At 37.4% G+C, this 72,089-nt stretch overlaps 2 protein-coding genes, 2 long non-coding RNA genes and 1 other non-coding gene across 5 annotated transcripts; 4 read left to right on the top strand and 1 right to left on the bottom strand.

Moving 5' to 3' along the window:
• The first annotated feature begins 23,959 nt into the window (after window positions 1-23,959).
• On the top strand, window positions 23,960-27,188 carry LOC141612131 (uncharacterized). Its single transcript, XM_074430847.1, has 4 exons — window positions 23,960-24,205; window positions 24,525-24,632; window positions 26,144-26,353; window positions 26,792-27,188. The coding sequence occupies exons 1-4, from the start codon at window positions 24,104-24,106 to the stop codon at window positions 26,951-26,953; spliced, it is 582 nt and encodes a 193-aa protein (XP_074286948.1). The 5' UTR covers window positions 23,960-24,103; the 3' UTR covers window positions 26,954-27,188.
• A 2,678-nt stretch (window positions 27,189-29,866) lies between these two features.
• On the top strand, window positions 29,867-31,222 carry LOC141615219 (uncharacterized). The gene is made up of 2 exons (XR_012529723.1): window positions 29,867-30,139; window positions 30,816-31,222. It is a non-coding gene; the product is annotated as an uncharacterized LOC141615219 (long non-coding RNA).
• A 6,783-nt stretch (window positions 31,223-38,005) lies between these two features.
• Window positions 38,006-39,016, bottom strand: LOC141615218 (uncharacterized). The gene is made up of 2 exons (XR_012529722.1): window positions 38,709-39,016; window positions 38,006-38,202 (listed from the first exon to the last, which is right to left on the bottom strand). It is a non-coding gene; the product is annotated as an uncharacterized LOC141615218 (long non-coding RNA).
• Window positions 39,017-47,216: 8,200 nt separating this feature from the next.
• Window positions 47,217-51,898, top strand: LOC141612130 (glycosyltransferase BC10-like). Its single transcript, XM_074430846.1, has 2 exons — window positions 47,217-48,049; window positions 50,873-51,898. Exons 1-2 carry the CDS (start codon window positions 47,537-47,539, stop codon window positions 51,509-51,511), a joined length of 1,152 nt encoding a protein of 383 aa, XP_074286947.1. The 5' UTR covers window positions 47,217-47,536; the 3' UTR covers window positions 51,512-51,898.
• Window positions 51,899-52,402: 504 nt separating this feature from the next.
• On the top strand, window positions 52,403-52,474 carry TRNAH-GUG (transfer RNA histidin (anticodon GUG)). The gene has a single exon. It is a non-coding gene; the product is annotated as a tRNA-His (tRNA).
• The last annotated feature ends 19,615 nt before the right edge of the window (window positions 52,475-72,089 follow it).

Genomic DNA, 72,089 nt, shown 5'->3' with positions numbered 1-72,089 from the left:
CCCTCCTTTTGAAGCTCCCCCTTAGTTCATATTTGTCAAACCTCGCAGTAAGAGCCTCAAGCGCAGCAACAGAGGAAGATTCAGCAGCTCTCCTCTGGTTCCCTCTGGAATTTCCATACTCAGTCTTGTGGGTAGCTAGATCGTCAATGATCTTCCACCCCTTGGTTGCCCCCAAGTTCTCAGCAAATCGCCCATTGGCTGCAGCATCCAAAATAGCCCTCTGATCGTCGTACAGCCCATTGTAGAAGTGATTGCACAAGCTCCATTTTTCGAACCCATGGTGCGGTATGGTTCGCACCAGCTTCTTAAATCGGACCCATGCCTCGTGGAAGTTCTCATCCGGCCCTTGTTTAAAGCCCGTGATTTGAGCTCTAATAGCAATCGTCCTTGAAGCAGAAAAGTACTTCTTGTAGAATGCCAATGCCAAGGAATTCCAGTCGGTGATCCCATGAACAGCTCGGTCCATATCTCTATACCATTCCCTTGCAGCATCACGAAGGGAGAAGATGAACATGGTCTCCTTGATCTGGTCTTGGGTCACGCCAGCTGGTGGGGGTATGGAACAGCAGTAGTCAATAAAGGTCTCCATATGCTTAGTTGTATCTTCATTTGCAGCTCCCCCGAACTGATTTTTCTCAACCATGCTAATGTATGAAGGCTTTGGATCGAACTTCCTGACATCTCCTGGTAATTCGAACCCCTTATATAAGTTTTCAGCTGTCGGCTCAGAATGACTAGCTATACTTGCTTCCTCGGCCTTGTCTGGAATTTCTGGAGAAGTAACTGTCTCGGCTGAAGAAGTGGAAACGGGAGAAGACGGTGGATTTTCCTCGAACAGCTCGTTCTCGTAAAAGCTAGAACGAGAACTAGGCTCTTCCTCTAACTGTTGGTCTTGAAATAATCTCCTCTTTACGTGCAAGGATCTTTCAATCTCAGGATCGAATGGTAGTAGTGGACCACCCTGCGACCTGCGCATAAGAAGAAACTACAAACAGAATATAAGAAAAGTTTAAGGAACGGATGTTCCTTAAACTAAGAAAGACTAAATTAAAACAACTAAAAATTAGAACTATTGCCTCCCCCGCAACGGCGCCAAAATTTGATACCCGTCGTGAGGTGTCAAAAATAAGATTTATAATTTCCAACTACAACTATAGCTAGTGGCAGTCGGGTCGAACCACAGAGACGCGGATGTAAATTCTAGTTGTCTAAATTCAGTCTAAGGTAACAAGCATGGGGGTTGAGTTGATTTGGTCTAAAGCTAAGAGTAAAAACAGTAAACTAAAAAGACGGATTAAACAGATAAAGAAGGGGTACTAGGATGATTGGTTCATTAAAGCTTCGGCGGCAGCATACTAAACAGGTCTAAATCGAACACAAGTGAGGCGGGAAACAAGAGGTCCTCTCGGTCCTCTCAGTCCACTCTTAATAGATAGCATCTTTCGATCTCGCTATAGGTCCCTAATATCACTAATACTGACTCTCGTCCTGAAAAGTGACTAACGGTCTAAACTATACCTATCTTTCGATCTCAGCACAGTTTAGTCAATTTAATTGACGGTCTAACAACTTCCCCTATCTTTCAATCTAATGGGTCAGTCACAAATTAGGTATCTAACTGGTCGCATGCATTCGATTCGTTAAATACAACATTAAAATCAATTAAAACGAAGGGTAACCTCACGAGGTCAGTCGATCGACCGGGTATGTCAGTCGATCGACTGACACGCGAATCAGGCCGTGTTCAATACTTTGCCGCCTACGCGAAAATTCGCCTACATCCTAGCACAAACTATTTAGCTACTCATGCTAGAAATGATAACAACAATAATACTAGGGCATAAAAGCGTTGAATTCATAATTAAAGCGGTAGAATAAACAATTAACATGCAACAATAAAGATGGTTTCGGGAATCTATCTAGCAATACTAATCTAATAACGAAATAAGATGAACTGAAAATAAACAGGAGGAATACCGAAAAATCGCAGGAGAACAGTAACGGAATGATTAGAAGTATGAATAAAATCTGATGCAAACGATATCCCAAACCCTAACTATTAAAGCTAATGTAAAACTGATGAATTTCTGAATAAAATTAGATGCCTAACTCAATGTTTCTAGGTTACGTTATATAGCAATTAACGTAACTTCTTATTTCCTAAACCTAGCATTATGGGCTTGCGCTTCCTCAGTCTTTTAATTCTCGTCTGGAATAGCAGTTGGGTCGATCGACTGATAGGACTGGTCGATCGACTGGTCTTCAAACAAAAGTAGCCACGGAACCCGATGGTTGGTCGATCGACTGATGGAGGTGGTCGATCGACTGATTAAGCTGCTACTAGACTTCTATAAACTCGTGGACTTGTCTTTTGGGCCTTGAATTGCGCACCAAGCTCATTCCTCGGGTGAATACTTCACGTCATATGCAATGCAGGATACTCGGGGATGGATTTAGCTCGATTTCCGTTGGATTCTTCACATTTCTGCAATAATGTACAAAAATACGGAAGTAGACGGAAATAGGGAGAAATGTAGCATAAACTACATGAATGAGCTCTGAAATGCGTGTAAAATGGGATGTAAAACATCATATAAAAGACACGCATCAATGTCACCTCATATAAGTAACTAAGGGCGAATACTATGTCAATCCAGTTCACTTTAATGGAGTTCAATTTGTCTCTACAACCCATTTGGAGTTAACAAAGTAATGGGTGAGTTTAATAAAACTCAAACGATAAATGTGATTATCATATATGAATAGTCAATACACTATTACTACTTCATATCTTATAATCTTTAGTGTACGACTAAAAAAAAAAAAAACTCTTACACTTAGTTGAAATGCAATAAGAGCTTGGCAAGTGGATATACCATATATCCATATATTCCAACTTTATCAATTGCTATTTCCTTCTATTCAATGTTATTTCTAATAACATGAATTTATCTAAGTATATGTCTAGTCTTCTTACCAGACTTTGGCTCTTTAACTTGAAAGATGCTCCCACTGTTATCACATAACTTGTGATAAAGTCTTTGGTATAGGAATCTACTCTCATTCCCTACGTTGACCATTTTATCACAATTTACTTAGATTCCTTTTGTAGAATTTGCAATGTACGAAACTAGAACTCTTTTCTAGTCTCTTACTCTCAAGTCAATAAAATCAGCCTAGGATTTCAAAAAATCCTTTTCGGTTTGGAAACTAAAGTTTGTGCAACCCTTCAACACATAACTTTGTATATCATCCAAACATATGAACAAATCCTTAATTCTTCTCAAGAATTTCACGGATGTTCTTTAAGGCTTTCACAAGCCATCATTCGAATTAACTTGTTATTGACTTATATATCATGCTCTAAGCATATGTTACATCATGGCATGTGCGTCTGTTGGCATACATGATCGTTCTAATGGCGGAATCATTAGCAAATGATTTCATGTAATCGACAAATTAATAGGTTCAGTGAACGACTATGACTCCATCATAGCAATTTCAGTTTCATCAACATGAATAACCTACTTCACTTTGTTGATATTAAACAGATATGAAATATCTTATCATCATAAGACTCTCAATTCTATGCCAATATTCTCTCACATAGATATGAAATACCTTTTCCTAGTCTCCCAATCACTCTTGACAGAAGAGAGCATTGGTACATTATTCTCAATAAGTAATATGTCTTCAACATATAAGACATGGGAAAAATAATTCTAGCTCCCACTTAACTTCATGTATAATCATGATTCTTCAATCATGTGAATGGAACCATTCTCAATTATCACATGAACGAAAAATATAATCCTTTGATGTTTGATTAAGACCATTCTAGGATCACTTAAGAAAGCTACGCATAATATGTTAGGATTCTTAGATCTTCATCTAAGGTTTTGTGTTCCAAACACATCCTTCTCTAAATTCCCATTTTAAAAAAGCGAATTTTAATTATCATTTGCCATTCTTCATTAAAATGAAATGCGGCAATTCCTAACATTATTTATCTTGATCAACATCTTCATGTCAATCTATGTATTTAAGTACTCTAAAGATTTATTTACTTTAAAGAGACCCTCACCTTAAAGTAAATCTACTCTTGAGTAACAATCTTTGTATTGTAATGCTATGGCTCATATGCAACAAGGTCGATTTGGGACAAGGTCATAATATCATTACTTTCGAAAAGCAATATTTTAACAATAAGACATGTGTGCTATACTCCCACTCTATCTTTATAGATTATAGTTCCATTACTTTCACAAAGTAACACATTAACTATAAGACATGTTTGTGATTATAGTTCCATTACTTTCACAAAGTAACATATTAACTATAAGACATGTTTGTGACGATCCAATCTACTCCCACTCTATCTCTTAGAAATACATCTATCTTCTTAAGAGATAGCTTTGTGAGTTACAAACAAACATATGGTGGAGTATTAGAAGTTTCTCTAAACTGACGCATTAGCTCATAAAAGATCAGCCCTATCATGGCAGTTTGATTCATGTAATATACGAGTCTGATCCATGTCATTTGTTAAATAGACTCTCTATTTTAGGTATTTCCAGGTTGACCATCCATTTAGAATTACGTGTCTGTTTTGGATTACAAATTTCCAAAATTGAGTTCAATAACTCAAACCGACTCATATTAGTTTGATTTTATGGGTAATGACACTAGGTCATAATCCATATTCAATAAATCAAATTAATTACTTAGATCTTTGCTACTACGATCGGATCGTAATGCTTTAGTACTTTGTTCAATTGGTTCTCTACGTCATTTAGAAATTCCTTAAATTTCTCAAATGCTTCACTTTATATTTGATTAAGTAAATATACCCATATCTACTTAAATCATTGGTAAAAGTGATGAAGTAGTTATAAATTCCCCTTGCGGTGATGCTCATAGGAACACATACATCGGCATATATTAGTCCCAACAAATCACTTGCTCGTGTCCCTTTACCACTAAAAGGAGTACGAATCATATTGCAAAGGAGACAAAATTCGCATATTCCATATGATTGAAAATCAAATGGTTCATTAAATCTAGTCAACACTAGCTTTTAATGCGTTTCTCATTTATGAGACCTAATCGACAAAGCCAAATGTAAAAATCATTTGGATCACTAGTTATGAGTCTTTTGGTTTGTATGTTATAGATATCTATAGTTGAGTTGGAAGTGTCTAAAACATGAATACCATTAATAGAAGTGGCTTGGCTCACAGGCAAGTCATATTCAACAAAATACAACAATTGTTTTTGATGGCGAAAGAAAGGAAAAATCCTTCTATGTCTAACATAGAAATGGTAATAATGTTTTTGGACAAAGTGGGTACATAATAACAACTATGTAGATTACAACTCAAAACTATTAGCTAAAACAAGTACATAAGTCCCTTTCGAAGTGGCGGCTACCCTAGCTCCATTTCCTTGTTAGAGATTTATATGACTCTTGTTTAACTTTTCCACATTTTCAAGCCCCTGTATACGACTACAAAGGTGAAAACCACAACCGGTATCCAATACCCACGTTGAGGTGGATGTATAATTTATATCGATAACAATGATTTTAAAAGAAATAGTACCAAGTGGAGTGACAAGTCCAGCTTTGATATCTCCCAAATACTTTGGGCAATTTCGTTTCCAATGGCCCATGACATTACAATAATGACATTCTTCGTAAGATTGGGCACCCTTCTTGGTTTTGGTTGTGGTAGTCTCACTATCCATTTCCAATTCATTATCAGGTTCGGGTTTCTCACCCATCTTTGCCTTCCCTTTAATTATACCATTACTCCTTTCAGTTGCAAGAACATTCTTGCTAGAACTCCCACTGAAATTAATATTTCTCCTTGTTTCTACAAACAAGGATGACTTGGGATTAGTGAGAATTTCTTCACAAGATTTTCTTATCAATGTGGTGGGCATTAATATGGGAGTGGGAGGTATGGAAGTGGTAAAATAGCAAAGATTTCCATCCTGACCAATGCCAATGCGTAATTCTCTAATCGTATCATTGTCATACTCGGAGCAATTTTTATCGAATGATTGGAGCCATGAATTAATGGTGATTGGTGTAAGAGTATTAGATGAATCCATTGCGAATAAATAACTACAGAAACGGAAATGAAGGAAATAATTAACATCTATCGTTTTAATAATACTTGTAAATATTTTAAACAAGTTTTAAGCATTTATATAGTGACCTCTACCCAACTATTATAAATGATCCCGAGATCCAAATTCATATTAACTCGGGCACGGTGAGCCGATTCATCCCTTATTAATATAACTCGGTGGATTAACTCTTTAATCGATTATACTTCTAGAACTCTCGGTCGATAAAAATTACTTTAATATTTATCTTTAGCCCGGAACACATGCGACTACGATCACGAATACTTCCGTTGAGCTCAATCCAAATTTCGATGTAATAACATTTTATTACCCACATACCCAACGTAGCAAGTTTAGCACCCCAGTGAGCCGAGCCTACTTCCTTTTGAAATTGAGACTCATGGTTTCTACTATTTGGTAAGGCTAATTCTCAATTATTATTTAGTGAGAGGTCTTGTCAATTTATTATCTATCACGTTTTAAGTGAACTAAAGCGGTAAACTACGATAATTATAATTGACACGGTCGATGACTCGATATGATATGCATGTGTTGTTATGGCGATTTGGCAATGCATGCAACATATTAAAATAAATGCAAAGCAATAATAATAAATTCCTAGTATGGCCTTCCTAAGAATAGAATATCAAATAATCTATTATATATTCGGAAACCAACTCCTTTGGTCCCTTGAATCTTCAAGTGGCACGCCTTCCAAGAACACCGTCTTTGTCGGAACACCTTTCTGAATGGCACCGTCTTGAAGAAACTCCATGATTATAAATAATAATAAAAATACAAAGTTATTCCTATTATACATTTGTAATATGAAAAACTAGTAAAAATAAAAGTGATACGAGATCACATTAAATTATAACCGAATCAATATTCCCTTTTATTACGGGTAATATCGATTAAAACTAAGGTCATACTAAGATAAAATTACATAATTCAAAATTATATAAATAAAAAGACATTCAACAATTGAAATATGCAGCATTATAATATGTGTCTATCATGCCAAATTATGTGCCAAATTGCCCTATTTAACTTATACGGAGTATCAATTATATAACCCAGTTTTTTGGAAATGCGTGATAATAACTTCTTAAAATCACAAATCAACACTTAAATCATATTTAAGCTCAAGTTAATTATCCTAACACTCTTAGGACTCAAAAATTAGTCATCACTCAATTTTTGACAATAATTCAACTTGATTTAATTTTATGCTCATTTTCGACCTTAAAATCATAACATTTATGAAATAAATCCAAATTAAATTACAATAATTTCAAAATTTGAATTTTAAATTTTTGAACATTCTGGAATAATTCCATGACACTCATAATATCAAAAATCATGGTTAAAATTTTCGAATTAATTTCGAGAAAATATAGTTGCAGTTTATCGGTTTTATCTCATAAAACATCTAAAGTATACAAAAATTAATCCAATAAATTTTACAACTTTAGATCTGATAAGTGGGATATTAATGCAACCTAAAATAATTTTCTCATGCCATGAAATTCGTTTTAGCTATTTATGTTAAAATAGTCATTATTTATGCCATTTTTACACTAAAAATTCATAAATCATGCTAAATGAAATCATTTCATTTCAAAACTTACATAGAGTGTGTAAATCATGCATGTGACAACATATTAAAATCTCATGGCCTGATTCGAAGTTTAACTATATTTAACCATTTTACCTCTTTTAATCCATTTTTATCTCATAAAAATCATAAATCATGCAATATTAATCAAATTAACACGAGATTTTATACACAATTTTCAAAATATGCATGTGAGGTCATATAAAAGTTTTAAGGTCAGAAACTAAGTTTAACCAATTTTAGTCATTTAACCTCCATTTATGCCATTTTTATCACATAAAAATCATAAATCATGAAATATTAATCACATTAATATGAAATTTTACATACAATACATAAAATATTCATGTGAGGTCATACTAAAAAAATCACAGCCAGTAGTGAAGGTTAACTTATTTTAGTGAATAAAAGTTCATTTTACTCATAAAAATGTAATTATTTCACTAAAAATCATTAAAATGAGCAATAAAATACCATAAATCATTAAAATGACCTAAAAATATTTTAGGACCAGAATATATAACATGGATCATGATATCTTGACTTACTCCTATAAATCACAAATTTTTAGTTTTATATGTTAACATTTTAACTCGGAAAAACAATAATCGATTATGCATGCAACATCCTATGCTCTGATACCAATTGTTAGGTTCATATACCTCTTATTAGACTCTTCTAATAGTGAACTAATTAACTTCTTAATGTTTGTTCTTTAGATCTAGTGCATGCATAACAAAATAAGAGATTAATAAGGAAAAACAATGTCTCTTACATGGTTGAGTGGCTCGAAAGTAAGGGCACAAATAAGGTCACCTTCCTTATTTATTCTTGAGTTATAATATGTTGGATGATCCTCCAAAATCCCAATGTAGAGATCCTCCTTTGATTGCACCCCAGACTTATCCCTTAAACTAGTATATTAATTAACTAGATTAATATAGTAGTACCCTTAAAATTAATTCTAATAATATACTTATTATTACACTAGTAATCTTATATTGTGATTAGAATTTATGATGAACAACCTTTGATTTTCTAAAATAAATTTTAGAGAGTTGTGAGAAAGATGAGCTAAGTTGCATGTAGTATGAATGAATGAATGTATGTTTTAAAATTGAGAACAAAAATTCTCATAAAGAGGAGCATGGAGCCGAGTAGAAAAGGCTAAGAGAGCATCTTGCCTTTTTGCTTTTTGCTCTTATCAAAATGTAGGTTGTGTAAGGTAGATAGACTAGGTTCTATTATTTATATTTTATCACATAAAATAAAATAACCACAACCCACTACTACTCCCCCCATTTCGGTCCACTAAATAAAATGGACTACCATTTTATTTTGTCAATTTGTTATTTGTCACACAATATGTCACATGTAGTATGTTACATGTTGTTAACTAATTTAATGCATATTTATCAAATAAATATCATTTTATAAATTAATTAAATTACATACAACAAATTGACTAGTGATACTTGATCACATAAATAAAATGGGTCATATAATTATAATTCATAACATATTGCAATTTTAATTAACCATTCATTCTTATCTCTATTGTTTCACAAACAATAATCAATTTTAGTAATAAAGTATTTCAATTACTAAAATAAATCTTATTTAATCCCATTACAATAAGATATAAATATTCTCTCTCACAATTGTATTGCTCAATTTTAAGGTATTGATTAACTTGCATCGTCATACAATTGATCAATTTGTCTATTAAGGGAATTGTCCTTTAGGTGTGACCTTAAGGGATCAACTGATCACCACCGTCAAACGACAGTAATGTCTAACTCTAGTTAGCTGATCATTACTGATAAATGTTGATCAGTTGACTATATAAATGAATCATCCCTTACGTATTCTTAATATGAGATTTAAACATGTGATCGCACTATTGTTGAGGACACATACTCCAACAATCTCCCACTTGTCCGAGACAAGTGTGCGTCACCAATTCTCCTGTCCTATTACAATCTCCCACTCAATTCAAGGTGTCTCTCAGGTCGTACTTGCACTTGATCATATCTTGAGTGGTTTTCTCGATCTGGAGTGTAACTGTTTGACCGGAATTATCTACTATAGATACTTTCCAAGCGTGGCCACACATTTCCAGTTCACTACTCCTCGAGTGGCCTTGAGATTTCAAATAACCCTGACAAGGGGTGGATAATTCCTATCGCACTATTCCCTTTGTTTAGCCACAGCTCATCATAACCCAAAATATACCCATTTGAGCTCAGTTACGACAGTCGTAGAGCATAAATCAAAGCCAATTAGAAATTTGTGCCAACTTGGGCGAATAGTCTCTAGTCAAAAGAATTGACTCATAAGAATATTATAGCAGCTCTTGCCACGACCAGGCTTTATGAATTACCAGAACTCTATAAGTGGTCACTGCTCGACAGAGTGTCCCATACAGTCTGTCTATGTGATCGACTAGTCATCCCATATGACTCTATGGCACATGAACTTGCCATCAATCGCATCACACTCTAGTCACTTCGAGATGTCACCTCATATAAGTAACTAAGGGCGAATACTATGTCAATCCAGTTTACTTTAATGGGGTTCAATTTGTCTCTACAACCCATTTGGAGTTAACAAAGTAATGGGTGAGTTTAATAAAACTCAAACGATAAATGTGATTATCATATATGAATAGTCAATACACTATTACTACTTCATATCTTATAATCTTTAGTGTACGACTAAAAAAAAAAAAAAAAAAAAAAAAACTCTTACACTTAGTTGAAATGCAATAAGAGCTTGGCAAGTGGATATACCATATATCCATATATTCCAACTTTATCAATTGCTATTTCCTTCTATTCAATGTTATTTCTAATAACATGAATTTATCTAAGTATATGTCTAGTCTTCTTACCAGACTTTGGCACGATGTCCCTTACATGGTTGAGTGGCTCGAAATTAAGGGCACAAATAAGGTCACCTTCCTTATTTATTCTTGAGTTATAATATGTTAGATGATCCTCCAAAATCCCAATGTAGAGATCCTCCTTTGATTGCACCCAAGACTTATCCCTTAAACTAGTATATTAATTAACTAGATTAATATAGTAGTACCCTTAAAATTAATTCTAATAATATACTTATTACTACACTAGTAATCTTATATTGTGATTAGAATTTATGATGAACAACCTTTGATTTTCTAAAATAAATTTTAGAGAGTTGTGAGAGAGATGAGCTAAGTTGCATGTAGTATGAATGAATGAATGTATGTTTTAAAAATGAGAACAAAAATTCTCATAAAGAGGAGCATGGAGCCGGGTAGAAAAGGCTAAGAGAGTATCTTGCCTTTTGCTTTTTGCTCTTATCCATTGAGGGTCAAATGATAGGGACGGAGGGTAACTCCGTGCTTCTTGCGCTTCTAAATTAGGAGGTTCATCTCCTGGATATCTTCATTGGTAGGTTCATAGCCCAGCCCGAAGGGGATGTTGGGGACCTTAGCCTGTTTCAAGGGAGGTAAGGTTCTCTTCAACGGATTGAGGGGTAAACTCGGGAAATAACCCTGGCGCATCAGAATGCGGTTGACTGTGAGGTTGGCAAATGGGTCAAAATCAAAGGGTGTTGATTCATCAGTTAGGTCATTCACAACTTGGAATCTCCACATCTCATTGTCGACCTCCTCAATGGCTTGGGAGGCTATTCCCTTTTTCATGACGGCTTTGATCGGGGAAGCGGGAATTGTGATCGTCTTCCCGTTGAAAGGGACCCTGATTTTCTGCTGAAGGGTTGAGGTCACCGCCTTGACGGCGTGAATCTAGGGATGTCCCAGAAGCATGTTGAAGGAGGCGTTGATGTCGACTACCTGAAAACTGGTTTGCCTTTCCAGTGGTCCGGTTGCAACGGTTAGAGTGATAAGCCCTGCAACCTTACGACGAGTGCCGTCATAAGCGCGTACTCCTTGATTGGTTGGGACCAAATCAACATCTTTGATACCCAGTTTATGAGCCGTTTTGAGGGGAATGACATTAACCGCGGATCCGTCGTCCACAAGAACCATGGGGACATTCTTTTTGAGGCACTGCACGGTGATGTATAGGGCCAGGTTATGGTTGGCTCCGAAGGGAGGGATATCCTCATCAGAGAAGATGACCGGGTTGTTCAGGTCGGGGACATCCCTTGTCATGTGTGCTACTACTTCTTCAGGGGAGGAGGTAGAGGGCACAGTCAGTTTTCCCAAGGCTTGTAGTAGAGCTTGTCGATGTTCGAAGGATGTAGCAATCAGTTGCCAAATTGAAATTTTGGCTTTTGCTTTCTGTAGTTGTTTGAGGATCGAATTCTCGGGAGCCTTTGGTTGAGCGTCCACGTTTGGGATAGTTTGGTCATTCATTGTTGGAACGACTGCTGAATTGTTCGCGTTTTGATAGGGACGTCCGGACCGGGTAAGATGACCGATCTCTTTTGCCTGTTTCTCTTTTCCTGGGACTATATAGATGTCCTCAACATCATCTCTCCAGATACCATTGACTTCGGGATCTCGAGGGTACCTTGGAGGGGTATTCCTCGGCGGGCAGGTTTTGTGAAGGAAATTTTTGTGAGGGTAATTTTTGTGAGGTTGATTATTGTGGGAGTGATTGTTGTGGGGTGCGTGCCAGAATGGTTGCGGGAGCAATACTTCCTGGTGAGGGTAGTTTTGGGTGTTTGGGGGACCCTCCCTCGGGCGTGGTGTTGGAGGATTAAAAATCAGTCGTCGGTAAGCATCGTCCAGTCGAGTAATTCTTTTGGAGAGACTGGCTATAGCCTCCTCAACTTGATGGAACATAACAAGCATGGTTGCGGCGCTGAACACAAATACCCCGTCCGAGGCATCCTTCTCCAGGGCATTCACCTCATCATCAATTGGTAGGAATAGGTGTGAGCAGTCTAGGGTTGGCTCGTCATCGGAGATAACATGGATTCCCAGGGGGTTCGTCTGGTTGTTCGGTTTTGTTGGTGGAGGCAGAGGCAATTCCCCCTTCTCGATCATCATCACATATCCAATAGTTAGTTCTTGCATTCATGCATAGTCACTAATGACCAAACCTATTCCTTTCTACACTAGAAATAGTGCTTAAATCGTTTTGGGGAGTTTGATCATAGGTGACCATAGCTTAATAGAGACCATGCATAATCTAGTATAGTTTAGATTGCATTTATTTGTTATATATGTCATATAGAATTGTATTTAGTTAGAGCATGCATTCATTCATATCATATCATTGCATTTGTACTTCAATTTCCATAAACCCAAAAATCCAAAAACATGTATTTCTTTTTCATTCCTACTCCTACATGTATATTGGGGACAATGTCCAAAATAAAGTGGGGGATGGGGATTTATATTCCAAAATACATAAAAAATTGAAAAATTTTGAAAAATCCCAAAAATATGTTCTTTAATTTAATAAAAACAAAATTCATAAAAATTTGAAAATTTCAAAAACCAAAAACATGTTCTTTAATTTAGTAGTGTAGAATTGTATATACTTGTGTTTTTGTCCCCTTTTCACATAGATACGATACTTCATTTGAGGCATTAGCAAGGGAATATGAAGACCGCTTCGTATGATCGCTTTAATCCATATTTCCCTTCCATTTCTTTTCATTATTCATATGAGGAGGATGGGCTTACATGTCAAGGAGGATGTTGTGTATTTTGTTGTTGCGGTTCGTATACCTATGTGTTGTTAGGAGTTGCATTTAGTTTATATGGCATAATAGTTGATAGAAGCATATGCATTAGGATTGTATATATGTTAGTTGCATCATAGCATGTAGTTGCATGGTTAGAAAATTTTGTGAAAATGCCTATTTGGGAAGCTTGACAAGTGTATATAAGACCCTTGTAGATAATATTTCTCCTTGAGACTTGGTTTGCTAGAATGCCCTCAAGACACCCAAAGATGTGTCATACTAGTATCATTTGACCCATGGACTAAGGCCTAGTCAAGAGTACCTTGTGGTGTAATAACTCCTTGGCTACCGTTTATTCCAAGGTGACCTTTGAAGCCATGCAATCATTCTTTCACTTCTATCATCATATTTTGTCAACAAAAAGGAAATGGGCACAAAAACATCAAATTGAGTTCAAGTACCAAATCGAAATCAAATGTTTGCAATTGCATCAAATTAAAAGAGAAGCAAAAATATACTCCTATGCTTTAATAAAAGTACCCTTGTTAATTTGTTATAAATGGGGTTACTTTGAAAAATACTCAAAAATGCAAAATTGAAAATGCCAAGTATCAAAATGCCAAACATCAAAGATGGCATGAAATGTTCTTAATCGTCAAATGCTACGAAAATGGGGGGGAAATAAACCCAAAAGCAAACTACCATCATGAAACTCATACACTTTGAATTCCTTTTGTCCATTGATGATCTTATCTTTGTTGCATGGTGGAGAGGAGACGACCCTTCTTCTTGTCTAGGCAAGAGGAGGAATTTCGCGATCCTACAGTGTTTTCTAACACCATAGGGACTTGGCTCTTGACGAAAGCATTTAGCGATTGAGGACAAAAGTAGCCTAGTTTAACACAACTTGGAGGTGACTTGTTGTATCCTCTTGGACTCAGTAACTAGGAGAAATAATATCTATGATGGAGTGTGTACCCTTAGATTGCTTCCCTTTTAGATGATTTCCGCCACCTAGATAAGGAAAGTGGCTATTCTTTTGTAGATGCATCCATTACTTGTTTTGTGTGCTCAATGCTTGGATGTATCGCCATTTTGGTAAGCCCCACCTTGCCTTGCAAGAAGGCATCTTATCTCATAGATGTCTTGTTGTGAGTTGAAGGGGCAGAGTGAGACCCGCTAATTGTCTCACAACGGCTATGTTATTAGATTAGTATAAATAAAGGTCATAGTCTTAGTCACCTCTTTACTCGGGACGAGCAAAGGTTCGGTTTGGGGAAATTTGATGTAACTCTTATTTTCGCACATTTAGCCCCCTAACTAGCCTAGTTTCTATGCTTTTTAATGTATATTAGGGTCGTTTCTTATCTTTAGCCTCCTATTATGCGTATTCTATGAGGTTTGGTGTTCTTTGTAGAAGAAAAGCATTAATCATGCCCTAATGGAGTGAAACGGAGTTAAATTGATAAGATATAATGACCAAGCACCAAAGAGGAAGCTAATACTAAGGCCCAAGTCAATAAAGCAAATAAATGGGCAATGACAAGCGACTCCCACGATCCCTCAATGATATCCACGGATCTTGAGGCAGTCACAAGAAGAGAAGGCTAAGCTGGCCCATGATCCGGGCGTCCCAAGCTCAAGTCGGGCATCCTAGGACCAGGACGAGTGGATTCCCTTACAGCACGAGCATACCTCAAAGAGCAGGTCGTGGGGTTCCTTCTAGGACTTGCAAGGCTCTAATCCTCTTTCAAGGGGCTTAATCGTCATTTAAGACATTAGTTAACCTATTCCTTGTACTACTATATATACCCCTCTTGTATTTAGAGGAGATTAAGCTTCTTTAGTTTAGATTAAGCTCTCATTAGGAATATATTAGAATAGATTAGAATTTAATCTTTCCACAACACATTAATCTTTCCTTAATTATTGTTCAGGATTTCTTATTGGGTAATTGAAGATTATTGGGTTATTATTTGGAGAATTGACAACTCTTCATCAATCAATCAAGTTCTCTTCTATTATTCTTTCCTTTCCATTTGTTCATCTTAAGATTGGTATAATTTCTTCACTCTTCACTTGTTTATTGTTTATTGTTTTACTCCATCATGTTTATACTTGTTAAGATGATTGACACCATTGTTAACATGTTTTCCATGATAATGAGTGGGTAGTTTCCTCACTATGGATTAGTGGAGGATTAGGGAAGTTAATCAAGGGAAAGGTTTATGCTTAATGAGTTCATATGAATACTTGCTTATTGTTTTCCAACTTATGCATATGTCATGTTTGATGAAATGCTTGATTGACAACCTAGCATGTTTCTCTTATCCTTTCAACAAGACTTGTAAGACATAAACCAACTCAAGGCTTGTTAGACCATGCATATAGTTGATTAGGAAGAATTAAGTTGACTTGTAGGTGTTGTACAGTCTTGGCCGACTCGGCTCCGGGACCTAAACCTTCCTAGGACTCATTTATGTTATATCACCATTAATAGCGAAAACCAAGTCGACTTGTAGGTGTTATAAAGTCTTGACCGACTCGGCTCCGAGCCCTAAGTTTCCCCTAGAAATTGTAAGATATACACTAAATTGATTCCAACAATAATAATTGCTTGCATCTTTGAAACTTGTTTGCTTGATCTCACCATGATTCCCCTATGATCCCATGATTCCCTAGTATTGTTTGACATTTGTTTACACTCTTGTTTCTATTTGCTTGTCTTGTTTATATTTCCTTGTTGTAGCTTAGAACACAACTTCAACCCAAATCAATTGTGACACTAGCATAAATTGAGATAGATAGACTTAGAACCCAAAGCACACCGTTTCGTGGATCGACCTCTACTTAACCACTATCTAGTTGTTTGTTGAGAATATAAATGTGTTTGATTGAGTGAACTGTAATACTACAGATTTTCTTTGGTGACTACTCGACCGAGTAGAGCCTACTCGGCCGAGTAGTGCTGTTGATATAGTCTGTTTTGGTTCTGCCGAGGAACACTCGACCGAGTATAGTGAATACTCGACCGAGTATAGTGAATACTCGACCGAGTAGAGGATACTCGACCGAGTAGAGGATACTCGGCCGAGTATACAGTTTACTCGACCGAGTATCCGGTCAGGCGAAGTGTATTTTGACGGTTTGATTAGGGAATGTTTAGGATTATTTTTATATCCCGCGTCAGTTTCTAAAACATTATTTCAAACTTCATCATTTTACGATTACCCTAATCACTTCCTAATCACTCTCTAATCATCCTCTAATCTCGTTGTGTGTGCAATTGTCGTGGTCCTTGCGTATAATCTCTTGTTCTACTGTTGGTAAGTTCCATTTCTATGTCATTTGTATTCTTTTGGGGTTATTGTATTTATGGAATTGGGAGATACGGGGGATTGTGCAATGTGTAATTGTGCTATGTGATTATTGTATAGGAGAAGACTTCGTAGAGGAGCCTTTCTGATTGTTCGAGTTTCGTTCTACTGTTGATTGCTAAGGTAGGGTTTTCCCTACTCAGTTTACTGTTCATTGTTTAAGACATGATTGTTTTGTGTTATTTGTTATATGCTGATCATCGGAGTATGGGTGTTGTTGTGGCGGTGTTGGTGTGGAGATGTGGTGACAGTTGTGATACTGTGGGTTTGTGATTGTGGTGGAGTCACTTGCGAGAGTGGCTTCACACCCTAGTTCGCCCTCCGTGGAACCCGCCACGGGAGGGGATGTGCACATTAAGGGACAGGGATTGTTAGTCGCTCGTTGATGAGCTGGACTAGGTGGGATCGGCTGCGGTCACCCACTGGCGGCGTGGATTACCTGTTGCGATGAGTAATCTGGCAGGGCTACACACTCCGGTGTGTAGTCGGTTAGTGTGTGAGATCGGGAGACTGGGATTGGAGGATGATCAGCTGGTTACTGTGTTTGTTTGTCTTATAGTGATTGAGTAATACTGACCCCGTTGTTGTTTGTGGAATCTGCTGTGATCCATTCGGGTATGGTGAGCAGACTTGACAGGTATTGCTATTGGTGAGCTTGGGGCAGTCAGGGGAGATTTGTCATCACCAGTCGTAGCATCACCGTCCGAGTCTTAGTTTTGATTTCTTAGTTGTCAGACATTTGGTTTACTTTATTGTAACAGTTTGGGATTTAGTTGATGTAAACTTTTATACTTTACGGTACCTTAATAAATGTGCTCAGTTCAGACGCTTTTGATATGTACTAACCTCGGGCAACCGAGATGGTAACACACTTTCATGGTAGGGTGGTCCTGGTAAGGCACCTTGGTATGAGGGGGTGTTACAAAGTGGTATCAGAGCCGAAGATTCCGGCACCTAAACAAATGAATCTAATAAACTTAAGGAGTCTAAATAAAATGAACCCGAGGAGAGTTGTTTGGAGCTACCGCAAAGACTCGGGAGACGTCCCGGAGTCGCAATTTGGCCCTCATTAACTCGAGCCGGTAACATGGGGAAGTATGATGAGAGTTATTTCTTGTATGTGCATGTATGTGAAGATTCATGTTGATAATAATTGATGGTTGAAAATGTATATGTGGAATTCGTAAGTTTGGTGATTGGAGAAATAGTAGAGGGGACGGGTTTGTGAACTTTTGGTGTATTGGATTTAACATGTGCATGAATTGTATGATTGTATGTTTATAACGTGGCAATCAGTTCTTGTTGATATATGTTTGTTGGGGGAACAGAAAGCATGATAGGGGACTTCTACTGTATTAACCCGTCTTTAGTATGGCTCGGCCGAGCAGGGCAGGTACTCGACCGAGTAGGGAGTACTCGGCCGAGTAACCAAGCACTTGACCGAGTGTTGTTTGGCAGTGAGTAGCAATGGCTACTGTATGTGTTTACTCGACCGAGTAAGTATGCGTACTCGATCGAGTAGTGACCACTCGGCCGAGTATTGTTTTTACTCGACCGAGTATGCTTTCTGGGTTTTTGACGTTAGCTACTGGAGTCGATTACTCGACCGAGTATCTGGGATACTCGACCGAGTAGTCGTTACTCGACCGAGTATTGTTGTATACTCGGTCGAGTGTTCCTTTGGCGGAAGATTGTTACATTTTGAGCCGTAGACTTTTGTGCTTACGTTTCCTTGTTTCTTATCAGCTCAAAATGCCGCCCAAAAGGACCCCCGCACAGATCCAAGCTTCTGAGATGACTCTTGACGAGGTTGCTTGCATGATTGAGCAACAAGAGGCTCTCCTTGAAGCTCTCAGGAATGTGGGAAAAGGGAATGAGAAGCCGATGGATGCTACTCAACTCAGCATCATCATTGCTCGCTTCAACCCTCCCACATATGAAGGGGTGGGAGAACAAAAGCTGCTCGAGAAGTGGCACCGTGAGATTGAAGCTCTCATGGAAATGGTTAAGTGCCCCGAAGACATGATCGTTGAGCAGGTAGTATACTACCTGAGAGGTGAGGCTGCAGTTTGGTGGCAAAATGTCAAGGAAGATGCTAGAGCTTATTACCAGGCTGAGGGTCTGGGAGCTATTCCTTGGTCCGGGTTGAAGAGCGCTATGAGAGAGCAGTTTGTGCCGGAGCATATCCGACACAAGATGAGATCCGAGTTTGATTCCTTCACCATGACTGAGGAGATGACAGTCACTGACTACTATCATCGGTTCCTAGAGCTATCTCGTTATGTTGAGGACATGCAGCTAGGACAGAGGGGTTTGGCTCTCCGTTTTGAGAGAGGTTTATCTGCCAAGATCGTGAGTCGTATGCCAGCTGGGGTTGCTACTGACCTTAAGGAAGTGTACCTACGAGCAGGCCAAGCTGAGAGAATGGTAGATCTCTCAAGAAAGATCGATGAGAGGACTGCTGCTGAAAAGAGGAAGGCTGGCAGTGGAAGCAACAGTCAGTCGGCCAACAAGAAATGGAACTTCAACCATGCAAAGGCTTTTTCTGGTGGAGCTGGTTTCTCGGGGGGATCACGTGGCTGGGGAAAGAATAGAGGTCGGAGTGTGAATGGCAACTCTAACCTTACATGCTTCAACTGTGGTGGAGTAGGCCACAGGAGACGGAAATGCACGAGTTACAGGCCCGACACTGGTTTAAGAGCTCGGCAAGGGAATTTCTCTCAGGGGCCAACTCAGAGTTTTGCTAGTAACCGACCGGGAGGTTCATGGGGCAACAGAGGTAGACAGGGCAACCAGGGTAGTTACAACTGCAGTGGTGGTGGATCATATCAGTGCCAGAACAACAGCACCACCCAAGATTCAGCAGCCAAGCCAAGTACCTCCAATGCTTCAGTTCAAGGTGGAGGACAGAAAAACAGTGGGAAGCTTTTTATGATGGGCAAACAGGAAGCACAGGATAATGCTCATGTAGTTACCGGTACCTTTCTTGTTCATAATGTACCATCCTTTGTTTTGTTTGATTCGGGGGCTACACACTCTTTTGTGTCTAAGAGTCATGCCTTGTCTATGGGTTTGGGGGAGTTCGAGGTTGTAAAAGATGATGTGTTCATACCTTCAGGGGAGTCTGTGTCGTGTCTCAAATTGTATAAGAGAGTGTCTATGGTGGTTGGAGGGGTGGATTTACCGGTAGACCTGTTAGAGTTTCCTATGGATGGGTTTGAGGTGATTGTTGGGATGGATTGGCTGGGTAAGTATGATGCCAAGATAGATTGTCGGCAAAAGAGAGTGTCCTTAAAGGGTCCTAAGGGTGTTAGGGTATCTTATAGAGGGTTTGTGGTAAAACCTAAGTGTAGGTTCATAGCTGTGATGACTTTAAAGTCATGTTTGAGGAAGAAGTGCCCCTTGATTCTCTGTCATGTGAGAGATCACCGAGTAGAGCCGCAGACAGCTACTGAGATACCTGTGGTGGGAGAGTTTGAAGATGTCTTTACTGAGGAGATACCGAGTCTGCCTCCCAAGAGGGATGTTGATTTCAGCGTGGAGCTTAAACCGAAAACAGGTCTGATATCCAAAGCACCTTACCGTATGGCACCTAAAGAGTTAGCAGAGTTGAAAAAGCAGATACATGAGTTGCTAATCAAGGGTTATATCAGGCCTAGTGTGTCACCGTGGGGAGCCCCAGTTCTTTTTGTAAAGAAGAAAGATGGGAGTATGAGACTGTGCATTGATTACAGAGAGCTCAATCGTGTCACAGTGAAGAACAAGTATCCTTTGCCTAGGATTGATGACTTGTTTGATCAGCTAAGTGGAGCAGGTGTGTTTTCCAAGATTGATCTGAGGTCGGGCTATCACCAACTGAGGATAGCAGATGAGGATATTCCTAAGACAGCGTTCCGATCTCGATATGGTCATTATGAGTACGTGGTGATGCCTTTTGGGTTGACCAATGCACCAGCAGCTTTCATGGATTTGATGAACAGGATCTTTACACCGTTCTTGGATAGGTTTGTGGTTGTTTTCATCGATGATATCTTAGTCTATTCTAAGACTAAGGAAGAACATGAGGAGCACTTGAGGATAGTCTTGCAGACTCTGAGAGAGAATCAACTTTATGCCAAGCTATCTAAGTGCGAGTTCTGGTTGGAGGAGGTGGCTTTTCTGGGTCATGTGATATCTAAGAAGGGGGTATCTGTGGATCCTAGTAAGATTGAGGCCGTAACCAAGTCGGAATCACCGAAGAATTTTGCTGAGATTCGGAGTTTCTTAGGCCTTGCTGGCTACTACAGGAGATTTGTGAAAGATTTCTCTACAATAGCACGGCCTATGACATCTTTGATGAGGAAAGAGACCAGATTTGTTTGGGATGAGAGTTGTGAGACGGCGTTTCAGACCTTAATGGAACGCTTGACCACAGCTCCTATCCTAGCTTTGTCAGAGGGATGTGAGAACTTTGAGGTATATACCGATGCTTCAAATAATGGTCTTGGTTGTGTTTTGATACAGGCAGGGAAAGTCATAACTTATGCTTCGAGGCAGCTGAAGCCATATGAGGAGAACTACCCTACTCATGATCTGGAGCTGAGTGCAGTTGTTTTCGCTCTTAAGATTTGGAGGCACTACCTTTATGGAGCGACCTTTAAGGTGTTTTCTGATCATAAGAGCTTAAAATATATCTACACTCAGAAGGAGCTTAACATGCAACAGAGACGGTGGATGGAGCTTATCAGAGATTATGATATGGAGATCATCTATCACGAGGGTAAGGCTAATGTTGTTGCAGATGCTCTGAGTAGGAAGAGCGTTCATTCGCTATGTACAGCCATGTCCTTGCTGAAGCTGAGGGATGAGGTGTCTAGGATAGGAATCTTTAAGTTAAGGAAGGGAGATACCATCGGGGATTTGACGATCGAGCCAGAGTTTTATGAGAACATCAAGATAAACAGGAGCTTGATCCAAAGATTCAGGAGTGGAAGTCAAGAGTAGAGAGTGGGACGGTTTCCAGGTTTTCTATCCATACAGATGGGAGTGTCCGTTTTGATGGGAGATGGTGTGTTCTTGAGGATGCAGAGTTGAGGAGAGTGATCTTGACGGAGGCTCATTGTACTTCTTATTCAGTTCACCCGGGTGGTGACAAGCTTTACAAAGATCTTAAGAAGACTTTCTGGTGGCCAAACATGAAGAAAGATGTAGCTGAGTTTGTGGCTAGATGTTTGACCTGACAGAGGGTCAAGGGTGAACAAAGGAGACCACAAGGTAAGATACAGTCTTTGGAAGTACCTGAGTGGAAGTGGGAGTCAATCTCTATGGACTTCATTGTGGGATTGCCTAGGTCACAACAAGGTAATAACATGATCTGGGTGATTGTTGATCGGTTAACCAAGTCAGCTCACTTTGTTCCTATGAAAGATACTTGGTCTAAGATGCAGCTGGCAATAGGGTACAGGAGGTATGTGGTGCGGTTACATGGTATACCCAAGGATATCGTTTCTGATCGGGATGCGCGGTTCATATCCAAGTTTTGGCAAGAACTGCAGGAGTTGATGGGTACAACCTTGAAGATGAGTACAGCCTTTCATCCGTCAACTGATGGTCAGACAGAACGAACCATCAAGACCTTAGAGGACATGTTGAGGTCATGTGTCATGGAGTTTGGGGGCAGCTGGGAAGACAGGCTTGATCTGATCGAGTTTTCATACAATAACAGTTATCATACGAGTATCGGGATGGCACCTTTTGAGGCTTTGTATGGCCGAAGTGCGAAGTCCATCTGTTGGGATGATAGTTCGAGACAAGTGGTTTTAGGGCCCACGGTGGTACAAGATATGGTCGAGCAAGTCCAGTTAATTCGGCAAAAGATGAGAGCAGCTCAAGATCGTCAGAAGAGCTATGCCGATTTACACCGCAGGAACATTGAGTTCGCAGTAGGTGACAAGGTCCTTTTGAAGGTGTCACCTATGCGAGGTGTGACGAGATTTGGGAAGAGGGGTAAGCTAAGCCAAAAGTTTATAGGTCCTTATGAGATTTTGGACCGTATAGGCGAGGTAGCCTACAGATTAGCTTTGCCACCAGCTTTGGATAGAGTCCACAATGTTTTCCATGTTTCTCAGCTTCGGAAGTATGTGAGTGATCCATCGCATATCCTTGAGATGGAGAACATCGAGCTTGATGAATCCTTGTCCTACGCCGAGATTCCTAAATAGTCTACAATACAAGTTCAAGAGGATTCCACTCTAAAATCATTTGGCAATAGAGGGAGTAACTTCTTGCCTTATATGAAGTATAGTGGAATGTCTAATTCTCCAATGCATAATCCTTTCATGTGGAACGACTCATATGAGTTGGAGCTTATTCTCAACAACATTAGCTTTAACAAAGTTAGTAACATTAGTTTTAACACGATCCGGATTTATGTTGGCATCTTCAATCTTGATATGATCAATTAGCTCATGCAATTTCATGTCCTTCTTATGCCTCAAATGTCTCTTATATTCATCCCAACCAAGAAAAGGCGGTTTCTGAATCAAAAAATTAGTTTGCATATACTCACACAACACCATTCCTTCAGCAAGAATTACAGAAATCAAACTTTCATAATCATGAATTTGATTCATAATAGGCTTACTATCAACAATATCAAAGTTTAACCATCTAGCAGGCAAATGCTCCTTATAACCATCATCATGAGACCCATAGCTACTATCTAATGCACCCCCAAATTGTGACCATGGTGTTTCTTCTAATATGGCCGAAACATCACCCATAGTTATTATCAAAAAAGAAAAATGAAGAAATACATTTCCTCTAATATGGCCGAGACATCACACATTGCTTAAAGTTGATGGTGGTGTTTTTACTGGGTAGAATATAGATTGGTGAAAGAAATCATAGGAAATATAGATGACCCAAATTACAAATAGACTTACTCTGCAATTTGGTGAATTATGCATAGATTTTATAATTTGGTGAATAAATTTGTTATTTAATTTGATATTTTCTTTTTTTTTTTGTTAAAGGTGTAAAATGAAAGAAAACGAAGTTTAAAATGTTTAAAAAATATCGATGTTACAAGTAATTTATCGACGACCTTTAACGAAACCCGCCTCCTAAGAGCGTTGCAAGTAAGTCTCAAAACCGCAGCCCAAATCTAAATACAAAGCCCAACTAAAAAGATTCCTCCCGAAATGTCGACATTTTCAGTATTAAACCAAGCTTCACTGCATGCCTTGGAGGGCAAGGCTAAACCAGAAACAGAAAAGAGAGAGAAAATCCAAGAAAAAGACAGCTTGCATTTATTTGTTGAGAGAGAAAGCTTCCAGAAAGTACAACAATGGTGAGGTACGAACTCGTGATCGCTGCTGATTTGGAAAACGTCTCAACTCTTCAACTTATGGGCGGCCTTCAGGATCCTAACTTCCGCTACTTCTTCAAGGTCTCTTTCTTCCTACATCCTTACTTTCTTTTCTTGTTTTCGGAATTCTCTGTGATTTTTTTTGTTACGTTTGTTATCCGACGATGAATATTTCCGCTACTTTTGTTTCGGAATTCTCTTCATTATCGTACATTCTTTTGTTTCGTTTGTTCTTCGTCGATGTATCTTCCGCTACTTTTTTTCCGAAATTCTCCTCATCATCGTACATTCGTGTGTTTCGTCGATGAAATCTTGGCGGAAATTGTGAGACTTGTGTTGTTGTCGTCGTCGTTGTTGTTTCTGAGTCATAAATAGTGATTTTATGTGTGTTTGTGTGCAGCTTGAATGTGAGAGCTGCGGATTAGTGACGGACAAGGAAAGCTGGGTGTGCTTGAACAAGCAAGTTCTCGTTCCTAAAATCAACCGCTATGTCCATCTTCATCAGAAGGTTTATTTCTCTCTATAAATTGTCGTCTTCTTCTTCTCGCTAAATTCCGTATTTATCGCGAGTTATTAAATTATTACTCGTAAATAATCAGTAGGTTATGTATATTTGTCAAGCAGTTCATAGATCTATGCTTTGTGTTAATTATATCGTTTTCTTAGGGTTTTCAAATTGTTTGCCTCTGTGTTGGTTGTTACTATTCTGTTATTCAGGTTTATGCTTAAAATCATTGCGAATATTTATACTCTGCAGAAGCTCAGCGCTTATTGTGTTCAATGTTGATCTACCATGCAGTCATGTTGTTTTTGTGTGGTAGATGTGGAGTTTAGGTGATTTTTGCGATGTTTTGTTGCAGTCGCTCGTAATTTATAATGTTTACTTGTACCAGAAATTAAGTTCTCGTCTTTTGAAATGTTAAAACTTATGTGGTGCTATAATATACTCCGTAATATTTATGTTTCAAATGTTTACTTGTGAACAGCATTTGTAATTAGTCGGTTTTTGAGTTTATTGTGGTTATTGTTTCAGATGAAATTTATGCTCTAGCGTTTGTGTTTAGTCGTCAGTGGTTAATGTTAGATCTGGTTTTCATGTCATTGTGCAGAGTATTACTCTGTATATGATTGTTGTTTGCTGAGTTGTGGCGAACCAACGGTCTTTCTATTTTACTCCAGTAAAAAAAAATACCCTGATATTGTGAATGCAGTTTATTCTCTGTGCTGATGTTTATGACTGAAAATTTTGTGTAAACCTGATTGGATGGTACAAAATATTACTGTGTTTCCTTTGTCCACTGTAATCCTTGTGAGTTGTGGGGAGTTTATTGTAGTTCTGTTAATCTCTGAATCTCCTAGTTGCTGTAATTGAGCTGCGTTTTATTTGCCAATGTCGCATCATATAGCGATATAGGAACATGCTCTGGTTATGTTCTGCTACTAAAAGGTTATAAAACTGGTTGAAAAGGTCCTTCAATCTATGCTTTTAGGCTTAAAGTTATTTTTAAGTTATGAAATCTAGCACAAGATTAGATGAACTAATAGTGTTTATTTAACTCTTTACTTTGGATTTTGTACAACTTTTAACCTTTCATTGTTAGAATATTACTATATGTTTCAACATTCACAGTTTTTGTAAGAGGCATCATAGTTAATATAATTTGTGTCGTGTCTTAGATTCATGAGATGAGTACATAATTTATCTCACTCATTCCATCACGCAATCTATTTTCTTTGAATCGGAGTATAATATATTGGATACCCCCAAACCACCCTTCTATGTTAAGTGGCTGATAATCTTCGTTCATTTAACGAACATCTGTCTTGTTTGATTGTAAAGATAATCATCTGATGGCAAATTTTTCAATCCTCACATCAGTGGCAGCTTCATTTTAAGTAATGATGCTATCGGCGATATGCTTTTCAATGTAAAACTCTAGTAACATATTATTGGGGTTATGATTGTTGGTACACAAGTTTCTAAATAGGCCTTCATTTTTCTCTTGTTTTGGGTTTCAGTGCAGGGGCTGTGAGCGAGAGGGTATAATCAAAATGGTACCAATACCACTACAGAAAGATCCTGAGTGGCGACGCTGGGATGAAGCAAGTCCTTATACTGAAGCTCACTACCGAAGAGGGTGGCCTGTTCCCTTGATGAAGTTTGAATGTGAAGGCCTGGAGCCAATTGATTTCGTTCTTAAGGACGGACCTCATTGGAGAGTCGAATCAGTAAGTATCTGTTTACTCTTTTTGTGTCCTTATTGAAGTTTGATGCTTTGATCCTGTAGGCAATAAGTATAATATGCAGTCCGACTTTGTTTTTCTTCAATCGTTGCTAAATCAAACACCTTTTAACTTCACCTTCGTGTTGGAAAATATCTTTTTCTAACACTTCAATCATCGTATCTTCTCGTTTAAATTCCATTTATACAAGGTTACATGTATTGCTGACAATATTTTGCACCCTTTGATCTTGTACATACTTTTGTCCATGCTAAACTGAAATGAATGACTTCCATTGTTGTACGACTTTAAAGGTCGAGTATAACCCACAAAACCACTATCATTTGAGTATGATTGAAGTGTTAGAAAATCAATAGAAATCCTACAGAATTGTTTGGATTACAGAAATCTTATTATCATGGGTGTTGATTTATAACTGTGCAGAAATCTGGGATGGTGTATAAGAATGTTGACTTGTCAGGAGGAGACTGGGCTGAGTGGGATGAGAAGATGAATGCGCCAGTGGCAATTACAAACTTTAGATGGGGGCCGCAGGTGGTGAAGGGATGGCCGTGGCCGTGGTACAGAACACGCTACTGGAAGTGATCCACAACAACACTAGTAATCTCAAGTGAAGTGAAGCAGGCAGTAGAGGAAATGAGCAGAAGTAACATCGTCCCACTAGAAGTGTCAGGAAGCTTAAACAACACTTGGTGCAAGTCTAATGTGTTTGTTTTAACAATAACAATGGTGTCCTGTGAGAATGAATGAATACCTGTGTTATTTGCTGTAGACTTTTATCAGCTATGAATGTGGTGGTTTAAGACTCTTTTGCTGGTTACTCGATTGTTTTGAATGTTTTATGCTTCAGGATTTGCTGTGTAGTTAGAACATTAGAGACTTTAGAGTAGATCCCATTCCCAGCCAAGAGTCACGACTCCTCGCTCTTGCCTTGCAATTCTGGGTAGACCTTAAGGTGGTGAGCATATTAGTGGAGGGGGTTGGGTTATAACATACACACATGCCAAATGGGAATGATCTTCCCCTTGTACCTCCCCCTATCTCTTTGTTGCTGTTTATTGTGAACAGCTTTAATACCTGCAGTAATTATATGATGCTCTTAGGAGTTAAGGAGTACTATAATATGAACTCCCTTGTTGAATAGGAGGAATATAGGACATGCGCTTAAGTCAATAGGGAGTATATGTTATACTCCTTTTTATTGTGTGTTCGTCTTTTTAATCTTTTACGATTTCACTCCTATTCTTTCTTCTTTGGCTGGATGAATATGGGAGATTCTGTGTGATGTTGGGAATTAGAGTGATTATGGTAAATGTCTTTACATAATCTTAAAAGGGTTATTTCACAACAATAATCCAACCTATGCCCTCTCTTCTCACATTAATCTATCCTACGTTTTAACTGAGAATAATCTCGTTTTTGACCTCATTTAACTTGTATTAGACCAGTGGAAGGGATACCTAAGGAACCGGTATCCCTTGTGTTAATAAACCTGTTAACCCTTTAACTCCCTTCTTATTCCTTTCTTATCCTCATAACCTTAATTTCATTTCCCCCAAATTTTCCAATATCTTAATCAATGCAAACCCTAGATTGAAGCAACGGAATCTGATTTCCCCTTTTCCTTTGTGGTGCGAATTGATCAACAAGACGGCTTCATTATATACGTGCATCGATCTGAGTCATTTCTTAATTTCTAAACAATCTTTATCCTTTAGCAGCTGGGCAATTTAATTACATAAGATTGTTGTCTTAATCACTAGATGGACAGAGATTTGGAGATGGGTGTTCAATGTACTAGAGGGAGATGCAGATTGTTTATACTGATTTGATAATGAATGTTTGTTATAGGGATGAAGATGAAGTTTTTAGAGTGAGATGAAGATAATGAATCACAACAAGTCTAAAAACCTGTCACATTCCTCAACATCTACAAATATGATCGTTCTCCATTACATTCATCATTAATTTCTCTCTTCTTAGAATCTTATCTTCTTCCTCTTCAATTCCTTCGTACAATCAATTATCTTCAGTAACAAATCAAACCCATTTCAGAACTTCCATTAATTTGTCGAATTCACACACACACAAAAATTATCTAATTCAATTTTTGGGTATCTTAATCAATCTCATAAGATAAGGATGCCATTTTTAGAGATTTCTAATGATTAAGATATAAATTTTTAGAGAATGCGAGATATTTAGATTTGTAAGGAAATGAGAGAGAAAGAGTAAACTGAAGAATTTAAGAAAGAAATGAAGAAGAAGAAGAAAGAAAATGATAGAAAAAGAAGATCTTATAATGTAAGATATAAGGGTTTTTTGTCAAACACAACCTTTAAAAAACTTTTTTTTCCAAACACCACCTTTAAAAAAAAAGTTTGTGAAACACAACCTTTAATATTTTTTTTTTTGTTAAACACGACATTTTGGCTAGAGTTTGAACACTTGCAATGGGGTGACTTTCAGTCGATATTTGAGATAGCAAACGAGGTCGGTTTGAGGTGTTTTTAGACTCGTTGGAAAGGTGGGAGTACAAGCTTTCTAGACGTTATCAATATGGCGGTGATTGGTGGCCTTATATGGGGTCTATTGGTGTGTAAAGTAAGGTTGATCAAGGAGTGAATTGGTATTTTTCTAATTTGTTTTTACCTCCAAATCACTCCTTGACTAACCTTACTTTACACACCAATATACCGCACATAAGGCCACCTATCACCACCGTATTGGTTAACCCCGGAAAGCTTGTACTCCCACCTTTTCAAAGAGTCTAAGAACACCTCAAACCGACCTTGTTTGCTATCTCAAACATCGACTGAAAGTCACCCCATTGCAAGTGTTCAACCTCTAGCCAAAATGTCGTGTTTAACAAAAAAAAAAATATTAAAGGTTGTGTTTCACAAACTTTTTTTTTAAAGGTGGTGTTTGGAAAAAAAAAGTTTTTTAAAGGTTGTGTTTGACAAAAAACCCAAGATATAAAGATGAAATAAGGCTTAAATCAGGTGACCTGTTTAGATACCGGTACTAACAGGTCAAATTTGGGGTTGGTCTAATACAAGTTAAATGAGGTCAAAGACGAGATTATTCTCAGTTAAAACGTAGGATAGATTAATGTGAGAAGAGAGGGCATAGGTTAGATTATTGTTGTGAAATAACCCATCTTAAAATTCAATTCTGTGAAATGTAAAGTGTTAGTGTTAGTATAACAAGACTCTTTTCTTTTATATTTTTTTGTTCTGCAATCTAGCGAAGCATTTTGGAAGCTCTCTTGATCATCTAGACTTTTACAAAATAGAAAATACTTTTGAAAAAACAAAAAACAATCCGTCTTGCTTGTGACGGAGATACCCGTCGCAAGCTTGCGACGGAGATACCCGTCGTAACTGCTAAATGGGTAGACAACCAACATATGCGCACTGTGCGTGTAGGGATGTGAAAGGCACTGTGCGTGTGACATTAAATAGTGACATTTGAGAGATTTTTTATTAAAAAATCAATTTAATTTTGTGTCATTCCCCATGCATCCTTGAAACCACAAAAATTGAATCCATTTCATTTAACCTAGTTTATTCAATCGTCCAATATTCTCTCTAAATCTCTCTAGAAATTTTTCCTTCTCTCTCAACCTCTCATTCTCTCAAAATTGAAGATCTTCCTAAAAATCATCCAAATAATCTGTCAATATTTTCATAAAAATGCCAGCAAAACGGAAACCAGTTAAGAAGAATATGAGAGCAACTAAAGCAGTAGATGATGTCGGAAATGGAAGAGGTAATCTATGTCAACATATAATGTCTCTTGTACATGCAAATGATAATAATGATGGTTTTTTCGATTTTATTGTTTGTGTTTTCGATTTTTCGTTCAATAATTGCATATTTTTAATATTTGATTGCTTGGATTTTTCGACAGAGTTTGTTTATATTTTGGATTTCATTGTTTATGTTTTGGATTTTATTGTTTATGGTTTATGGTTTTGATTTTATTGTTTATGCTTTGGATTTTTGGATTTTATTGTTTATTTTTCCGATTCTTGGTTTAACAATTGAGATGGTCACAAAGTTTGTTAAAATAGGTACAACTTGTGTATTAGGCAAAATTGGTATTTGTTCCCAGTTTAGGATTAAATGTTGTTTATATATGGTCGTAATTTGACTTGAATTGGATATATGTTTTTTTACCTTAACATGTTATCAATTTGCTTTAAAATGTAGGTAGGTGACATTATTGTTTAAAAGATGTACTTGTTATGTATTTGGGTGTATGTTATTTGTGACCATTTTAAACTTAATTCTTTTTTTCGTTATTTTTCGGTGGTTTAATAATCGATACATGCTAATTTTTTTCAGTTTATTTGTTTATTTATTTATTTTTTAATTTTTGTTTGATTTTGATTTTGTTTATGACACATGCAAAGTGATTTGTTCTTTTTATATATCGTTGTTAGATGCAGGCGAATTGGTGACAACTGAGCCGATTGAGCAGTCAAAGCCTCAAGGAAAGAAAAAAGTGGTGGCTACAAGAGTGGGTAGTCCGTGAAAGGGTCACTTTTTGGGCATAAACTTTTTCACAATCGTTCCCACAATTTGTCAACATGTAACCAGCTATTGAATGGTTACATTTTCATCAACAATATAACTAATTGGCAATATATCTGGGTTATTGAGAAATGTTAGAATGATTACATATTAAAACACTAGTGTTCATAAATTTAACAATTATGTTATCATTTTGTGTACGGTAATATATTTTTCAATAATGGCACGTATTTGTGTACATATTCAAAACATATTAAGCATGCATGTTAATTCTTTACATATTGATATATAAGAATATGAACACAATTGTTTATAATTTTAACAATTATGTTACCAACTTGTATATGGTAACATAATTTTTAATATGGCAACGTTTGAATTTCATAGCGCCATAAGTACATCTCGTAAATAAGTAGTTACTTCGAATAATCTGTCACAAGTTGACAATGTGACATTAGTACAGAAAATATAAACATTCATTAGATATACAACATGTGGCTTTAGATTGATTGTACCTACACTAGTTGAAAGGGTCACATTAGAACAAAAAGTAAAGACATTGTTGAGATGTACAAGTGTATTTACATAATCTTTCAATTGTTTATATATTTATTCATTATGGTCCCAAAAGTATGTGACTTTTGAATTAATTGCGCAAGTTCACAGGAATTAATTATGCAAGTTAACAGGGTGACATTATGGCCAAAAGTAAAGACATGCTTTAGATATACGAGAACATGTGACAATGAATTAACTACGCAACATGTGACATTGTACTCTAAAATGGTAACACTGTGATTGACAAAAGAACGCCTAAAAGTAGTCACATTGTACGCTAAAATGGTTACATATATGACTGACTGTATAAATTTAATATTTGGTAAAAATGGTGACACTGTACTCTAAAATGGTAACACTGTGATTGACAAAAGAACTCTTAAAAGTGATCACACTGTACGCTAAAATGGTTACATATATGACGGAGTGTATAAACAAGACAAAACGCAGTGTATTTGTGCTCATTATTATGTTATTTTTAATAATCAACTACCACAAACCTTCATCCAAAATTCAATCAACATCAACAAAAACAACTTAAAATCTCATCATCAACAACAAAAAGAACATCAACAATTTCAAGTAAAATTCATTCAACAACAACATAAACATCATCTTAAAATCTCATTAACAAAATCTTAGAATCTCATCAACAAAAACAACTTAAAATCTCATCATCAACAATAGAAAGAACATCAACAACTTCATGTAAAATTCATTCAACAACATAAACATCATCTTAAAATCTCATTAACAAAATCTTATAATCTCATCAACAAAAACAACTTAAAATCTCATCAACAACGACAAAAACAACATCAACGATTTGATCCTTTGTTGCCGTCGTAGCTACCTCCTCTACCATGTTTTTATTTATTTTATTTTTTGGGTATAATGTATTTGCAATTTTAGATGAAGATTTGGTTGATAGAATATGTTATTGTTGGTGTTGAATGAATTTTAGATGAAGATTTGTTGATATAATTTGAAGATTTGAAGGAATTTTTTTTGAAATTTGGCAGCATGGAAGGAGTAGGTTTGTGAGATGATAGAGGATGAAATGAGACGTGAAGAAATAATAAAGTTGATTGGTGATGTTTCACATGCAAGCAAGCATTTAATGCAAATGTACCATATGTTCCTTATATTTGATTGAAAACTCAATAAACAATTGCATGTAGTAAAGTATTATCCGGCCCATTTTGCTCAATGTGGTATCTATTAGACCCGTCGCAAGCTTGCGACGGGTAACGCCGTCGCAAATGAGAATTTGTGAACAAAAAAATATTCCACTCATACGACACTCCCATGTATTCTAATGAATTTGAATAACTTAAGTACATTTTAATGAACACAAAATTTCATTGAAGACGGCGATATCCGTCACAAGCTTGTGACGGATACCGTTTTCTCTCACAAAATACTCATGAGAGGTGAGTGGGGAAGCACATGGAAGGTGCCCCACCTTGTCCCCTCTCCCTTTTTATGAGAGGTCTTCTGCTTGTGACGGAATTAGCCCGTCACAAGCAAGACGCTTTGTTTAATGAAAGATGACTTAAAACTCTTACCATTGTTATTTACCGAGATGGACAAATTTATTATTTTGTAAACTTTATGAACCACACCTTTTCTCAACAATAGGTTTTAGGATGAATCGTAACTTAGGCCTACAAGTTACCTTCTCTTCTTACTGTTGGTGCACTCAACCCCATATTCCAAGATAACAAGATATCTTCATCCATAATTATATCCTGATGAATTGAAGCTAAACCACAACTAAAATGGCAAAATTCGAAAGTTACCTAAAATTATATGACCTCAAATTCGAATAGGCCCGATTTGAGTTCTGATTGACCTCATCTAAGGTGACTTCCTCCAAACTATCTAACTTGTAATGGGCCCGATTAGAAATGACCCAAACTGACTCAAAATAACCCGAAATATTATTATATAATTAAAAATAAAAAAAATAAAGAGTTCCATGATTTCAAAGCTCCTTAATAAATAAATTTATTTGTAAATACTCTTTGTTATTCAAGTTAGCACTTCGTACTAACTAAAGTGTTTTAATCACTAACCCGAGCTAAAACGACTTTCATACTTGAAAATGACCCCTTAGGCCTTGTTCTTTTGGACTTAAAGTCACTTAATTTAAGTTCACTTTAAATCCTATAAGTTGATTCGATTTGATTAGATCCTATAAGTTCGATTCGAGATCCTATAAGTTCGATTCGATTCGGATCCTATAAGTTCGGATTCGATTCGGATCCTATAAGTTCAGTTCAGATCCTATAAGTTCAGTTTAGTTCAGATTCTATAAGTTCGGTTCAGTTCAGATCCTATAAGTTCAGTTCAGATCCTATAAGTTCAGATCCTATAAATTCAGTTTAGAAAAGTTATATACAAAGTATTATTTTTAAAACCGACGCAAAAACATTTGACATTATTAATTGTTTGATACATATATACATTATTATTTTTAAACCAAAATTATCACTCTTCTCATTATTTTTTTATCGTTATGTAACCGTAGTATAATGTATGAACAAACCAATGTATATAAAGCGGAAAAATGTTATTATTTTACCTTGTGTTTTAGACTATATTTTCTTATTAGTGTTCTCTCTTGGCTACCCACTAATTTCTTGTAAAAAATTTGTTTAATCTCAATAAAAGTTTGCGTTTATTTTTCTATTAATAATAATAATAATAATAATAATAATAATAATAAAACTTGCGGTTTATAAAAAAATAATAGTAATAAATAATAATAAAAATAACAACAAGAACAATAATAATAATAATAATAATAATAATAATAATAATAATAATAATAATTAAGTTAAATTAATTTAAGTTAATTTAAATTCAGATCGTGTAAGTTAAGTTCAGATCCTATAAGTTAAGTTCAGATCCTATAAGTTAAATTCAGTTCAGATCTTATAAGTTCAGTTCAGTTCAGATCCTATAAGTTCAGTTTAGATCTAATAAGTTCACTTCAGTTCAGATCCTGTAAGTTCAGTTCAGTTCAGATCCTATAAGTTCAGTTCAGATCCTATAAGTTCAGTTCAGTTTAGATCAGATCCGTTTCAGTCCAAAAGAACAGGGCCTTAATCTTATTAGAAAGTGATCTGAGCTCAGAACGACCAGAAAACTTGACATCCAAAATTGACACGAAACTCGAATGACCCAAGTCGTCCTACCTGAAAGGCCAAAATGTGTAGTGGGCAGAAATGATCCAGAACCAGATCTGATTGACTCATTTGCCACATCTAGCCACAACTATACAACCGAGTACAATTGAAAAAAGAAGAAGGGTTATTTCATGAGAATAATCCAAACTATGCCTCCTCTTCTCATATTAATCTACACTAACGTTTAACTGACAATAATATAAACTATTGCCTCATTTATCTTTCACTGAACTTATGGAAGGGAGACTTGTACAACAAGTTCCCTTTGACTTATGAATCAGAAAATACCCCCTCTCTCCTCACTTTAACAAAAACAAAAAACCCCTTTACCTATTTAATCAAACTAATTAAAACAAAACCCATAAAATTAATCTAACAAGTAACAATGAACAAAATCCACTTGAGCATCAATGCAACCCAGACAATTAATTCAATGATGAACAAAACTCCCTCCACCTCCTTAATCAAAAACCAGAAAATTAATCTACGAATAACAAATTCCAATGACAGACACACAATGGAAAATGTAAAAGAGAACTTAACTCAAACATAATGACAAATATTTGTTAAGATTATAGAGGGGGAGAATTGCATAGAAGGAATTGTATTATTTAGTTGTGATCCTTATGATAACAATATATCTATTTATACTACCGAAGTCGGAACCCTAACACTCTAAACCCTAGACGGTAGCCGCCATATCTTGTAACCTAACCCTAATGGGCCTAATATCTTAATACCCTCCCGCAATCGTAAAGGCAGTACGTAGTACGAACTTTACGATTGGAGAAATACAAAGAAAAAATATAAAAAGAAAAAAAAATGAAATCTCAATCTTCATCATCTTCGATCTTCATTTATCATCTTCTTCGTCATTCATCATCTTCTTCGTCTTCAAAGGTAGGTAGGTAGGTAAGAAATGAGTATAAGACTCGTTAAAATTTCTCGAACAAGAACGTTAATTTTTTCGGACTTGTCGAAAGTATGAGTTAATTTGCAAGAACCCTAATCGAACCTGACAAATATAAAAAAAACGGAAAATTATCCGTTAATTTCAAGATCTGGAGAACGTTAATTTTTCCGGACTCCAAATAAAATAAGTACCACCTTAAACGACGTAAAAGACGATTAATCAAATTTCAAAGGAAAAGAAAGATTTTTTTTTTTGTTTTTGGAAAAGCTATTACTGCCGACCATTTTGGGATGCATTTTTTTTTTGATTAAGTATCCTACCGGGGGGTGTATAATTTTTCGGCCACCCACCGGTAAGAATGCGGAAACAGTTTTTAGAGTCCTCAAGAAAGAGGCTCTGATACCATGTTAAGATTATAGAGGGAGGGAGAATTGCATAGAAGGAATTGTATTATTGAGTTGTGATCTTTATGATAACAATACATCTATTTATACTACCGAAGTCTGAACCCTAACACTCTAAACCCTAGACGGTAGCCGCCATATCTTGTAACCTAACCCTAATTGGCCTAATATCCTAATAATATTCTTTCTGAAAACACCTTGGTAGTGATTGTGACAATTGGGCAAGAATAAAGTAAAAAAACATGGCAAAAATAATGAAGATCATGATGTAGAGCAGTAGAGGACCGGGTGCAGTCGAACGTCTTTGTTAAAAATGGTGTAGGACCAACTTCATGTAATCCTTCCATAAATCTAGGTGAGACGCTTGAACTTGAAGATCATGACGAAGATGATGGTATTATAAATACTTGTTGTAGGAGGTTTTTTTTAGGATCTTTCTTTACAACCTAGTCATTTTTGGTATTCTGGGAAAATGATTTTGGAAAAATGATACATGTAATGATACAAGGAAACAAATTTTGCTTTTCACTTTGTGTTTAGATTTGAGGCTTCACTATCCTTGGGAAATTAAAGTGATAAGACCCTTTTTTTTTCTTCTTGATCTACGTTCAAAGTTAAGGCTTGAGCTTGAGTCCTTCCATTGGCGTAGGTGAGCAAGTTTGATTGGTTTATGGCCCTATTTGGTAATCAACTGATTGATATTAGTAGAAGCAGATTGGTCAAGTAGATTATAAATGGCAGATTGGATTAACATGTTTGACTAGTATATTTCAATTAGCAGATTTAGTAGAAGTGTTTGGTAATTAGTGGATTTTGGTTAATAGATTGTTGTATCTTTGTGTAGATTGTTGATAGATTCATATTCCACAATCTACTAATGTGAATATGCTGGGTAGAGCAGCATATTGAAAAACAGTAGATTGGGCTCCAATCTACTATTTCAATATGTCATTTAACAAACACTCAAAATAGTAGATTGGTGAGTCAAACATGCTAAAAGCCTTGAATATGTTGAAAATTTCCCAATCCGCCGTTTACCAAACACCCCCTATGTATTGTGTAAATTGGTTACTCCGTATTTGATTAGGGTTTTTGTTGAAATTTGGGGTTGGAGTGATTGATTGAGGGATTATAGTAAGATGATTTTCTGGGTCTTGATTAATATTGAAAATTGAGTAAATGAATTAGGAAATGATTTCAGATAATTAAGTTTAATTTGGGGAAAGCTGATGAAGGAAGAAGAAGAACAAAAATGGGGTCCATAATCTTATTATGACTTGAAAGCTTACCGGTTACAACAGGTAAAAATTAGGCTTAGTTTAGTGAAAGATAAATGAGGCAATATTATAGATTATTCTCAGTTAAACGTGAGTATGGATTAATATGAGAAGAGCAGACATAGTTTGGATTATTCCTGTGAAATAATCCAAAAAAGAATTAGTTTTAGTGACGTGTAAACTTTTCACGTGCTCATAGCTAAAGGTGGCAATCAGGTGACCCGGGTCAATTATGTGGCAGGTCAAAGAGGGCAAGGTCATATCGGGTTCGGGTTGTTTCGAGTCAGTAACAAGTGCAGGTCGGTTACGATTCATGTCGGGTATTTTTCGAGTCGGGTCATAATCGGTGACAAGTCGGATCAAATTTAGTTTGAGTCACTAATGCGGGTACATACGAAGTACATTTTAGCTTAATTTAATTCATAATTTCATGTTAAAACAATTTAGAAATATATTTATTATAGTTTCCAGCTTAAAAAATTAAGATGAAAATATCAATTTGATGTTTTTTGGATCCCTTATTAAGCTAATTTTGTTATCGTGTCAAAACCCGGTTGAGTTAATATAGGGTTATGGATCGGTTCGACTTAGTTTAAGTCGGGTTCAGATTGGGACAAATAAGGTAATTTTCGGTTGTCGGTTTAACCTCGGGTTGGGTCTGTGACACCCCCTCATACCAAGGTACCTTACCAAGGACTACCCTAGCATGAAAGGCTGTTACCATCTCGGTTTCCCGAGGTTAGTATATCAAAGTTACAAATTCCAAACCACATTTATTAAAGTATAAAAGTTAAAGATTACATTATCTCAGACCAACTCAAAATAAACGTACAAGGTCTCAATACAAATGAAATCCAAGACATCTAAACTCATAACAACGGAAGCTAGACTTGACGTGGTGACTCCCCATGACTGTCCCATAGCTAAACATCTGCATTACCTGTCACAATCTGCTCACCATCCCCGAATGGATCACCGCAGGTTTTACAAAACAACAACACGGGGTCAGTACTACTCAATCAATATAAGACAACAACTATACAACCAGCTGATCATCGATCTCACACAGTAACCGACTACACACCGAAGTGTGTAGCCCTGCCAGATTACCCATCGCAACGGGTAATCCTCGCCTTGATGGGTGACCGCACCCATCCCCACCTAGTCCGGCTCATCAACGAGCGACTAACAATCCCTGTCCCTTAATGTGCACATCCCCTCCCGTGACGGGTTCCACGGAGGGCGAACTAGGGTGTGAAGCCACTCCCGCAAGTGACTCCACCACAATCACACACACAAAGATCATCACATTGTGTCACAACACCACAATCGTCACAGCACAACCACACCAATACCGTCACCACAACACCCAACCTCCGATGATCAGCAGATAACAACAATTATAAAACATATGCAATCTCAATCAATTAACAGTACTGAGTAGGAGAAACCCTACCTTTTCGCAATCCGCTATGCTGCAATCAATCATACAAATGCATAACAATTACCACATCGTCACCTACAACAACAATCACATAATTCCAATCACTAACTGCAAAACCCCATTTCCCCCAATTCCGTAAACACACAGTAACCCCAACGAATACAAACAACATAGAATAACACTTACCAACAGTAGGATGAGGAAATGTACGTAAGGACTCCGAAGGTTTCGCAATCAACAAAGCAAAGGGGGTGATTAGGGAATAATTAGGGAGAGATTAGGGTTACGTAAGAATGATGAAGTAGAAATGATATTTTGAAACTGACGCGGATATAAAATAAATCTTAAACGCTCCCTAATCAAACCGTCGAAATAATACTTCGCCAAACCGGACACTCGGTCGAGTAAGTGTATACTCGGCCGAGTGTCCCATACTCGGTCGAGTGTTCACTTTACTCGGCCGAGTGTTCCTCGGCAGAACCAAAACAATACACAACCTCAGCACTACTCGGCCGAGTAGGTTCTACTCGGTCGAGTAGTCACCAAGGAGAATCCGTAGTGTTACAATCTTCCTCCCTTAAAAAGAACTTCGTCCCGAAGTTCACACTCTACTATAAAACAAAGCACAACACTACGCCACAAGACTATACCAACCACATATAACAACACCATAGAACTATACAAGTCACCACAAAAATCATTATCCCGACTCAAAGCAAAACAACAACAATACAAAACACGACCGCGAAGTTCCAACCTAACCTATAAAACATGGACACTTAACATCAACTCCACAAACCACTCTTCCTTCCACAACATGGCTCACGATATCGTCTCAACTATAGCATAGGCTCTCAATACTGACTCCATAACATTACCCAATAACCACAATATAATGTTGCCAACCTTGTATCACTTCCATAACACTCAATAGCACTCAATCCACAAAAGAAGATCAATCATAAAAACGGAATGTTACATTCTACCACTCTTAAAAGGAACTTCGTCCTCGAAGTTTACTCACACTCCTCAACATCATCATCCAGCTGCCAAAACTCTCGAACTCATAAATATCATCATTCAATCGTCAACACCTGTCGAAATATTCTCTCATTGCTAAACATCGAACTACTACAAGCACGGTCATGACCTTTAATAAAATCAACACAAATATCCGTCCTTTATGCTACACCAACACTCTACTTCCAATTATACTACCATATGCACAACCATCAAAATCTCTTTTATCGCATCCTACTCCTCTTAAGATAAATGTTACGTCCTCGTAACTCACTAATACTAGATCCTTAGTTATACCTCTCATTATCTTCATCACCACCACATGTCAAAGATAACCACTTATAATCTGAACAGTCGCCATGCATATATCTTAGGCTCTTTTACTTAAACAACTCTCATCCTTCAATTCACTCGTCACACCCCCTAACCTATACCTCAAAATCCTTAACTTAACCCAAAACTTCAACTCTTCCACATTACCGCAACATGACATATATCTTTATATAAACTATATAAAACTCATATCACCAAAAGCGTAATTCACACTCCACACTTGTTACGTACACTCACACTAGCTCCTCAAGTTCTTTTCTTTCATTACCGCAAAACTCATACATAAATCGAACATGACACTAATTCCCAATATCCCGCACCCACTATCTCAACAAAAGATTATGAACCACTTGTCGCTTTCAGATCATTACAACACATATTCCACGAATCACTTGCCATGACTATGACTACCGATGCCTCATCTTAAAACAAGATAAAAATTACTGTAACAACTTCTCACAACTGTGTCCCATCAACAGAATATCACTATACCATGGCAACAACGAAAACATATACAACTCTCTTTCACATCATACTCTACCCTCATTCCCAAACTGAAACTGGTAAGAAACATCAACAAACAAAACAACAGTCTGCATGTTCAACCAAAACTCACCAGGAACAGCAGCAAACAAACAACAATATATGTTTAACTGGTAAGCACTTTCGAAAACTCGTAACATAGTCATCTCACCTACTCCACCACAACCGGTGACAACATCGCAAAATTGCCACCTGTGGCGCACCACAGTGCGAAAATACCCGCATCACAACAAGTAAGTACCGTGCCATACACAATCCCATAAACACCGACTCAATATAACATCTTGGACAACAAAATTACTCAAAAGCGCTTTTGCAGATTATGACACAACATATTATACGGAATAAATAGACAAAAATCTCATGCATACCATCCATACTTTTCATGGATTAAACCTATATCATGAATACACATGCAAGTATAACCAGTCTTGTCAGACCACCCAACTATCACTTTTTTTTTTTTTTTTTTTTTTTTTTTTTTTTTTATCATCATTCCATTAAGTTACCGTATCCAACATATATTACAAACATTCATATAACAACTTTATGACTATCACACCATACCGCATCTCGTGAGGTCACAACCTCACACAAACATTTACATACTCCTAAGACCCATAATCACATCCAAATAGCCAATCCCGATTCGTAAGTTACCACTTGACAATGAATACCTCTTATCAGGACTTAACTCAGGTGCCCTTCATAACATATCTTCTTTTACACACATTTATCACCACTCGTGAACGTAGCCATATCATCATCGTACCCAACTACTAACGAATACCTCATATATCCATACCTTAAAATCCCTCATAACCAAACATTAATCACCTTCACAAAATCAACCTCATTAGAACAACTAACTTCCCCAAAATAACATCATCCTCAACCACTAGTGACAATACTATGACACCAACATTTTTCATGTGACTACTCTCTTACTATCACTTCTTAATATAACAATCCTTTTTCTCCCTTTGGTTCTCATCCCAAACGACAAACATCAAATATATCAACAAAAATCACCTCAACACTATTTCCAATTTCATCCGTAATCGTATCGTCACCCGACTCACCACCAAAATCTCATATCGTGCAAATTCTTTACCCAAATTTTGCTTTCTTTAATTCCTCGAAACTCATGATTATCATGTTGTCCTGGAACTTCTATATAATTGTAACTCAAATCCTCATGATAGTATCATACATCTCTACGATTCCTTACTTTTATATCACATATTCTCCGTGAACATGTTCCTAGTTTTACTCCCCTTATTCTTTTCTTTTACCCTCGACAAACTCCCTTAATGATTCAACTCTTCATTATTTATGTCTAACTCTTAAGTGCTCCGGTTACCTTCACATTGCTCCAAACTCAATCCCCATTATTTTATGTCGATATCATCTCACTCTTTCTTACCATGGGTCTTCTCTCATTATACTATAACTCCCAATTGTCACTAATCTATCCATAAAATCAACGTTTAAAGTTCAAACAATTGCATCTCCCTTTTTACATCACTAGGAAACCAAAATTCATCTCATAACGTTAGCTGCCCAAAGAATTACTCACTAGGCTCACATCGTGAAAATTCCAAATTCCCAAACTTGGTCACCATCTACAAATCCACGTCGCGACATAACTCTATCTAAGTTCACTATATAACCCTCTTCTCCATCCCTCTAAAGCAACCTTTCATTACATATATCCTTAAGCAACACAATGCTAACCGTCTCCCTCTATAAGTCCTTACACATCCCGAAATGTCACTATTCGTATCTCTCATCTCAATCTTTCATTCTCATGCTTCTTTGCACTTACATCACCCTTGCCTATATACACTTACTTTTATACTACTCAATACACGACTATTTCACTCATCATATCTCACAAAACATGCTCTTTACCTCGATTAGCTTATCATTCTTCCCTTTCCTTTTTCCACTATCTCTCACAACCACATTAACACATGTCTTCCTTATCCAACACATGTCCCTCATAAGCCGTTATTCTCAATGTCATAACTTAGGTAACTTACGTATCAAGACCGTCTCACATATAAAAGAATGCGTTAAGACTCAAAACATACATGTGTATATACCCTACGGCTCAAAACAATGTAAAAACATAGCCACCGGCTCAAAACAAAAGTAAGAACATAGCCACCGACTCAAAGTGGCCGCCCAAAGAGGTACTCGGTCGAGTACATAACATACTAGGTCAATTACAAGGTACTCGGTCGAGTAACTATATTACTCGGTCGAGTTTTCGACTCAGAAGCAAACTCAATTATCGCAGAAGGATTACTCGGTCGAGTATTGGGAATACTCGGCCGAGTAGACCTTACTCGGTCGAGTATGAGACCACCCGGCCGAGTTCACGACTCCAGACGCTAAACAGTATTATCACAGAGAGATTACTCGGCCGAATATGGAATACTCGGTCGAGTATAAAAGACACTCGGCCGAGTAGGGACTACTCGGTCGAGTATAGCGCGATTCTCAGACCGTCCAGTTTTCGTAAAACAGTCATATCTCACTCGTTACTTGGTCATTTTGGGCGTGTGACCTATCGTTAGAATCGTAAGAGGACAAGCTATCACCTCAACTTGGAATCACAGCAATATCTTTTCTAGAACTCGACTTATGACAGTTTTAAGACAACCCTTACAAAATCGGTTTGTATACAAATCAAAATTTCTTTTCAAAACAACTTTAACATGCATAAAACAAACAATAACGACCCAATGCTTCTGAAAACCAGTACATAGTTGAACATTTATCATATTCACCTTAAAATTAAACACCACATTTACATATACAGACGCATGACCTTAATCACATGCTTCTACCAACAATCAAGCATTAAAATCATCAGATTCCTATGCACATGTACCACTACCATACTTCATGCTCAACATTGTATTAAACAGGTAACATGATCACATTCTTCATGCTCAATATCAACCAGATACAATTTCACAATTCACTTTTCATCTTTTACCATGTTCCAACACATAACATGCCAACATATTCCATGCTCAAAGTTTCAACATCAACAAATCGTCGATACATCTTTCAACTATTACCATATTCCACTTCTTTCCTCCTTTAATCCAACCATGAACAAGATTCAAACTACAGATATCAAACACACATAACTCAAACATATAACAGTTTCCCCCCATGTGACCGGCTTGAGATCGTAAGGGCCTTAGTGCGACTCCGGGACGTCTCCCAAGTCTTTGCGGTAGCTCCAAACAACTCTCCCCGGGTTCATTTTATTTAGACTCCCTAAGTTCATTGAGTTCATTAGTTTTAGGTGCCGGAATCGTCGGCTCTGATACCACTTTGTGACACCCCCTCATACCAAGGTACCTTACCAAGGACTACCCTAGCATGAAAGGCTGTTACCATCTCGGTTTCCCGAGGTTAGTATATCAAAGTTACAAATTCCAAACCACATTTATTAAAGTATAAAAGTTAAAGATTACATTATCTCAGACCAACTCAAAATAAACGTACAAGGTCTCAATACAAATGAAATCCAAGACATCTAAACTCATAACAACGGAAGCTAGACTTGACGTGGTGACTCCCCATGTTGTCCCATAGCTAAACATCCGCATTACTGTCACAATCTGCTCACCATCCCCGAATGGATCACCGCAGTTTTACAAAACAACAACACGGGGTCAAGACTACTCAATCAATATAAGACAACAACTATACAACCAAACTGATCATCGATCTCACACAAGAACCGACTACACACCGAAGTGTGTAGCCCCGCCATTACCCATCGCAACGGGTAATCCTCGCCTTGATGGGTGACCGCAGCCCATCCCCACCTAGTCCAGCTCATCAACGAGCGACTAACAATCCCTGTCCCTTAATGTGCACATCCCCTCCCGTGACGGGTTCCACGGAGGGCGAACTAGGGTGTGAAGCCACTCCCGCAAGTGACTCCACCACAATCACACACACAAGCATCACAATTTGTCACAACACCACAATCGTCACAAAGACAACCACACCAATACCGTCACCACAACACCCAACCTCCGATGATCAGCAGATAACAACAATTATAAAACATATGCAATCTCAATCAATTAAAAGATCGAGTAGGAGAAACCCTACCTTTTCGCAATCCGCTATCCGCAATCAATCATACAAATGCATAACAATTACCACATCGTCACCTACAACAACAATCACATAATTCCAATCACTAACTGCAAAACCCCATTTCCCCCAATTCCGTAAACACACAGTAACCCCAACGAATACAAACAACATAGAATAACACTTACCAACAGTAGGATGAGGAAATGTACGTAAGGACTCCGAAGGTTTCGCAATCAACAAAGCAAAGGGGGTGATTAGGGAATAATTAGGGAGAGATTAGGGTTACGTAAGAATGATGAAGTAGAAATGATATTTTGAAACTGACGCGGATATAAAATAAATCTTAAACGCTCCCTAATCAAACCGTCGAAATAATACTTCGCCAAACCGGACACTCGGTCGAGTAAGTGTATACTCGGCCGAGTGTCCCATACTCGGTCGAGTGTTCACTTTACTCGGCCGAGTGTTCCTCGGCAGAACCAAAACAATACACAACCTCAGCACTACTCGGCCGAGTAGGTTCTACTCGGTCGAGTAGTCACCAAGGAGAATCCGTAGTGTTACAGGGTCGATTTTGGTTCACCCAACTTTTAGGTTCTATCAAGGCAAATTTCAAGTGATTCGTATCAATTTTCTCGAGTCAGATCAACTTTTATAAGCTCTACTCAAAAGTACTCCTATCTCTAATTAATTTATCCCTTAGAAATTCCCTTATCGATGATCTACATGTAGAGTTGGCATAAAGGGCCACGGGCCGGTGGGCGGCACGGCCAGGCACGACCCACGGCACGGCACGGCCCGACGAGAAAATCGAGGAAGCACGGGCACGGCACGACTGGGCTTGAGACGGGCTCCGACACGATTTTCTTTAGAAATCCGTGCCTAGGCATGACACGGCCCAGGCACGGTGGAGCCCGACACGCACCAGGCACGACGGGCTTGGCACGGCCCGGCACGAAGAATGACCCGTTGATCTTTATTTATTAAACAAAAAGTACATCCCCCTAATACTAAAAGAATAAGAGAATTCTAAAATTTTCCCTCCAAAAGGAATCAATTTAAATTAGGAAACAAATGATGTTCTTTTTTTCATTATTATCTTTTCATTAAAATCTTTCATCAAGTTATAATCTTTTAATTAAATTAAAATAAAAGTGATATAAAATTATAAAATACATATTGCTAATTTTTTTTTAGAGAACGACTTGACGTAAACTTATTCGGTATTATACAAAAATACAAACCGATATAATCAGCTTGGTGAAAAAAAATGATTTTAGAAAATATACTCCGTATAACATAAAATCATTAGCTTTATGATAAAAAAAAAAACAAATCATTAAAATAGACATTTCACAACATAGTAAATCTTCGTGATCAGTGTTACAATTAAATTTTTCCTTTTTTCATATCAAAATTATAATGAGGTAAAAAATAAAAATTTAATAGAGTCAATTTAGAATCTCCCTTATTACTAAGAAAATAAAATTTCTTTTAGTTTTCAGTCAAAAATGCATATACCTCAATAAGGAAATATGTGACACTTTCTTCTGATAAAAGATTACCTTTCCTTAAAATATAATCTTATACTTAAATTCTAACCTTTCAATTAAACTCAAAATTTCAGTTTTTTATGTTTTGTATCAAAATACAACTTAGTGAAATATAAATATTATTGAGTTGTTGATTTAAAATGTAAATATAATATCCTGAAAAATAAAAACTCTATAAATACCGCGAATAAATGAGCGGGATCTATACTAGTTAATATTTAATAAAATATATATTTAAATCATTAATTATCATTTATTAAACAAAAAGTACATTAATATTTAATAAAATATATATTTAAACCATTAATCATCATTTATTAAACAAAAAGTAGTAAAAAAATATCAATTATATAACGTTTTTTTTTAAATAAAAAAAATATTAAAGCACATGGGTACCTACTGACAAGGCACGAAAAGCCCATGGGCAGTGCACTACCGAAAGCACGAAAATGACCGTGCCTTGAGCGGGCCGCGGTGTAGGTTTGGATCAGTGGGCCTGGTACGGCACGGCCCGAAGAGCCCAATATCCGTGCCTGGGCCGGGTCAATTTTGGGGGAAGGCACGACGGGCCGGCCCAACACGGCCCATTGCCTACTCTATCTACATGTCCTTTTCTTTTGTTCTTTCCTTTCCTTAATTCCTCGATTATAAATTTTCTTTGAGCTTGGAGTTCGTTTCGTTAGCCATTTAATATTAGTAAATAAGTTATCATTTTACATAATTAGACCATCACACAAGGTAAAACTCGTCTCACACAATAATTTCCGCGTTTCCTCAATTCCTTGGTTGTAAATCCTTTTTGAAATTGGAGTCCGTTTCGTTTAATCGAACATTGTTTCAGAATCAACTTTTTTAATAGGTGTTAGAGCTTGACCCAAAGTCATAATTTGACACCTTGTCGTATTTACGTAGTGTCGACTGAACATATATGCCCAAATCGAACAATCAAACCAGAAACATCCGCTGAAATCCCCACACTTCTCCATCACTTTTTATCACTATTGAAAAACACAGCTTTGTTTCTTTTGTAATTGCCCACTTTCATATCCATAGATCTTCTCACACCAATTTTTCACTCATAAACTTTGTTTTTTCTTGATGGGCAGTTAAAATAATCACTGCCCAACTCTAAATTTGATCTTAAAACTGTTAAAATTACTAACTTTCCCCAAATTATTGTAGGGTTTGATCTTATTTATTTTAAGAACAGTTATAATTTTTTCAATTTGTGTAGTTTTAGCAGTTATAATCAAGATGCAAACAAGGGTTAATTCATTAGAAGAAGCAAAAGATCCCACCTTTGTAAGTAGAACAAGGGGTTTACCATTAAGATTACTATTAATATTGTTAATGTTCTTAGTTTTATGTGCTATAATTTCATTTATTAGTCTAAATACATTCAAAAAATTTGGGTTTGATCATGTAGTTAGTGATATTAAGCCTAGTTATGATCCATGTATTGTTGAAGGTAGTGGTTTAGATAATTGGATTCGACCGTTTTCGTCGAATTTGATGCATACAATGAGTGATGAAGAGTTGTTTTGGAGAGCTTCATTTGTGCCTAGGATTAAGAAATACCCATTTAATAGAACTACTAAGATTGCATTTATGTTCTTAACCAAGGGTCCATTGCCTTTGGCTCCCCTTTGGGAGAGGTTCTTTAAGGGCCATGAAGGCCGGTTTTCGATCTATATTCACTCCATGCCAAGTTACACTCAGGAGTTTCCTTCCAATTCTGTTTTCTACAGAAGGCATATACCTAGCAAAGTAAGCTTCTCAATGCCAATCTATACTCATTTTGTTGTTTTTGTTAATTTATCATTGTTACTTTTGTGTGTATTCGAATCTTATTTGCTTTAATGTGCTCTTGTATCGCCATATCGGTACTACATTTGTTGTTTGGCTGTGAACAGGAAAACTTATGGTTACAATGTGTATGCCTTTGTAGGTTGTTATATCTAATCCATTTAAATTGAATGGTGATTGATTCTTGAAAATGCATATGATAGAAGTTTAGTAATAAGGTCGAGTAGTTTATCCTTAGCTATGTATGGGTTCTTGGAGGACTTTGAACTTGCCAGTTACGAGAAAAAGGGTATGGGAAGTGGGATTATGCAAACATGTATTAGGTTATACAAATTTTTAATCATCGCTGTTAGTGTGATACCCACTAACCTGTGTTTGCATATGATTTGACTATCAGGCTAATTAGACTATGTCTGTGACGAAGAGCTTTATACATAACGAGCAGTTGGTCAGGGTTTGTGTTACGAGGGTAGTGGGTTGTGGTGGTTATATAGGTTAGTGGTGGTTGGCTGGGTTGTAGTGGCTGGCTAGCTCGTGGTGACTGCATGGTTTCGTGAGTCTGTGGTGGTTTGGCTGGTTATGGTGGTTGGCTGGGTTGTAGTGGTGACTAGGCGGGTTGTGTGGAAGGTTGGTGGTAAATCTATGGTAAGAGATAATGGAGGGAGGGGCTGATATGGGAGAATAATGAAGCATAGAGTTGTCAATTTAACACTTTTCTTAAAATGTGTGTAGGATGAAGTGTGGAGAAAAAAAAATACTATGGAGAGAGTTTCTGTTTTTATAAATCGATGAATTCACGTCTTTATATGATGTCCTGGCCTTAAAAAATGGTCCTAAGTTAAAACATATTTTAGTTAACTGGCTGAGATGCTTCAAAATTTTCAACTGAATCTCGTCATATGCAGAAGTATCATGTCCTATAGCTTATAGCTCCCTAAATTAAGCATGTAGTGCTTTATGCGTCTATCATGAACTCATCTGTTTATGTTGTTTTATGACATTTTAGAAACTAGTCTATGGGAGAGATCAATTCCAAGCTTTGCCTTGAGATTTAATAGCTTGTTTGTAGCAGATATAAATTTGTAATATGGGATATGGCTATAGGAGTCATGGTTTTAAATATCGGCCGTGACATAAGATTCATGATTGAGTTATAAAGGTTTTGGAGTTTACCACGACCACACTTTAAAGCATTTTGAGGCGATATTGACTGCATTTAGCAATGTTAGACTGCAATTACGGATATTGCAACCTGGACGAAACCGAGATTTAATACTATGGTAGGTGTTGTACTTAAGAGCCATAGCAGAGTAGCAGGTACATCACTGATTTGTATGTTTTCTGATTGAGTGGATAACCTATGAAGACATCTTTCTTGATAGAATAAATTGTAGCAAGTACTTAAAGAGTTAAAGTACAATATAATCGATTTAGATTTACACTTTTGTTGAAGTGTGCAAAGGACCAACTAGTGTTCTTTTGTGATTAACAAGGTGTTCGGTTGATGATAAGCAAGATATGTAGTCATTGTGATCAGTAAGGATTAATAATATAGGGAAAGGGCTGGTTGCTAATATTGTTTTCACGAAATGTGGGACTAGTATTATACTGACAATATAGTTGATTTATGTACTGTACACCTTAACACTTTTGTGAAGAATTACTTCGTGCATGGGATAGGGAAGATTGGGTTTATAAAATATTAAATGTATTTAACATTTGTATTAGACTTGCAACTTGCAAGGTAAAGGAGCAAGTGTAGGGATGAAATTTAATAGGGCAAATTTTGATGGATAGATTTTGAAAGTCCTGGGCTTGTGCTAGGGATACTTGGTGAAGACCAAGTTTCTGCGTTTTTATGTTCTCAAAATGATATAGGGAGTATAACTTTGCTTTTGGATGAGGCTGTAGACTTGCAGATCTGATGTTAGATGATTTCGCGGAGTTTAATCACTTTAATGTCAGATGATGACGGCCATCACAGGTCATGGCAGATATTTTATATTTGGGGTTTTTTGGTTAAGAGCTTGGACTTTTTTGGTTAATATTGCTGCGCTTTTTTGGTTAAGACTTAAGAGCACAATTTAGCTAGAGTATAACTCAATTGCAATCGCAAGAGAATTTCAATTTGAGTTGTTATGCTTGGCAAATGTCATTTTTCTAATTTATCTGTCTCTCTTTGTTCATCTTTTCCACTTGGTGTTACCTTGTCGCTTAGAAAGGACATTAAATTTTGGGCGGTTGTGGCACTAGGTAATGTTATGTTTTTGCATGTAGGTTCTTATTATACTGGCTTTTGTATTTGACTGGTAATTCTGACTAGTGCATTGCATTGTTGGATTTTTGAGGCATGATACTAGTGTGTTCTACAATTATAATTTCTGGCAAGGGGTTATTAAATGCATAACCGGTCAAGTTAGTGCCCTGTTTAGAGCTCAGGTTATTGAGAAGTACTAGATACTGTGAGAAGTCCTACATGTGAGATCAACCAACCTATTAGCCATATAATTAGATGAGGAATACACAAGCATTCGTGTTGTTCTTGTATGTGAGAAACAGGTTTATGAACTTAGATGTGATAATTTGTTCAGAATCCGATTGTTTGTGAACTCTTATCCTGTGGATGCTCAAGCGGACTATCTATCTTGGTTTAAGTTGGGAGTTATAGTCTATTCATGATCAATTCAAGTTCTAGGCATTTTTAGAGATTCCTTTTGTGCATATATATTAAAGCTTTGCAAATTTAAACTAGCTCGTCACCAAGTTTACCTCTTTCATATGCAGCTGGCAGAATGGGGAAAAATGAGTATGTGCGATGCCGAGAAAAGACTTCTCGCTAATGCTTTGCTCGATATCTCAAACGAGTGGTTTGTGCTTCTTTCAGAATCTTGCGTTCCGCTCTACAACTTCAGCGTCATCCACAATTACATATCGAGATCAAAATATAGTTTTATGGGTGCTTTTGATGATCCCGGACCATTTGGAAGGGGGCGCTACAATGAGAACATGGCTCCCGAGGTTAACCTAACCCAATGGCGTAAAGGATCTCAATGGTTTGAAATTAACAGGAGATTAGCCATCAACATTGTTGAAGACAACATTTTTTACCACAAGTTTGAAGCATTCTGTAAGCCACATTGTTATGTCGATGAGCACTATTTCCCGACCATGCTTACCATCCGAGCAGGTGACTTTATAGCAAATAGGAGCATTACTTTTGTGGACTGGTCGAGAGGTGGAGCTCACCCTGCGACTTTCGGTAGAGGTGACATCACCGAGGACTTCTTCAAAAAGATTGTAGGAAAAAAAACCTGCAAGTACAATGACCAAAATTCCTCTCTGTGTTATCTCTTTGCGAGAAAATTCGCTCCAAGCACATTGCAGCCATTGTTACAAATATCACCTGCCGTTTTGGGTTTCTGATAAGTCGGCTTCAGAGTCATATTGGGTTTTAAACATTTTGGGGCATGTTCCTCAAGTCGAACCAGCTTTCATCAGCTCTAGTCATTGCTTTGCTTCTTAATGACTAAAAATTCTGACTTTTGGAGGGTTACGGCGATCGACCAGAGCCTGTGTTGTTTATAAATAAACTTCTTAAAACCATAGATTATATCATTATTTTGGCATGATCTTTTGTAGAGGTTGGAATTTTGGTGAATGGTAGTTGATGTTTAGGTTATTGGTGATATCTTATAGTTACTGTATAGGTATTCATTCCATAACGATTACTCTACAGTTAGTTTCTTAATACGTGTTAGTTAGTATTGTCGAATATGATGCCATTATTCATTTTGTGTTCTTTTCTTTTTCTCCCGGAAGTGTTAAACTTAACGTAGTACTTGACCACTTTTGTTTAGCATCGGTACATACAGGGATACATTTTTAGCTTTACACTTTTACTGGATTCTGGTCGTTAACTTAGGCGTGTACTGATTATACCGTGGTAGCTTGTAATCCGGTCGTGAACTCAAGGTTTGGAGTGGTTAGACCACTCGATTTTAAACAATGTGATAACTGATAACAGTTTTGTAAAGCAGACGAGTCTGATATTTGGTCATAATACACTCAATTTCATCGAACTTCATCGGAGGAGTATAGGCAAAACTAAAACTACTTTGCTGCTAACCAAACTCATTCTACACGTCGGCAGCGAACATGAGATTGAGAGCTTTTTCCCATATTTGTGAAGTGTGAACACTTTGATTTGGCCTTTAAGGCTGTAAGTACTTTATCAATTGACAGCAAGTTGTCGTCTTGTGGGAGTACATTGAAGATTCCCATTATTATCTTTCACTTAATTAAAGAGAACAGAAAGTGGCTGTAGTTTAGTGGTAAGAATTCCACGTTGTGGCCGTGGAGACCTGGGCTCGAATCCCAGCAGCCACATTCTCTCTTTTTATTTTCATTTGGTCGGCCATGCGTTTTTTTTAGTTTCTGCTTATTCTAGCTTTTAGTTTAGTAGCTAAGATTAAAAAATGTGTACTACATGTTTTTGTTGAATACTTCCTCCATTCAACTTCACTCTACCACTTTCCTTTTTCACGTTTGTCAACGCGCGTTTTATGCGCTAAATATCGTTAGCTACGTATTTGCAAAAGCTATAAAAGTTAGATATTTTTAATGTACTCGTAAAGACGAAACAAACAAGATCCCACATAAATATATTTTCACTCGAGAGAAAATTGAAATTGAATACTCACTCGTGAATAGTGTTCAAAAATGAAATAGGTAGAGTGGAGTTGAATGGAGGTAGTAAGTTTTTTTGTATAATATTCTCCCTATTAATATGAGTTTTTTAGTCAATACTCATTCCAAGTCTTTGTAATTGTCAAGCTATTAAGATTTCTTAGGGCAATTTTAAGTAAAGGGGTCATTTTTAAAAAATAATCATAAATCAACTCGAAAATATATGTTTTAAATATTTCATAACAAAAATATCGATAAACTAACTTTACTACCCCCTCCCATTTTTCCTCTTTTAAATATTTGTTATTAAATACCAACAATGGTTAACCCCAATGCTAAAAAGTCTTACTTCTGACCTTAAAGCGAGAGTTCGATTCTCATTGGGTTAAAATACAGTCATGTACTCATGTTGGTAGGCGATCTACAAACACCACTTTAAGTTCACCAAGAGGCCAGTGATCTGCCTTGCACTGGGTAAGACCAACATTTAAATCTAAACTTTTTTGTACAAAAAAAAATTAATTTATTGAACAAAATTAATATATTGCATTAATCAGCAAAATATGTTTCGCAAAACATTATTTTCAATAAAAAAAAGATACTACCTCTGCCGTAATGAATTATTATCTATTCTTTTTTACACAAAGATCAAATATTTGAAATGGAACGACAAAGTAAAGAAACTATGAAGTAGTATGATCCACTTACACACACTAGCTACTTGTTCAAATACTTAATTATAAAAAATAGAAATAGATAACAAATGAATAATACACTTTATAGAAATTAATAACCCTTCACCATGATAGAGAGTTTATATATTATTGTGGTAATAATCTTACATTTACTACCTCACGCTATTATTACTGTAAAATTATTACCACAAAAGAAATTTTTAACAAAATCTTTGAAATGAGGCAAGCTTCTTAGAAAATTATGTGCAAGTACATATTGAATTAACTATTCCATTTACAAAACTCTCTATATTCAAAATTTCAAATGAGTTATATACGACTATACGTTAATTTGATATATGTGAGTTATTATATTTTATTTACATGTGTGAAATATATATTAACAGAATGTATAGAGACATTTTGAATATAATTGTAGTTATAGATCATAGTTTCAAATCTCCCTAATCCCTTCCCGCATATTGTACTACGTAGTATGATAAAATGAATAACGATTTACCAACGTATGCCGTAAAAACACATGTTAATACCAAATATAGAAGGGTATTAAATGTTTAAATACAACCTATTGGGTTGTATTTATCATTTCCTTATCCCGATTCGATCCTATGATTCTACGATTTTACGATTCAAAAATGCTTGACCGATCCCGGATCTTACGATTCTATCATGTTTGTAGAATCTTACGATCCTATTTATTTGAAATTTTCTAGAGGTAGGATCATAATACGATCCTACGATCTTACGATCCTTCGATCCGACTCTATAGTAAACATATTAAAATATATTTTTATATAATGACATCGTAAAACCCAAATTTTGTTTAATTTGTAGAAATATGTTCACGAAATGATATTAAACTCATTAACTATCAATATTTTGTGTATAAATAAGTGTTTCGAACTTCAATTATATATTTTTATCAAATAAAAAACTATATTTAGTGAATTTGTAGAATCTTACGATTCTACGATCCAATTCTACCGATTCGATCCTACCCTTCCCATCGATTCAAAGTAGAATCCCGATCCTAACGGCATTGGGTAAAAGTTTTAAAAAATATCTTGATGGTTTTGAAGTAGGCGATTTGGACCTGTATTTGCGCGATTGAGGTCGGGGAGAAGTAACAATCACGAAGTCAACGGAGAATGTCCGTGTAATAGGAGTTATACGGAGAAAGTTGTAACGTATACCAAATGACAAGTTAAAAACATGGAATTGAATATTCAAACGTTGTTTACTAATCTCGTATGGGCGGTTTGGTTGTTAATGTCATACAATCTTGTCATGCCGTGTAGATTATATCAAATTCACAATTAACCATGCCACTTATTATTATTATTATTATTATTATTATTATTATTATTATTTTCAATTAATCATGGAACCATTGTTTTTAATTGTCATGCTATATGAACTAATTTGCCGATTTACCTGCTCTCCTATATCAAATTATTTTTGTTGTTGTTGTTAAGATGAATTTGCCTGTGTTATTAACACGAGAATATGTGCCTCTTTGCATCATGTTGTCATGTCGGGTAAAAAGTTGTATTCTATTATCTCAAAACCAACGGTAAAATGAGGAGGCTTTATAACTAGTATAGATATTTTTGTGTTAAAATTTTATATTTGTTTCCGCCTTTAAATTTCAAATCAATTGTAGTTATAATAATTGATAAAGAAAGAATGTTATTGATCAATTTGCCATAATTATACTAGTCAATGGTCCTAACTCCTAAGATAATATAAAACGCAACGTGAAATCAACAAATTAAATAAGTTTACAATACGTTTAACTAGCTTAACCCACATTTTAATAAATCAAACTAATTTCTATTGTTTGTATTTTTGTGATATGACCATTAAGTATCAGCTTAATGAAGATAATTGCTTTGTTTAAGCTATCTATTGATTGTATTAAATGTTTTAAATGCAAACTTTTCTTTTATTCAAACAATTTTGTTCTAATTGATGTTAATGTTTTAGGCAAATTTTTATGATGACATTTTTATAGATAGACTTCTCTCAAGTTTTAAATTTGATTTCGATCTTCATTTACAAGAGTGAGAAATGGACTCTTAACCCTTATTTAAGAGAAAAATCATTATTAGTTACACCAATTAACTTTGTTAATATTGTACAGACGTAAATCAAATGTCTAACACACAATTCTAATGTTTTACTCCATTGACATTTGTCGGCCATATGGTATACTATATCATAGTACCATTATGTATATGGTCAATAATGTTTACTGGTTTCATAGTCGAATGGGACGATAAATTAAATTATTTTCATTTTTCAGCATCACAAAACTATATCTGTCATCCAACAAACTGAAAACATAATAGTATAATATTAAGGTCGACTTTACGTGCCACGCATGTAAGGTTTACATAATGCAACCCACATTCCATTCCTCTAGTCATGAAAGCCACTACAAAATCGTACAACAAATCCAATTACTTTAATAAGTACTCCCTCTATTTCCCCTTTGTCTTTGACAGGATACTTAAGAAATACTATTAAAAATGAATAAAGGATATTGGTGGGATTGGTGTTAGGAGGGAGAAGAATTATTACGAGTTAAATAAGGAATTGTGAGGCCAAAACATTAAGAAAAGTAATAAAATAGGATTAAAAGAGTTGTGTGGGGTTTGGTGATAGGAGAGAAGAATGAATAAAATAAAAGTAAAAGTTACCAAAAAAGGAAAGGGGAACATTACTTGAATAATCCGTTTCGAAAAATAGGGAACATTATAGCGAAAAAGAGAGTATATTAAGAGCATTACATATTTACAGGTAAGAATGATGCAACCAAAACTGCCCTTAAATACTTGTTACACTTTGCACTTTCTTTGTTTTGACGAGTAAGGTACTGTAATGCTTATACATAAGTTCAATTTTATTATACAAAAGTTCTCTGTCATAAAGTAAAATATTATACCAAAGTTTGCTGGTGTGAGTGGTAAGGGCTCTCATCTCTTAAACAAGTGGTCAGGGGTTCGATTTCTGACTCTTGCGAATGAAAAAATCAAACTTGGGAGGGGTCAACCCATTAAATTGCCTTCAATACCCCGAAGGAGATTGACTCAGCTGTCGGTAGAAGATACTCCTGGTCAACACAAAAAAAATTAAAGTAAAATATTATCTCAATACATTGTACCAAAATCATGATTTAAAACAGATTAAATAGGATTAGATAAATGTATAATAGCTAGGGAATAATAAAAATATTTGACCCATATATCCAAGTGGGTATCAATTAACATTTTAATCTTTAAGATGACATTTTATTAAGATGGTTATACCTATTTTAAGTAAAACCGATAAAAATATGGTTCATTGTAATTTTTCATCATAAAGATTTTAGTTGTTTAATCTTTTTGTCTAATAGATATGTTGAATTATATTGCCTAAATTTTAGGCAATTACATTGTGAAGATCAACCATGATTTGGTAACATTGATAAGAAAATCTAGAGATTTTAATGATTATTTTGTAGGGAGTATTTCAAAATAATGTTTTATTTTGTATGAACGCCTTAAACATAGTGAAAATTGAATATTCAAAAAAAAATATCTCTACTTTATTTCCTGAAATTTGATTTAAAAAGAAGAAAATTAATTTGATTTAAATACAATTGGCAACAAATCAACGGTAAAGAGATTTTAAAATTTTGATTTCAAAAGAGAAAGACGATAAATTGTGAGAAAAGAGTTGGCAAAACAACAATCAAACCATTGTCAGGTCCCACACACATAGCTGGCGCAAACAAACTGGGCAGCCACAGCGAAGAATCCGGGCAGCTACCCGCCTCAACAACCCTCTGCCCGAACACTCTCCTTCCTATAAATACAACTCTCTCTCCTCCACCACTACCACTTATTCTCTCTACTTATAAAACATCAACAAACCTCTTTCTCTCTCTATAACAAATCCCTAAAGCTCTCTCTCTCTATTCAACAATGGCGAACACAATGCAAGTCACTTTCTTCGCCATCATCGCTGTGTTCGCCCTCCTTAGCTCCGCCGCCATGGCCGCCGATGCACCTGCTCCCAGCCCTACCTCCGCTGCTGGATCTGTCGTTCCTTCCGTCGCTGGCGGTGTCGCTGTCGCTGTTGCCGCTTTCTTCTTCGGATCTGTTCTCTAGATCTGATGGTTTCGTCGTCGGAAATAAGATTTGATTATTATTAGTAGTATATTAGTATATAATATACATTAATTTGAGGTTATATTTTGTGATGTGGTTGTTGGATTTATTATGTTAGGGTTTAGTGCAATTTCAGTGTCGTTTTGTTTGGATTTGGTTTAGGGAGAGTGATTGTTGGTGGTTGTCATTTTGTTGTGAGATTTTGTTTCATGGATTATTATTATTATTGAGTATTATCATTTTCACATTGTTGTTAATCTTAGCTTTTGGTTTAATGATTGATTCGTTCCATCGTTTTCGTTGCAATTTATGACAGAGAAAATGAACTAAAATTCGCGTATACCATGTCTAAGCTAAGTAATTTACTGCGTACGGAGTATTTTTTATTTAGACGTGTTTTGTAGCGGGAGGAATGAATACCAGTTTGATGCGTAGGTGAATGGTAAACCGATACAACGATAGCTGATCATGGAGTCTAATTTAGATATCAGCATTCATATTCATGTGAAAATGGACGGTATGAATTTATAACTACTTTCACCAACTAAATTTGACAATTTGTTACTCCGGAACATAACATTCTACCCTATTTTACTTTCCGTCTCAATCATTTGTTTAGACTAAGGGGTTTACTAAATGAATCTTTTGGTTATGTTGTCTTTCGAGTTAGTCTATTCAATTCAAATTCATTTATTTCTCTTTACATTTCAATTTCAATTGGAAATAATTTAATACCAAATGTCTTACAGTTGCTCATAAGAATTTCCTGGTTTATTTTATTTTGATAAATGGAGTGAATTCCCTAGATTGGACCTTCCATTGTAGAATATACAATATTAAACTCTGGAAGACATAATGGTGGTGGAAATATGTTACATAGTTACATGTGATGCCAGATGTTAGAATATGGCAAGTAGAATGTTATTTAGCAGGTAGCTGGCAAACCTTTGTTGGGTGTATAAATTGGTGAAAATTTTGTAAAGAATTTTATAATGGGGTTTTCCTTAGGTTGGAAGTATCGGATGCTAGTTGTCAAATTCCAACTTACTTTTTTTCTCATTTGGATGAAAAAGAGAGTTGTAAACTAGACTTTTTTTACAAAGGTGGTTTGTAAAGATGACTGCCTACCTTTATTTCTTTATTCTCCACACGTTAATTATTGTATATGATGCTTACGCTATCATGTTTACATGTCATGTCACAACTCCCAACCATATTCAATCGGCCTAGACGAGTAAACCGGTACACAAATTCTCATTGAAGACATGACATATCCGTCACAAGCTGAAGACGGATACCATTTTACCTCACAATGTACCCACTTTTTCTCTCTCTGCAACACTATTCATGTGGTCCCCTTTCTCCACTAACCCATTTTGTTACCATTTTATCTCACAAAATATCCGTCACAAATGATAACCCGTCACAAGGGAGACCAATTGAAACCGGTAAGGTAAAACTATAGTCTTCAAACAATGACACAACCTGAAAACACGACACATTTGACACAAAATTAACGAGTTTGAGTTGAAGTTTAATGATCTATTTATGTAAGTGGTTCGATACGAACACGACACGATATTTAATTGTGTTGGGTTTGGATTGAACTCTCTAAACACGAACCCGACATGACATTAACGTGTTAGGCTGCAAACTCATATCCCACATCGGTAGTGTAAAGATGAAAGCTCATCTTTATAAGTGTCATCAAATATAATATACGAGGCATTTTGGAAAGGAGCCCAAAAGTAATCGGCGAGGGCTTGATCCAAAGCGGACAATATCATACTACTCCCTCCCATTCAAACCAAAGGTTACATTTGACTTTTTGGTACTATTCATGATTGTAGAGAATATTTGGTATTATTAGTAATGTATAAGATAAAACATAATCATGTGAGATCTTGTTTAATTCATCGTCATGAATGCTATAAGAATATCAAATTTTTATAATTTTTAATAATGTGTAACTAAAGATATTCACGTTGCAAAACGCGCATCGACAAGCGTAATAAAGTCAAATGTAACCTTTGGTTTGGATGGGAGGGAGTATATAGTTAGTGGGCATAAATGCAGAAGCCCCGTGTTGAGCCATATAAATATTGTCCCATCTATCTGTTCATAAGTTGTAAACCACTCTCTGTGCGAACATAATCATCAGATTTGTTCTGTTTTTCTTTCATGGGACAGTCAAATTTTCAATGCCCCTTTCCTTTACAGTAATTATAGACATCAGTAGATTTAGGAGAATAAGACGACTTCTTATACTTTTTCTTCCCAGAATTTCCCTGTCCATAACCCCTAATAGCTACTAACCCTGGAGCCAGATTATCTGTAACCGTACCAGCCGCCTTATGGAGCAATTCTCTAGTATGAAGAGACGATCTAACATCTTCTAGAGACACATTATCGTTACCCACAATAAAAGACTGTACTAAATTCTCACACGATAATGGTAAAGAAACTAACAGAATTAATGCGGTATCCTCATCTTCTATCTTAACATCAATATTACGCAGTTCTAGTAAAATTGTGTTTAACTGATCTAAATGATCTCGAAGAGGTATACGTTCCTGAATTCTCAGACTGAACAAACGTTGCTTCAGAAGAAACTTATTGTCAAAGACTTCTTTATATAAAGACTCTCAAGCTTTTACAACGGACACTGCCGACGATATCTTCCTCCACAACTTCAGTGATGATATCTGTAACACTCCCATACACCAAAGTGCCTTACCAAGACCACCTAGTACATGTGAATGCTACCATCTCGGTTACCCGAGGCATAGTAATCAAAGTAGACCATCAAGAAACGTACTTTAAGTAATTTAAGTTTAAATGTGCGTACATCAAAACCAACTGAAATGTAAAATACAATATCTCAAAGCCAAAATCCAACTAAAGCAAAACGTGTGATGACAAAACAGCGGAAGACTACGACTCTGACTCGTGGTGACTCCATCCCCAGCTAGATCCCGCGCGTGTCCAAGATATACCTGCAAACAACTGCTTACCATCCCCGAATGAATCACCACAGTTTTTAAAATATTTAAACGGGACCAGTTACTGTATAAACAAAATAAGACAATACAACAAACAATTATACAATCACAATCCTTCAACTCCATCTCCACACCAATCATCTGACTACACACTTTAGTGTGTAGTCCTGCCAAAATACCCATCGCAACAGGTATTCCTCACCGCCAGTGGGGACCGCAGCCGTACCACCTAAGTCCCGCTCAACACCATAGAGCGAATAACCCATGTCTATTAATGTGCACATCCCCTTGTGACGGGAACCACAAGGGGCGAATCAAGGGCGTGAAGCCACTCCCGCAAGTGACTCCACTCAGCCGAGGGCGCACCTCACGAACCACAGACAAACAACAACAACCATAACACCAATGTAAACAATGCCAATAACAATTAACGATACAACCAACATGCCAATCAATCAATCAAAGGAACTTATAATATTTACACAGTCAACTGAGTAGGGAAACCCTACATGAGGCGAAATCACCAACAATCAACCAAATGTAGCGGATAAAAAACCTTCCTCTATGAAATCACCTCCTACAATCAATTAATCACATAATTACAATCTATCACATAGTCAAATCCAACAACCCCCAAATCACCCAATTAGGGTTTTAAACAATATTAACTATCTGACATAAAAACAGTACAAAGATCTTACCACAATACGACGATCACAAAGGCATGATGAACTCCGAAATCCAACAACCCTAACCCTTGATTTGATAGCAATGAGTGAAGAGAAGAACGTCGTTGTTTTTCTTTTTGTAAAAGATTAAGGAAAATGAGTAAAAAGTAAAGGTAAGCTGTCAAAAACTCTTTATATACCCTTCACGCGTTACTATCAAAACCCGGCCGAAAAACCGTAAAACTCGACATCCTCGATCTAGTAACTAAGGTACTCGATCGAGTACCGCCTACTCGATCGAGTTGCCCTTACTCGATCGAGTACCCCTCAGGCAGAACGTACTCCAGAATGCAAAGCTAACTTACTCGACAGAGTAAGTCCTACTCGATAGAGTACCCAACAACTCATAAATCTGGGGTATTACAGTCTTCCCTCCTTAAAAATGAACTTCGTCCCCGAAGTTCGAACCTATACTGAAAAACAAACTCACTAAACTCAAGTATTACGCAACGACACAACTAAACTCAAAAACAAAACTTAAACATAACTCATTATGACTCAAAACAAACACTAACTTTATCAAAACTGACCACAAATCGTACCAAAACCTTATGCGATCATCTCCCACCCCTCTAAAAGAAACATGGTTACGTCCCCGTAACCACACATACCTGAATAAAAAAGAGACGGGTAGCGTTCCTTCATAGCTTCCTCCGCCTCCCAAGTTGCTTCCTCAACGTTGTGATTGGACCATAAAACCTTTAGCAACACCGTCTCCCCAGTTCTAGTCTTGCGAACCTTGCGATCTAGGATCTCTTTTGGCACCTCAAGGTAAGACAAAGATTCATCCAACTCAATGTTCTCAACCTCTATCACATGAGAAGGGTCACTCACATACTTCCGTAGTTGAGACACATGACTCGATCGAGTACACCTACTTTGTAACACCCCTATCCACGAAGAAGCCTTAACAAGACCTTCCCTAGCAGATACGGGCATCACCATCTCGGTTGCCCGAGGAATAGTATATCATAACGTCAATAAAAGAACTAATTAAAGTTTATTACAAGTTTAACTCAAAGGAAAGAAGATACTATTGATGAACAAACAACTATCAACTATGGTAAGACGACTCCATGCCAAGATTCGGTGATAGACTCGTCCTTCCAACGCACCCAGATAAACTCCACATATCAACACCTGCTAAGACTGACTGCTCATCATAATGGATCACGACAGACACATAGCAAGAAAGAAACACAGACAACACCACACAAGGCCAGTAACTGAAGAACAACATACAACACAACCGGTAATCCATACCGCCAATACTCCATCAATCATCTGACTAACCCGAAGGTAAAGTCCTGCCAGATTACCAATCGCAACCGGTAATCCACACCGCCAGTGGGGACCGCAGCCTTACCACCTAAGCCTCGCTCACACCATAGAGCGAATAACCCATGTCCATTAATGTGCACATCCCCTTGTGACGGAAACCACAAGGGGCGAATCTAGGGCGTGAAGCCACTCCCGCAAGTGACTCCACTCAGCCGAGGGCGCACCTCGCGAACCACAGACAATCACAACCAATCACAAACAAAAACACCACGCATCACACATGACAACTAATCAACAGTACTGAGTAGAAAAACCTACCTTTAGCAATTAGCAGCCACACCGCTTACATCCATACGACGATAAGACAACTTCCATCAACACCTATCACAATCAGTAGGGAAAACCTTATTACTAACAACCATAACCACAACGAAACCTAAAGATGATGATGATGACTTACCTATGCTCGGCATTCCGGTGACAAGACCACTACCCGACTCCAATTTCCATACCCATGGTGTCTCCAAGTGTAGAGGGTCTCAAAAGGTTGAAGGTTGGTGAGGGAGAAGGTGTATCATTGATTAGGTATTGGGAGAAAAGAAATGAAAACTGATTTGGGTTTACGATTCACGAGTTATATATCTACGCTGAACTAGCCATACTCAATCGAGTATGGATTCTACTCGATCGAGTGACCTCTACTCGATCGAGTCACTAGACTACTCGATTGAGTAGCCTACACTAGATCGAGTTCCCACTTCCCAAAGGTTACTAAGACGCAAGGCCGTTTGCGTGAAAGGTTCCAAGAGTCTAACATGTGTCCAAGGTTTGTCAACAGGTAGTCAACGGGTCCCTAACGGGGCGGGTATTACAGTCTCCTCCCCTTAAAAAGAACTTCGTCTCCGAAGTTCAACTCATCACCTCCCACAAACCGAAAGTGTAACTTAAGGTCAAGATAACAATACTCAACCATACCACCCAACCTCCTATGCCGACTAATCATCATCATTCTTTCATGCGAGCATACTATCAAACACGACTTCATCACGAGTCATCATCCAAATGTCAACAACCGAAAAGGTACATAGATATAAACTTTTACTTCCATTTCACCAAACGAATTCAACACCATGCGACACCACACAAATTCCACACAAATCAATTTACTTATTCAACAAACAATTAAGCCATTAACACCAAACGAATGAATTACTAAGTAAATTATTCAACAAGCGTTTACATCATCTAAACAACAACAACTACTATTATTTAACAAATGATTAAATTACTTGAACAACAATGAAATTATTTAAAAGAAATAACAAATAGATTATTAATAAATTACTTAAATCATGACATATTTGGCATTTTCACGCGCGACATTACTCTTCCCTTTTAAAAAGAACTTCATTCCCGAAGTTCACCTTTAAGATAAGCCATATCATGATAAAACGAAACGCACAAACTATCTTTTGACATTACAGCTCATCATGGATTTATGCTAACTTATAATATGGAAATAACACAAAAGTAAATTTGTCATGCACAGCAATACCACCCAATATATAAATAGAAATTAGCATTAATTCGTCCATGTAACCTCATGACAAATGATTACCAAACATAATTGTCCCAAAATGATTATCAAACATAGAATGATACTTAAAGAAAATTAATAACTACATAGAATTAAAATCATTGCATACTGTCTTGATACTACTCATACAAAAGTAAAAAGCATGACGATAAATATCGATGGTCTTAATAACAACATATGAGTCGACCAAATACCCCACGGTGCCAAGTAAGACAACAAAAAACGGTCTCTATATACAAGCAGTGGTACTCGATCGAGTTAGGTGTACTCGATTGAGTACAGAGTCGTGTACTCGATCGAGTTAGACATACTCGATCGAGTATGTGCAGGTCAGAATGCTCAATAAAACGCCATATGCATGGTACTCGATCGAGTTGAGGGCACTCGATCGAGTATCTTCAAGTCAGAGTGTCCTCTCATGCGTAACAAGCAAAGAAACATGCCTAAGTTCGAGGTTTCATCCCCGATATCATTGTACCTACACCAAGTTTAGAAAATCCAAACACAAAGTACGACCTTATGGTCAATTACAAACCGAAAAAAATCCAAATACCAGCAAAACAAATGTGACAATCCAATCATAAGTCCGCTAAAACAAGCATAAACAAGGAAAATCGCTCGAGGTCACCGCCTCGATCCTCCTCCATCTCATCATCTCCTCCTGCTCCCGAGGTGCCAGCTCCTGACGTCCCTCCTCCGGTAGTAGCTCCCGTGCTGGGGTCTCCTTCGGCCCTCCATGGTGCAAGGCATCCATAAGGGTAGCTCGTAGGGGCTCCCCATGTAGCCGGATCCACCCCGTAGGAGTGAAAGACACCACTGTCGTTCCCCACGCCGCGCCACCATACCGGTTGGGCCAAGTTGGTCCCCACACAACATAGGCAATCTCGTGAAGGTTCTGGAGCACCAAGGCGTTCAACACTCTCTCTGTGAGCTCGCTCTCCTATATTTGTGGACTAAAGGAAGAAGGGTAGCCTGGGTACTGGTACTAAGGAGGTCCCTGCTACACAAACTGAGACTCCCCAACCACCTCTCTCGCTCTTCGGGCTCCTCTCCCCTCCTTGGGCACCCGATCCTCCTCCTGGCATGATCTCCCCCGAACGGCTCAGAAATTTCCTCCCTAAGATCATCAATGATCAAGTACGTTTGATCGGGAAGGGCAGGCTTTGCACTCCCAGAGGCAGCCTCAGTCAACGGCTCGGTCATATGTAGGTGGTCTGGGTCAGACACTCTCATCCAACTCCTCCCCGTACTCTCCAAGCTAAACCTCCATCATCAAAAATCCGCAACCACTTCTAATGAATGAAGTAGGCCTTATCCAAGGTCGGAATGACGGGACACAAGGGTTTGAGAGCCGAAGAAGCCTCAAAGGTGGTCAACCTCTCTGTTAGACGAGTGGCGATAGCGCCGCAACTAAGGTGGTGAGTCGAAGACTTAGCCATCAAGGCCAAACTAGCACATACTATCGCCGAGGCACTGTAAGCAAACCTCTTCTCCCGGGTAGGGTTAAGGTAATATATCAACAACATCATCTCATGTGAGTTAAGCTTACTCACATCCTTCCTCCCGTAAATTAAACAAGTCAAGGATCGGAGAAAGATCTTTAAGGTCATATGCTGAACATCATTGATCAGTATAGCACTCGAGGTTGGAGCAGGTCTATCGGTAAACAAAGGCAGGTAACTACTAACACCACACTCAGTCGGGACATCACTAAGATTTCCCTTCTTGGCCTGGGTAAGCCTAAAGTGATCGGCAAACTGGTCAAGGGTCAGATACAAGCTTGTGTTCATCAACCAAAAACCCACCATCTTCTCTGCCACATCATTGGTAAAAGAAATCATAAACTAAAGGGTCATAAAGGCATATGAATGCTTCCTCAAGTGATACAACCCCTCTAAACCCAATACCTCAAAGACGTGACAGACATCTACCTCTATCTTTAACTCTTGAAAAACAACCGGGTCTATGCACCTTGTGGGTCTCAAGGTGCGGTCTAGCAAGCTAACAAAGGCATACCTTTGTTTGAAATCCGCAAAGATTATTGTCGCATACCCAGATACTGGCGGGACAACGGGTCCTTCACCTACCTCCTCCGTGGCGGCAGCGTTAGCTCGGGTCCTCTTGGTTTGTCGTGTAGCAGTAGTTCTCGGCATCTATTTCAACATAGTTTAGCCACACATCGGGTTTTACAAATTCAAAGTAGAAACTTCCAAATGCTTTATACGGAAAGAGGCAATGCTTAAAAATGGATTTTCTTGCTAAAATATGTAAAATTTCAGAGCAAAACACGGTTTTAAAAATTCCTCTTACCCTTTGCAATTCATAAAAGATGGTTTAAAATCTCAAAATACGAATTTTAGGCAAGTTATTGAAATAATCGAGCTGCATTTTCACCAAAACTAAGCTCAATAAGTCGATTATTGTAGTAAAAATTGGGACAGAATTTCAGCTTTGTGCACTCAAAAGACGGAGTTTTAAGACAAACCTTTTTGATGAAATTAACCAAAATCAAGCATCAAATATGATACTACTAGCATCCCTTACCCTTTTTCAACACTTTAAGATGAATTTGAGGAACAAAATCAAAAATTTGGGGCAAAGTCTAGAAAAATCCGGGTTGATTATTGTCACAAATCGGGTTTAAATTTGTAATTCCTAACATCAATAACAATGATTCAAGGTAGTTTCTATCAAAATCCAACAATTACAACACAATATTAGGGTGTAAAAACCGAATTTTCAGAAACTCCAACACCAACACATGCTTCAAAATTCTTAAAAATCAAAGAAAAGAAGTAGAAGTTTACCTTGAATTAGTTTGCAAACGAAATTGATGGATGAACTAGAAGGATTTGGGAAGAAATCAAGCACAAATTACTCCAAAGTTTTGTATAAGAATAAGTTTTATGAGGGTTTAAAGTTTTAGAAAGAAGTAAATAAAAAGAAAAGAATGAAAAGAAAGAAAGATATAGGCTCGAAAAATTTTAAGAGACCCGTGTACTGTAGCAGCGTTACACAATCGAGTACCTATCGGGCAGAACGTACTCCGGAATGCAAAACTAACTTACTCGACAAAGTAAGTCCTACTTGATAGAGTACCCAACAACTCATAAATCCGAGGTATTACAATATCATCAGCAAGAAACAACATAATCGTTGAATGTGCCTTCTCCTCCAGACTGCCATCTCAGTGGTGATAGCAGCGGATGTGCCTTCCGTCCTCTTTGATGAAATCGGGGACCACAACCCTTGCTGTAATACCAAAAAATTTTGGTCACTGTGCATTCGGTCGAGTAGGTCGTCGAGTGCTTTTAGACAGGCTATTGTTTTGGGTTGACGTACTCGGCCGAGTACTTCAGGTACTCTACCGAGTACCCAGTCCGAAGGGTTAATTTCCGCGGATTGATTAGGATGATAAGGGAGTTATATATATTTGTTAAACACGTCGTTAATCATTTTCTGAAACGTAAAACATTTCCAATCTCCTCCCTAATCATCCTAAACACATCCTAGCATCTTGTGGGTGGAACTATAACACCCCCATACTCCAAGTGCCTTACCAGGACCACTCAGGTATGAAGATATTACCATCTCGGTTACCCGAGGCAATGATAATCAAATAAACAATGAAGAAACAACGTTTAAATATAAATACTTAGTGAAGAGTTACAATTCTCAAAACCAAATCAAAAGTATAATACATGTTCTCAAACGGACTGTTTACTGTTCTAACTGAAATGTAAGTAAACTACTAAGCTACAGCGGAAGACTCCTATCATCATGTCGTGGCAAACCCAGCTATCCCAGTACTCATCTCAATACCTGCTCAATATCTGCTCACCATCCCCGAATGGATCACCGCAGGTTTACAAAACAACAACCGGGGTCAGTACTAATCACACAACTCAATGTATATATATCAACAATAAGATAAGCAGATGACTTAATCATCACACACACACACTGATCACGCCAATTCCAATCATTCATTCACCGACATCGTCCTTTGGACCGACCCTGCCCCGGTGGGTGACCGCGACCGTACCCACCAAATCCCCGCTCCACATAGTGAGCGATAACCCTGTCCATTAATGTGCACATCCCCTTCGTGGCGGGTTCCACGAAGGGCGAAACTAGGGCGTGAAGCCACTCCCGCAAGTGACCCCACTCAGCCGAGGACACGCCTCGAGAACCACAGACAACAATCACAATCACAATCGCAATCACGACCGTCACAATACAATTACTATATCACACAATCAATCTCAACACATCATCAATCATCCCATTATGGGACTAATACTGAGTAGGAAATCCTACCTGGAAAGCACACTATCGACGGTCTCTCTCTTTGTATCAAAAAGCTTCCTCTATGAAACCTCCTCCTATCATACAACATACAAATGCTACCAAATCACATACTACTCATAAACCCCCAAATCCCTATATTAGGGTTTAACCAAAACAAAGGAAAGACAACAAAAAGGGTACATAGATCATACCCTCGACGCAAGGATCTCAACGGTATAATCAACGATGAGAACTGACCTTCCAAACTCCGGGAATTGCTAACAATGCGATTAGGATTAAGAACTTACTTGCTTTCTCTCTTAAACAGAAAATTAGGTTTTGCAAAAGTGTTTAGAATAGTGACGACGAAGGTTATATATCTTAATCGCATAATTAACAAAACCCGAGAAAAACTCCCCCTAAACCGGCTACTCGATCGAGTACCCAAGGTACTCGATCGAGTACCCCCTTACTCGATCGAGTATCCCAGCTACTCGATCGAGTACCCAACAGGTCAGAAACTTTTCTAAAACGCAACTTACCCTTACTAGACAGAGTAAGGCCTACTCGATAGAGTACCCGAAGACTCATAAATACGGAGTATTACAGTCTTCCCTCCTTAAAAAGAACTTCGTCCCCGAAGTTCAAACCACTACTAAACAAAGGTACTCCCCCAACGCTTCCGACTCACTAACAAAACAAAACCCAACATAAACATGGTACTAACCCAACTCATCCCGACAAACATACCGACACAACATACAAAAAGGGTATAAAAACGGTTAAAAACTCTTTGCGATCATCTCCTACCCCCCCTAAAAGAAACAAGGTTACGTCCCCGTAACCATACATACCTGATCAAACAGAAAAGGGTATCGCTCTTTCATAGCTTCCTCTGGTTCCCATGTAGCTTCCTCAGTCTCGTGGTTAGACCAAAGGATCTTAAGCAAAACTGTCTCACCACTCCTAGTCTTCCTAACCTTTCGGTCGAGAATCTGCTTAGGCACCTCAAGATATGATAAGGACTCATCTAGCTCTAAGTTCTCTGCCTCTAACACATGTGACGGATCACTCACATAATTCCGCAGCTGCGATACATGAAACACATTATGCACTCTCTCTAACGCAGCTGGTAAAGCCAGACGATATGTGTGGACAGCGGGCCGCCCACGGGGGCGCTGGGTGAGAACGAAACAAGCGTTTGCATTTTGTAAGGAGTCGCCACCAATTTTTATGGGAAATTGGAACCGTTCGAATACCTCGTGTCGTGTCAAGACACAAAGTAGTGACATGAACACTAAGCAATAGTTACCCTTAGCATTCTATGTCTAGAATGACTCTCGTGGATGCCAATGAACACGGGTGCTCACGGAGATCTGGAGTAAGGGGTGAGGGTACGTATTAGGAAGCTCTTTTGATCGAACACCTAATACCGCCCGCCTCGATAGCGGCCTCTACTAATGATTAGGGAAGTTATTCGTACTCGATATATCGTCGGCTATATGCATGCAATGCAACATCCAAGTTTTAATCCTAGCATGTGAAGATTTAACTAAGTCGGTGGACACGTAATTTAGCATACAATTGGGTCGAAGTAGGATTTAATGCTCATTTACATGTGAAAACATACAAGCAATGAAAGGAATACAATAAAAGAAATACAATAATGAAAATTACATTAATTACATTGGGATAGGCGATTTATGTCGAAAATACCTTTAAAACGGACAATTTGAGAAAAAGAGATAAAAGAATAAATAAACGAAACAGAAGGCGATATTACGGATAATAGTTAGTTAATACGTAGACTAATTAAACTATAACAGGCAGAAACGGAGTTCAGGGACAGAACTCAGCCAGGAACAGGCGCAGTAGAGCTGCGTCTTTTGGAATAGGCGCATCAGACGTTGCGTCTGTTCCTTGGCTCAGTTCTGGCTGTGAAGCCGTATTTGCAAGCCGTTAATGTCGATTGGTGATTTTAATGATTTTTCGGATGAAAGTGATTAACAGGTTATTTAACATATGAATAGGTCATGAAAACAGTAAAACATGGATGAGACGGATGCAAACGGATTAATTACATGATGAAATAATGATAGAAGTGAAAAATATTAATGAGTCCTCTATTGAAATCAATTAACTAGTCTAAACATGATGATATATGACGAATATGCGATGAACATGCGAGTAAACAGATGAAAGCTATATCAAAAGACGAATTCCAGAAACCCAATATGAACAAATTGAATCTCTACAACCCGGAATTGAATTTAATGACGAAAACCCGCAAACATTGGATTAATTGGGATTTAAGTCGGATTTATGACAATTAAAACATACTAATGATGATGAATAATATACACATGTGATTTATATGTTATCATGACGAAGAATTAACAAGCGAACAAGCAAAAGAAGGATTTTGAACACGAATTACAGAGGACAAACGAAGAAGAAAGGAAGCAGGAACTGCGGCAGCCTCACGAAGAGGCGTAGCAGGAACTGCGCTCCTTCGAAGAGGCGCAGCAGTTGCCGCGTCCTTTCTCGACGGTTATCTACTGGAAATCCGCAAAAACAGGTTTTAAAGCATGGTTTTTAGAAATCGGTTTTAATGGTATTTTCGACATAAACCTTACAATTGATGATACAAAAAGTAAATACAATAAATAAATAAGGATTATACACCCTCAGACTTACATGTTGACGGAACGAGAAGGACTAAGATATCGATTAGTGATGCTCGACGCGAATGCAAAGAGAGTGCCCTCGTAAGAGGAAAACGATTGATTAATTAAGTTGATTGAGTTTAGTTGGTCAAATTGGTCGGTCATGCAACGGAGAGGCTGGTACCCGGAAAGATCCGAGCTTACGTGGTCGAAAGTTCAAGCACGTAGGCGCCAATAAGTAAGAACAAAGTCTAGAATGCAAAGGGAGAAGAGAAGGGCGGACACTCGCGTGAGAAATATGAGGAGCGAAGGCTCCTATTTATACTAATCACGTGAAGGAATTAGGGTTTCGGAGACTCTTTGGAAGTGAATCTCGGAAAGATATGAAAAAGATACGAGAAACATGCGAGAAAGGGCACTGGGAAGAGGCGCGCAGCACCACTGCGTCTCTTGGAAGAGGCGCAGCACCTGCTGCGTCTATTCCCCGGAGGTTTCCTCCTGCTGAAAAAAGATTTCCGCGTTTGAGTTATGGTAGGACGAAAATATTTCGATTTCCTTAATATCTTATATGAATATTACGGGATATTATTTGCCAAAAGATAAAATTTGTGAAATATGGAATAGAAATATCCGGAACATTCCAGAACATTCTGACTCGGGATTTAACGGTTATCAGAAAATGGAGACGGTTTTAGGCCCGGACTCCGAATGTACTCTAATTACTGCCAAAACGACCGTATCGGGACGTAGATGACAACTAAGAGGTCGACATTAATTTTTGAGCAATCACTTGACGATAATCTTACGAACTGTCACAAATCGTTCCGCGCATTAAACATGCGGCCCAATCATCACCGGGTGGTTTGCGGAAGGTGCAGAAATGAGGTATCTACAGAGCCCCC

This window comes from Silene latifolia, chromosome 11 (assembly GCF_048544455.1).
Source record: "Silene latifolia isolate original U9 population chromosome 11, ASM4854445v1, whole genome shotgun sequence".
In the NCBI taxonomy this organism is placed as follows: Eukaryota; Viridiplantae; Streptophyta; class Magnoliopsida; order Caryophyllales; family Caryophyllaceae; genus Silene; species Silene latifolia.
This window is presented reverse-complemented; position numbering and strand designations above follow the sequence as displayed.

Excerpts from the sequence above, each read along its gene's own strand:
- LOC141612131 (XM_074430847.1), top strand. The coding sequence starts at position 24,104 with ATGGTGAGGTACGAACTCGTGATCGCTGCTGATTTGGAAAACGTCTCA. Across the intron at positions 24,206-24,524 it reads ACTTCCGCTACTTCTTCAAG|CTTGAATGTGAGAGCTGCGG; the intron begins GTCTCTTTCTTC and ends GTTTGTGTGCAG. Across the intron at positions 24,633-26,143 it reads ATGTCCATCTTCATCAGAAG|TGCAGGGGCTGTGAGCGAGA; the intron begins GTTTATTTCTCT and ends TTTGGGTTTCAG.
- LOC141612130 (XM_074430846.1), top strand. The coding sequence starts at position 47,537 with ATGCAAACAAGGGTTAATTCATTAGAAGAAGCAAAAGATCCCACCTTT. Across the intron at positions 48,050-50,872 it reads GAAGGCATATACCTAGCAAA|CTGGCAGAATGGGGAAAAAT; the intron begins GTAAGCTTCTCA and ends TTTCATATGCAG.